The 60,948-nt window shown below is 34.1% G+C and overlaps 1 protein-coding gene across 1 annotated transcript; it reads left to right on the forward strand.

Moving 5' to 3' along the window:
- Nucleotides 1-21,480: 21,480 nt before the first annotated feature.
- On the forward strand, nt 21,481-37,442 carry LOC104901320 (hypothetical protein). The gene is made up of 5 exons (XM_010688882.3): nt 21,481-22,556; nt 29,505-29,750; nt 31,997-32,079; nt 36,110-36,224; nt 37,192-37,442. Exons 1-5 carry the CDS (start codon nt 21,635-21,637, stop codon nt 37,440-37,442), a joined length of 1,617 nt encoding a protein of 538 aa, XP_010687184.2. The 5' UTR covers nt 21,481-21,634.
- Nucleotides 37,443-60,948: the final 23,506 nt, after the last annotated feature.

Below are 60,948 nucleotides of genomic sequence, written 5' to 3' on the forward strand. Positions count from 1 at the left end.
TAAAGAGATGTAGATTAATGATATTGAAAACTTCAGGGAAATATTATACCTTGAAAAATAAACAGAAAGGGAACAGTAGGGTTTTCTGTAAATTGAACAGAGTTTTAGGCGAAGAGTTATGGTTTGAAGAATGGTCTTTGACTGAGGTTATGGTGTTTCCAGAAAGTGAATTTGTTCATTGTCCACTAATCATAAAATCCTTCTATGATTATAGTAGAAGGTCACCATTTCGTTTCTTTAACTAGTTATTAGGCCCGGGCTATGCCCCGGGTAAGAAGAAATTTCATTTATTAATATAATACTTTATGATTATAACACTAAATACGACTTAGCCTAGTGGTTAAAACTTTAGTATATCTACTTACGGTCTCGGGATCAAACCCTATACTATGCAATTTCTTAATTTTTTTTATTGTACATGGATTACATGAACTAAAACTCCATAAGGAGAGTGCCACGTGGCACAGTTTCTTGCTTTCGCACGCCTTTTAATATATTTGTATAGATATGTGGTGCTAAGCAGATAATTTCAAGGAGATTGTAGAGCAAACATGGACGCAACATGTTAGAGGGAGCAAAATGATTATGAGCAAGTTAAAGTTGCTGTGAAAAGAATTGAAGAAGCTTGATTAATGTGGAGAAATTTAATGATGTGTCGCTTAAAAGTTATCAAGATCATCAAAAGATGCTTGAAGCTCAACAACAATTGCATGATAATCCAAGAAGCCATTCTAGAATTAAGAGCATCGAACCATGAATCAAGAGCAGATTATGCTATAACTCATAAGAATTGTAGCTTGTTCTTGAGTCAAAATGCAAAACAAATGGTTCACAGAATAATATGATAATACAAAGATTGTTAAATTAGGGGAGTGCTTATCATAATGAACACTATAAAGTAAGAAGATGGATCTTGGGCATAGAATTCAAGAGAAGTAGTAGATGCTTTATGAGACTTCTATCATGGTCTACTAGGTAGTAGGAGCACAACAAGGAATGTTGAACAAGCTATTATAGCTAAAGGTTGTATTCTTAGCTCTGCTTAACGACAACTTTTGAATCTAGGATCATTGGAGAAGAAATCAAAGAAGCATTGTTCTATATACATGATGATTAATCTCCTGGGATAGATGGCTACGCTAGATATTTTCAAGAAGAGCTGGGATAAGGTGGGGCATGATTTAATAGTAGTTGTCCAAGACTTCTTTAGAACTGGTAGAATATTGAAGGATGTCAATGTGATTGTAATAACACTATCCCCAAAATAACTAGTCTTATTGCAGTGGGTGGTTATAGGCCCATTGTAGGTTGTTGTGTGCTATACAAAACAATCACTAAGCTCATTTGCACAAGGCTTGGTAAATTCTGCCAGAATTAATGTCTCAGACTCAAGATGCTTTTATCAATGGTAGAAGAATCAATAATATTATTCTGTGTTAAGATTTAGTGAAGAGATTTCCTAGGAGAAGGAACAAAGTGAAAGGTCTTTTGATGACTATAGACTTAAGAAGAGCATATGACTCCATAAAGTGGGAGTCTATTCATGATCTGGTTATGGCTTTCAACTTTCCTACTCACTTGGTTCGATGCATCATGGCTTTTATTACAACACCCAAGTTCACCGTGCTAATCAATGGAAGCACTAAAGGTTTCTTTAAGGCTCAGTGAGGTCCGAGACAGGGACACCCCATGTACGCCTCCCTCGGTATTTGTGCTTTGCATGGACTACTTAACAAGAATCCTAAACTGCATAGGAGAGTTACAGGAGTTTAACTTCTTCATAGGGTATAATGGATGAAAATAAACCATTTGTGTCTGTAGATGATTTCTTACTCTTTTGCAAGGGTGAAACAAAGTCTACTGCGTGCCTGCTTGTTGTTACAAGGCTTAGGACCCTTCACATAATTAACTGGTTTACAGGCAAACAAAAGTAAATCATCCATTTATCATACATCAATAGAAGAGGAGGAAGTTGCTAGAGTTGGAAATTTTCTGGTTTTAATTTGTTAAAGAGCAGCTTCCTTTCAGATATTTAGGGCTTAATAAGCTTTAGTAAAATCAAAACTGATTTTGAGAAAATGGTGATAAGAAATTGGAGCACAAGGAATCTCTCATTTGTTGGGAGAACGCATCTCATAGATTATCTTGTTGATTGTTTACAGCTAAAGCTCAAATTTTTGTTCTTCCAAGCACAACCTTACAGAAAGTCAATAAAACTTGTAAGAAGTTTTTTTGGAGTGAAGCAGCAACAAATGAGAAAGTTGGCCATGTTAAATAGAGTACTATGTGTAATCCAAGAAGTATGGTGGGCTTGGTTTCAGTGACATCAAGATTTGGAATATTGCATCTGTTGGGAAATTAGTCTGGTATATTGGATGTAAAAGATTAACTCTGGCTCAAATGGGTTCATGACATCTACATCAAAGAAGAAAGTTGGTGGTATTATTAAGCTCTAGTGGGAGCTAGTTGGGTTGTGAAGGAATTGTATAAAGTGAAAAACAAGCTTCAACAAGTGGGGTCTGGTGATGCATTTTTGGAGCACTCACAATACATCTTTTATTAGTATAGTGAATAATCAACTCATTGGTGAGCAAAATAAAGTTCCATGGGAAACTATAATATGGAGCATGATGACCCTGCCTAAGCACAAATTCATAGCTTGGCTAAGGATTAATGCAGACTCGGAATTACAGATAAATTTTTCAGTACAATGTTAGTAGTTATAATAAATGATTTATGTGTGGTGAAGAGATAAAGAGTCATGAGCACCTTTTCTTTGATTGTTAGTTTAGCAGACCACTTATCCAAGCAGTTATGACATGGTTTGACATGAATTATAGAAGGAATCTTCAACATGTTGGAATTAAAGATGGAAAAACGGAAAAAAAAAGGAGGCGCCCGATCTGGCGGGTCAATCGTTGTTGGTGCCCAGTCGGGTGACCTTTGTGAGTTTTTATATTTTTGTGTCGGGCCCGATCGGGGCAGGGCTTGCCCGATCAAAGGCCTATAGGCGTTTATCTCGAGTTTTAATTATTTCCTGGTATGCTTTGTATAACCCCCATTTTAATTATGTGGTTAAGCATGGTTTTCATCCTTATAATTATGATAATTTATGTTATTCCATTATTATCTCTCTTGATGATGGAATTTTTAATTCTTCATCTTTATGAGTTTAAGTGGATTAATTTTATCATTGGATTCCTTGGAGTCGTTTGATTGCTTTTGGGATGTTACTTCTTCTTCTCTACTCCTATAAATATGTTTCATTTTTAGATTTCGAGATACATTTTCTCATTCTCTCTCTTATTCTTTTCTTCATCTTTTTTGGGCATGAGTTCTAGTGACTCCATCTCACACCCAAGAGTGTCAATGTGTGTTGAGAGTTGTGTAAACTTAGGGAACGAATCGATGAGTACAATTGTGCACCTAGGTTGCACTGAATCTCGTTTTCAAGGCAGTGGTTTTCTTTACCGCAGCACATCAAGTTCTTGTTATTTGTTCTTATCTTGTTCTTCATTCTAGCCTTGAAAACCTTTAAATACAACAAAGGTAAGATTATTATGTTGATTGTTTTGGCTAACCCAATTTTGAACAAGACTTTTCCTGACATCTCTAAGTTGGAGTCTCTTGATGGTAAGAACTACAAGAGATGGTCACAAAAAGTGGTTATTCTTTTTCAGCAACTTAAAATAGATTGTCCTTTATGAGGACGTGATTGAAGCAAGCAAGGTGGTAGCCTCGGATCCCTCCTTTTCGGCGGAGGACCTCAAAAAAGCGGTTGATGCATAAACCAAGAAGGAGAAAGACAACAAGCTTGTTCGAGCTCATATCCTCCATCATGTGAGTGGAATCTTGTTTGATCTCCTTATCACACTAATTGATCAAGAAAGTCCATTTGGGACACTTTACAAAAGAAGTATGGTGTCGATGATACCGTCAAGAAAAAAATGTTGTTAGTAAGTGGATTAACTTCAAGATGATGGATGAAAAATCCATCATGGATCAAGTTCATGACTATGAGAGCATAGTCACCGATATCCTTGGTGAAGGAATGAAAATGTGTGAAACTCTTCAAGCCAATGTGCTTTTGGAGAAATTCTCACCTTCATTGAATGACTACCGAAATTCCTTGAAGCACAAGAAGAAGGAGATGAACCTTTATTGGTCACATGAGGACAGAGGAGGCTAAACGCCTCAAATATAAGTTTGATTATCTCTCTTCGAATTCTTCCAAAGCGAAGTTGGTTGAACCTAGTGATCTTATGGCTAGAAACAAGGTCAAAGGTAAGAAGAACAATACTAGAAACAAAGAGAACTTTACTTTTAACAACAAGATTCAAAAGACCAAAGGAGCATGTTATGTGTGTGGAAAGATATGACACAAGGCCTATCAATGTATCTATCAAAAGAATAAATTCGATGATGCCTCCCAAGCCAATCTTGTTGAAAAGGATGATGTGATAGTCGCGGTGGTAGTTGAAGCCAACTTGATGGAAAACAAGGTGGTATGGGTCTTGGAACGGGAGCATGAAGACATATTTGTGCTAACAAGGCTCACATGACAGACTCTGAAGATGCTACCGATGGAGACCATGTTTACATGGGAAATAGTAGCACCGCGGGAGTTCTTGGCAAAGGGAAGGTTCACCTTAAACTCACTTTCGGAAAACTTTGTTTTTTGAATAATGTCTTGTATGTTCCCTCCCTTAAGAGGAATCTTGTTTCGGGTGCCCCTCTCAACAAAGTTGGTTTAAAGCTTGTCTTTGAGGCGGACAAGATTATTATCACTAAGAATGGAGACTTTGTTGGGAAAAGCTGCCTTAGTGGAGGATTGTGATGAATGTTTTGAATAATAATAATTAAAGTACTTCTTTTGCATATATTGTTGAGTCTATGGATGTTTGGCACAATCGATCAGGACACTTAAATGTTTCTTACATGAAAAAGCTAAAGGACATGGACTTAATTTCTTTTAACCAAATTGACAAAGCCTCTAAATATCCCTATTTGTGTCGAGGCTAAACATACTAAGAAATTATTCAAGCAAGTTGTATGAGGAAGTACTAAATTGCTACAGTTGATTCACTCGGATTTAGCGGACTCTAAAAATTGCACTACTAGTAAAGGAGGAAAAAATTACTACATTACTTTTGTTGATGTTTTCTCAAGATTCACTAAAGTTTATCTTTTGAAAACTAAGGATGAGGCCACAAGTGCATTTTTAAAGTATAAAGTCGAGGTTGAAAATCAACTTGATCTTAAGATTAAAAGAGTTAGAACTGATAGAGGTCGTGAATATGGAAAATGGTCCTTAAAAGAATTTTGTGAAGCTAATAGAATCATCCATGAGCTAATCTCTCCTTACACTCCACAATAAAATGGTATTGCCGAAAATAAAAATAGATCTTCAAAAAAAAACTATCAATGCAATGCTTTAAGTTTCGGATTATCCGACAACATGCTGGGAGAGGCGGTTTTATTCGCTTGTTATGTAATCAATAGAGTGCCCTATAGAAATTGGATAAACCTAACATGAGTATCTTGAAAGTGTGTGCTTAGCTAAGGTTGCTTTTCTAGATTTTAAGAAAATCACTATTGGGTCTAAAAATTTTAATTGTGTGTTTATTGGTTATCCTCATAATAGTGCCGCATATAGATTCATGCTTTTGAGTGATTGTTCTATTTGTGAATCTAGAGGTGCAGTTTTCTTTGAGCATACTTTCCCTTTGAAATCATCATCATCTATTCATATGAATGAGTCAAGTGTTGATGTGTCCTTGGATGTTTCTTTGCCGAGTTCTAGTGATCCTCCTCCTCTTCCTTTTCGTAATAGATGGAGTCCAACCTAGGAAGAGTAAGAGGGTTAGAGTAGAGACTACCTTTGGACCGGATTTCTTGACCACTTTTCTTGTCGAGAATTTTGATGTGAATTGTTTGAGCGAAAAAGTGGTTTCTTTGTTTCTCTTATAAGAAGACCCAGAGACTTATAGTGAAACTATGAAATCCATAGATGTTAGTTTTTGGAAAGAGTGAATTTAGATTCAATCATGTCTAATCATACTTGAATTGGGACTTATGTGATCTGCCTAAAGGGTCTAAACGCATAAGATGTAAATAGATCTTTACTAAGAAGAAGAAACCTGATGGCTCTATTGATAAGTTTAAGGCTAGACTTGTCATTAGAGGTTTCACTCAAAAAGAGGGAATAAACTTTTTTGATACCTACTCAACCGTGACTAAGATTGCCATCATTAGGACTTTGGTTGCTTTAGAGACAATTCATGACTTAGTGGTTCATCAAATGGATGTTAAAACGAGTTTTCTTAATGGTGATCTTGATGAAGAGATCTATATGACTCAACCAGAAGGTTTTGTGGTTAAGGGTCAAGAACATAAAGTGTGTAGGCTTAGGAATTCTTTGTATGGTTTGAAACAAGCTCCTAAACAATGGTATGAAAAGTTTGATAGTACTCTCAGAATTGATGGTTTTGTGACTAATTCTTCGGACTCTTGTGTATATTCTAAAGTATTGGATTCATGTTGTGTTATTATTTGTCTCTATGTTGATGACATGCTTATTATTGGGACTAACCTTGAGGTCGTAAATTACACTAAAGATTTTCTCTCTACTAAGTTTGAAATGTAGGACTTAGGTGAAGCCGATGTGATCCTTGGTGTTTGATTCATCAAGCATAAGGATGGTTTTTCAATGAATCAATCTCACTATGTGGAGAAAATCTCGAAGAAGTTCAATTATTGCTATGATGTGGAGCCATGTAAGACTCCATATGATACAAGCAAGTGTAAAGCTCATGAAGAACAAGGATCCTAGCGTGTCTTAAGAGAGCAATATGCTAAGATAATAGAGAGTGTGATGTTTTTGATGAACTGCACACATCCCGACATTACTTATACGGTAAGTAGATTAAGTCGTTATACTCATAATCCTAGTAGCGAACATTGGAATGCTCTTTATCGGTTTCTAAGTTATCTTAAGGGCACCATGGAAATTGGTTTGTGTTTTAATCGATTTGCTAATTGTGTTGGGTGGAGGTGTTATATCATGGAAGTCCTCAAAACAACCATGTTTAGCTCGCTCTTCCATGGAATCTGAATTCATTGCTCTTGAGTTGGAAGGTCAAGAAGTGGATTGGCTAAGGAGTCTTCTTGCCGACATTCCATTGTGGGGGGAAAGATCTTCCCCGTTATCTTTGCATTGTGATTCTCAAGCTGCAATTGCTGTAATTAACAACAACAACTATAATTATGGTAAGAAGAGGCACATACGCCTTAGACATATTTCGGTGAGACAATGATATGTCACATTTATATATCGTTTTTAAATGAATTTTGATCGCATTTATAACTTCTTTTTAGAGCATTTAGGTGCATAATGGCATGAATTAGGTAAGTTGTGTTCTACTACTCCCGTTTGCGTGTTTCAATGATTTTCAGGTTATTTTGATGCAAATTAATTATGATTATATAAGATAAATACTATTAATCAATGAGGATGAATATAGCTTGCACAAGGATCACAATGCATCCGTTTGGGACAATTTCGAGTTAGAATGAAGCAAAGAATTAGTGAAAGAAGTGCCAAAACTGACACATGTTAACTATTTTGATCATAACTTTTGATAGAAAATTGATAATCACGAAATTTCAGTTGGGTTGGAAACTGGACTTCAAGGGCTTTCCAATGATAGGTATACGTCCCAAGAAGACTTCTGGTTTGAGAGATACAACCTTCGCAAGTTGACGCAAAATCGTCGATTTTCCGCCCAGTGATGGGGCGATTTTTCGAGAACATTAATTTTTGCCTTTTTTAGCCGGTTTAGTAAAAACTATAAATAGGTTTTTAGTACTTTTCGATGAAGGCATCTTATATTCTGCGTTTTAGGTTCAAACACTTAGTTTTCTCTCTCTACTTTGTTATTAATTCTTTGCTTTGAAGATTATAAAGATCGTTGATTTCGTTTTCATTGTTCTTGAATCATTCGATATTCGTCTTTACTTTGTTAAATTTAATGAATTCTTTTAGTATTGTGTTTATCATTATCATGAGTGAGTAGTCTTTTTCTAGTGGCTTAGAGAGGAGAGTCATGTTTATACCTTTTTTTATTGTGGTTTGAAGTTCTTCGATATTTGGATTGAATTAGAGTAATTCCCATTGATTTTTTGTGCTTGTTTAATTCATGTAATTGCATAATTTCATGAGCTATGTTTAGCTAATAAGAGTTAGAATCGAAAGATCATATTCATTAGAGGGCTGTTACAATAGGTAGGTCTGATTATGTTGAACGACGGTACTGGCATATGTTGATCTAAGAGTTGTTAAGGCCCGACCATAGGATTAACAAAATATTCTAATTATTTGAACCTCAATCCAAGTATTGTTGAACTATATTGTAGTTATTAAATTGGTATAAGCATGGTGGATCAATCGATTGCCCTAGGTTTTCAATTATTTGATAAACTTACATCCTTTGGTGTTCTAGTTTAGTTATTAATTATTCAATCAATTTCATCTCTTGAAGTAGTTAAAGAATTGAGCAAAAATCTATATATAGAACTCCTCTCTTTATGGATCGATCCGTATTTGCCAGTTTCTGCTAAACAGACAACGTGCACTTACGGTATATATTTTAAAACCCATCAGACAACTACTCAAGAATGGAGTTATTACTTTGAACTATGTAAGGTCCAAAAGGAATTTGGCGGATCTTTTGACTATAGGGTTGGCAAGGAACCAAGTTCTTGATTCGTCGAGGGGGATGGGGCTTAAGCCCATGAAGTGTATTATATAACTAAACATTACTCATATTAAATCCTATGGCATTTTGAGTTGTAATGCTTGGAGGAGGATGAATTCGTTGAGAATTCTTAATGGGTTTATACTTACGTGGTAGGTACTTTAGCTAAGCATTTGAAAAATTCACCGTTGTAATTTTTTGTGGAGGTTGAGTTTGTCCAAACTCTTAATGAATCCTAAGAGATGTTTTGTGCTACTGAGAAGCATAAGGGATTCACCTATATGGTTCTGAAGACGCGCCATCTTCTATGAAAACTTGGGCGATTTCCTAGAGCTTCCATGAAAACTAAGGTAAACGCATGGCTTAAAACACGTTCATTTTGCGAAGTTTACTAGATCTTTTGAGTAATGTATGTGTGGTGGGGGGCGTGACTTAAATCTTACAGTTTCAAGACTAGTCCACTCTTTCATCAAAAGTTTAAGGATTTCAAGTTTTGTCCACCCTTGGGCTTGTAAATCCATGTACCACTTCACTAAATATTTGGTTTCAATTTACTTAAATGTAACACCAAATTTTATGTATTGATCTCACCCTTGGGCTTGTAAATCATTGTACCACTTCACTAAATATTTGGTTTCAATTTACTTAAATGTAACACCGAATGTTATGTATTGATCTCTTTTTGTGACCAAAAATTTCCTTTCTCATTTTTGTATCTTTTTCTCATCTTTAGTGGGGGTCTATTGGAATTAAAGAGGGAAAAACGGAGTAAAAAGGGGCGCCCGATTGGATCGGGCGGGTGACTCGTTGTTGGTACCCGTTGGGGCAGGGTTCGCTCGGTCGGGCGACCCTTGTGAGTTTTGTGATTTTCGTCTTGGACCCGATTATGCGGGGCTCCCCTGAACCTATCGGGTGAAGGCCCAGAGACGTTTTTCTAACCCCTTTTTTAATTACGTGGTTAAGGATGGTTTTCATCCTTATAATTAATGATGGTAATGTATGTTATACCATTATCTCTCTTGATGATGGGAGTTTCAATTCTTAATCTTCACGAGTTTAAGTGGATTAATTTTATTATTGGATTTCTTGGAGTCCTTTGATTGCTTTTGGGATGTTACTTCTTCTCTACTCCTATAAATATGTTTCTTTTTCTTATTTTGAGATACATCTTTTCACTCTCTCTCTCTCTCTCTTCTTCTTTTATTCATCTCTTTTGGGCATGATTCTAGTGACTCCATCTCATGCCCAAGAGTGTCATTGCGTAGTGAGAGTTGTGTCAATCTTAGGGAACGAATCGGTGAGTACAATTGTGCACCCGGTTGTACTGAATCTTGTTTTCAAGGCAGTGGTTTGTTTACCATGGCACAACAAGTTCTTGTTATTTGTTCTTATCTTGTTCTTCATTCTAGCTTTGAAAACCTTTAGATTCAACACAAAAATGGGTTAACTAGACTAGAAGAAGCTTTGCAGAAACAAAGATGAGGGAACAGCTTGTGTTTTTGTTGTACTCGTTGTAGTTATATACCATATATGGAGAGCAAGAAATGAAATGTATAGATAAACATAAAAGCAATATATGTAGTTCAACATAATGAAGTGTGAGAGATAAGCAATGGAGTAACATTTTGTAGTTTTGGCCTCCTATGGACAGTTTAGTTCCGTCTTCTTGACTTTGAAATAGGTTGTATGATGTTTTTTCGGGAAGCTATACAATTTTCTTACTTACAAAAAATAATTTCTCATCCGAAAAACAAAGTTGCCACTATAAATACAATTAATTCAAATTGGATTTGAAACAAACACCACCCTACTTGATTACCCAATCGGCCAATATTTAGTGATCAAACTCTAACATATATTTGTTTTTGTCTAGCATTTACTCGTTGACAAGAAAAGTTTATGTAGGACTCTTTTCATTTGAAAAATTGCAAGATTAATATTAAGAAAAAGACAAAGTTTCCATAAATGCATAAGACGAGGTTTCTAGAAGGCAATGTCTTTTCAAAATTGTTTAACACCAAATGACACTAATCTACCAAGATGAGGGGCACATAATTGACTTTCCTTCACACATGGGACCAAGAAAATAATCGAAATTATTAAAATGCTCAAAAGTATCCTTCGACGAGTCAAGATATGAAAGAGATAACATATTTTTCTAGCCCAAAGATTAGAGAGTAAAGACAAGCAATCATATTCAACTATGACATACAATGTCCATGAAAATTAACAACCTTCAATGCTTATGTGGGATTCATAACAATATTCAAAGTTCCATGAAAATTAACAACCTTCAATGCTTAAGTGGGATTCGTAACAATATTTCAAAGTTTCATTTTCTACATCGATCGTGAATCAGTGTTTTTGTTATGTTGGTGGAATTATTTTCTGTTTATTCCTTTGACTCTGTTAGATTGTTCTTATATTATTATAGTTTTGCAAAAAAGTGATAGGAACAGTCTCAACTCTAGACATTCTGCCAATTTTAGTCTCAAACTTTTGATTATTTCTCAATAGTCTCCAACTTTAGCGTATGTTTAAAAAAAAAAGTTCCCAACAAATCATTACCTTTTTTTTTGAAATTAACATTAATTCATTTATTCAAAGTCATACGACATCTACAACACAAGGCAAAACTAAACAAATACATATCAAAATGAAATAAATACAATTCTTTTTTTTTATATCCATATGAGCCACGAAGGCGGTACAAAGTACAAAGAAGGGGAAGGGGGATTCGAACTTGTGACATATCGTTCACAGCACCTCAATCTTAACCACTAGGCCAAGACATCCTTGGTTAAATAAATACAATTCTAATATGATAAACCACGATCGTTGAGTAGATCTAACACTTCTAAAAATCCTTGTCTTTCATATCGCTGTCTGATGCAGCCTTCTACAAGGGTCTGTCGATCTTTTGTAGTTTTTAAATAAAATCGGATTCAATTCAAGTGATTGTAAACGAAGTCTTGACATCTGTAAAACCACCCTATTTTAACCACAACCACCATTTTCACCACCGAATTTTTCTCTCCTCGTGTCATTTTTTTCCACCACCCTTTCCGTCACAGGATTTTTTTCGAAGTACCTCTTTTCCGCACTAAGAGGTTCCCGTGATGGCGCCTAGACCCCGTCTAGACGAGTCCTTGACCTTCACACACTTTGAATATTAGAATTACGTAAGTAAGAGCACAATACAATACAACAAAAGGCTACGAGGGAGAAGGAGAACTTTTATTTCTTGAGAGCACTTTCAATACAAGGCTAAGTGTTTCCAGAATTCTCTGCCAAATGCTTACAACAAGTCCTCTATTTATAATACAATAGAGTGCCTACAGCCCAGCCACATAAGCAAGTAACCACCCACTAACATAGCTAACTACCCACTAACTTATCCATGATGTTGTGCTGCCACAAACGTGGGATAACTTCCCACTAACTTGCTGACTAACTCCTTAACTCGAGGAGAGTGGTTAGGGACGTGGGTGGTTACTCAACCGTCCACTCCTCTCGTACACTAAGTGATAGCCGCGAGTAACCGCTCGCCTAGTGACGTACAATTGTCTGCTACATTTGTCGCAACTGTCCAAAGCCACGACCATAACCGCCCATGGGTAACCGCTCCTGTGGAGTGGGAGTGTGCCCTCTCACACTCCTGATAACCGCTCCCCTTTTTAAGGAGACATGGGGCAACGTGGGTGGTTACTATAACCACCCACTACTCATGGTAACTTCCCTTAACCCCTCCTTGAAATAAGGAGTAACCACCCTTATTTCAAGGAACTAATCACTAGCACTTGGGCATACGTTGGTAACTGCCGCCAAGTCACCAATCCACGTCCTATAATAACTGACAGGCGTTATCATTGCGTGATAACTGCTCTCCGTGATCCCCGCGCTAGCCGTAGCTTTGGTAACCGCCACCAAGTCACCAATCTACTTAGTCTACCACTGCTGGGCGGTTACCAATGCATGGTAACTGTCTCCCATAATCCCACAACGTAGATATTAGTGTGACTGCCATGCTAAGAATCCCTTGACGCTGGTTTAGTGTATGAAACCATTAATACCGTGCATCGTGCCACCATACGAGACTTAACGAAACCATCTTCGGGTTCACTCGCCCGTTTCACTACGTGCACCCATCTCGGATCTTGTTCCATCTCTTAGGGCAATCGACCAGGACGTGCAAGGGTTAAGTATAACTCCTTAGTCGGTTACGACACTCGAGAGCTACACACCTTAACCGCCATTGCCTTGTCCAATGTCTAGCATTGCACCTAGACATAGTCGGATCTTAAACCAGTGCCGACAAAAGTGACGGTTACAAACCTCCCCCACTAAATGGAGGCTGACGTCCTCATCAGATTCAACTACTGAGGCAATTGTCGAGGGGGTTCCTCCCTCGCAAAAAATCCTCCTAAGTAGTCGTCACTTTCCTTACGGACTCGTTTTCTTCACAACGAGCCCCTTTGATCCCATGCCCCTCATGATCCTCAACTGATCAATGGCATTCGCAAACTTGCGGGCCTTGAATCTTAGCCACCTCGTGGCCCTTAATCACAAGCCAATGGGATCAACCATAACCTCCCCGCCATTATTTCCTTCAAAGTCGGCATAGGAATCTATGGCTTACTTCCCACATCAATGGAAGTAATCATCCGAGGTACCTCCCTTTCCACAGAGGAGGGGCATCTTCCCCTTTTCCAAAAGTCTCCCTTACCACGAGTCTCTTTTGGTGCGACTGATGACCTTTCCCCGTCATCCAGTCGCATGTTTGAGTGCTCATGTGCCCGGGAACCACATGCATGCCCTTTCCTCAAGACTTAGGTTAACCACCGTTAACCCGTGTCGCCAACAACCATCATTGTTAGGCTCGACACACCACATTCTGAGGCCAACCACCTCTTGGATTCGTCCACTCTCCTCACCCGAGAGTGTCCGACGGATCCCTTACCCTCTCTTAGGGTTTTTCCCCCAAATTATAAGTTTGAACCGGAATTGTAATTCGGTGAGGAGAGACAACTCTCACGCATGGAAGACCTCACACGGTTCTATCCATCGATTGTACTCCCCCAGAAGATCTCTTAAAATGAAAGTTTCACTAGACCAGGCCTCAGTCCATACGAGTAAATGTTAACGTTTACTTCGCTATGATACCGAGGTCCAATGCATCCCGATCGAGTTAGGGTACACTTGCTCCAGTTTCTCCGTGTGAGATTAGCCCCTCGCACTTTGCTGGCAGTAAGTAGGTTCTCCATCCTCAAACCTCGACGATGCTGCGGAGATGAACTCTCGCACGCCTACCAACAGTAGGCAAGTTTTTCATTCCATATCTTTCGGTCTCCGCCGAATAATCGAGATCAAATCTCCATAATCCTACAAACAGTAGGAATGTTCACCTTTGATCCTTCGAATTTCAACGAAGATCCAAGGTTAAACACTTCCGTTATCAAGTGGTAGATGTCTCGGATTGCATCGAAGCTACGAGATCGCATACTCGCAAGGGATCACCATTAGTGAATCCCTCCATTCTACCTTCACGGACCACGTTTATGTACTTGTCGGACCTTGGTTAATACACAAGTTCAATACTTATGATTTTGGGGTAACGACCATTGATTTTCATGCCTTGGCTTGACTACCATGACCCCATGTTCATGCTCCGCCCCAAGGAACTAGCGTAACCCATAACATATTTGCCGAGAGAATGGACTTTATCCATCTTTTCGGGATTCTTTTAGGTTAAAGCCATGAACAAGGTCAACAAGCACCGCATTTCACATCAAAGCGTTCCTTTAGAATTCATTGCATAGCCTTTTTGACAGAACCATGGGTCATCCCAACTTGCGTTGGTTCAGATGGGCCCAAATCTGGTTAGCGTTGAACTCGCGAGCTTGCGGCTCCAAGGCAATGAAAACAAGTATAACCAAGCCAACTTCCATAAACTCAAATACAGCAATTCATTGCAATACAAATATCAAAAACAAGGAACAAACCAACGTTTTTGACAACCAAAAAAACACACAAAACAAACCAACAACAATTTAAACAATCTATCGGGAGAGGGGGCTTCATCAAGCACGCCAACTGCCCGCCATCTAACGGTTGGAATGGACCGAATTGAACCTTCGATCGGGACATAGGGGTAGATCCTTCGTCTTCGTCGCTGTACTTACCCCCATAATAGTTTCCGGAGGAATCCGACTTTGTCCCAGGATCTCCACCTTCCGATTTGTCATCAGAAATGACGACCACCTCTATGGTCTTCTTCGGCCCTATAGACGCAATTGTTTCCTTCCTTGCTGCAACATCCTGCAATTCCGGAACTTCATCCCATGCTTTGAATTCGTCTCCAACAAGCCATCCCCCTAGACAGTGCATAACCGGCTTCTTCTCTAAGAGTCCGACTTTAGGAGACGTGTGACGAGGTGTTGGCAAGGGGGTTCCAACAAGATCCCCTAGTTCCTCAATTCTTGAACACCATCCGTTTAGGAGAGCCGACTATTTGTCGTCAATTTCGAACATACGACCATTGGCGATCATCATTCCAATCGCTCCATGGACCAGGTTGATTGATACCGAGGTTTTCCTGGTTGTTATACACAAAGGTTTTCAGACGGCTCAAGGTTTCCAACGGTTGGTCGGCATCAAAGATTGATCCGGCCAAATCGCTCAAGTATTCCATCGTTTTGGAAGAGGATAGAGTGAAGTTTTGCCCCGTCCATAGAGGGAGAGGTCGGGACTGATGAGGGAGAGTCGACATGCACAATACCTTTTCCGTGCCTCTTATGAGTTCTCATGTTGAAAATGCCTTAGATTCATTTTTCCGGCAGGTCGGACCAAATTGTCACAGGATTTTTTTCGAAGTACCTCTTTTCCACACTAAGAGGTTCCCGCGATGGCGCCTAGACCCCGTCTAGACCAGCCCTTGACCTTCACAGACTTTGAATATTAATTAGAATTACGTAACTAAGAGCACAATTTAATACAACATAAGGCTACGAGAGAGAAGGAGAACTTTGATTTCTTGAGAGCACTTTCAATACAACGCTAAGTGTTTCTAGAATTCTCTGCCAAATGCTTACAGCAAGTCCTCTATTTATAATACAACAGAGTGGCTACAGCCCAGCCACATAAGCAAGTAACCACCCACTAACATAGCTAACTACCCACTAACTTATCCATGATGTTGTGCTACCACAAACGTGGGATAACTTCCCACTAACTTGCTGACTGACTCCTTAACTCGAGGAGAGTGGTGAGGGACGTGGGTGGTTACTCAACCGTCCACTCCTCTCGTACACTAAGTGACCGCCGCGAGTAACCGCTCGCCTAGTGACGTATAATTGTCTGCTACATTTGTCGCAACTGTCCAAAGCCACGACCATAACCGCCCATGGGTAACCGCTCTTATGGAGTGGGAATGTGCCCTCTCACACTCCTGATAAGCGCTCCCCTTTTTAAGGAGACATGGGGCAACGTGGGTGGTTACTATAACCACCCACTACTCATGGTAACTTCCCTTAACCCCCCCTTGAAATAAGGAGTAACCACCCTTATTTCAAGGAACTAATCACCAGCACTTGGGCATACGTTGGTAACTGCCACCAAGTCACCAAGCCACGTCCTTTAATAACTAACGAGCGGTTATCATCGCGTGATAACCGCTCTCCGTGATCCCCGCGCTAGCCGTAGCTTTGATAACCGCCACCAAATCACCAATCTACTTAGTCTACCACTGTTGGGCGATTACTAATGCATGGTAACCGTCTCCCAAAATCCCACAACGTAAATATTAGTGTGACAGTCATGCTAAGGATCCTTTGATGCTGGTTTAGCGGATGAAACCATCAACACCATGCGTCGTGCCACCATACGAGACTTAACGGAACCATCCTCGGGTTCACTCGCATGTTTCACTATGTCACCCATCTCGGATCTTGTTCCATCTCTTAGGGCATTCGACCTGGACGCGCAAGGGTCAAGTATAACTCCTTAGTCGGTTACGACACTCGAGAGCTACACACCTTAACTGCCATTGCCTTGTCCAACGTCTAGCATTGCGCCTAGACATAGTCGGCTCGTAAAGAAGTACCGATAAAAGTGACGGTTACACTTTCCTATCTCTCCTCCAGACATCCAACATCATCCCTCTCTCCACCTCCTTCTTCTCAAAACACCCCGCCTCGCCCTTATGTTTTTGTTATGTTTCTGCCATTGTTGAGGATCTTTTCAATTTTTCGCCCTACCTTTTTTCTCATGTGAGAGCAATAATCGAATCATCTGCCAAAAACGAAAAGTATCTTTTTAAAGCAAACCTAAATCATAAGATTTAGGCAATTTAACAGCTTCAGCTTGCCTTAGGCAATGCAACAGGTCTTCTTCAACTCTCAATGAACGAATCGACATGTCATCCATGGAATGATCTGATTGTAAACTTTATCAAGAAAAAAAAAGTTCCCATCCATTGACTCTCGAATCTATACTTTGGAAATTAACATTTTATAGTTTAAACATCAATATTGACTAACTGATCATTTGAGTAAGGTAGTGAAGACGTCATTTTGATTGTTAAGTGAGAAAGAATGTGAATTGACATGTCCAACTTTTTCTAGTTGTTTAAGTGATGCTTCAATTAATTTCTACATATAACAAAAACTGAATGCTTCAATTTGCTAATACATAATTTCTGTAGATTTTCATCTAATCTTGTCAATCTTCATCACCAAAAAAATGGGGTGGCAGGGGAGTGGCGCGGGGGGTCAAGGTGGTAGGAGAGGCTGAGATGGGGTGGGTTACACGGAATAAAGGAGGGAGGAGAGAGAAAGAGGGGGGTTTAGGGTAGTGGTGTGTCAGAAACAGATCTTACCGCTGGGGCAAACTGATTCTTACCTGACTTGAACCTAGTTTGACATGTGAGTGTCAATTCCCAGAGCTGATCGAAACCTAGAGGTGATCATGGGCCGGGTTCGGGCCAGGTTCGGGCCGGGCCGCGGCCAAAAAAATTTGCCCAATGGTCGGGCCGAGCCTAAATTGCGGGCCGAATTTTTGTGTCCAAAGCCCGCTATTTCGGGCCTAAATTAGCGGGCATTTGCGGGCCAAAACGGGTCGGGCCAAAAAATAGACTAAAAAGTCGTCTTTGGCTTGCCCAAAGCCCGCCAAAGCAAAACCCGGCCCAAAAACGGGCCGGGCCGGGCCAAAATGATCACCTCTATCGAAACCTAACCTGGGATTACCCAAACCTGACCAGCACCTGGCAAGATTATATGCTCACCTGACCAAACAGACCTGCATTCAAATTCGAATCCGACTGTACTCAACCAGATATTACTAAAATTCAATTATTTATATATCTACAAAATCATCTAAATATATTAATTAACAAAACTTCTTACATTTCATAATTAATTAAATAAATAAATTAAATTACATTTAATTTAAGGGTTAAACTTTGAATATCATGTACTTGTTTATATTTTATTTTAATTACCCAATGTCCCCATTATAATATTAAAAAGTATCTGGTTAAACCTTATACTCCAAATTTATCATCCCATTTTAATATTCTACCAAAATTTTCCCATTTTTCCTACCAAAATTTCTATCATTTTTTCTACTAAATATTCCCCAAATTATCCCATTTTAATATTCTACCAAATAATATCTCAAATTCTCGTAACCCTATACTAAACAAACAACATATGAGCTCCTAATCAGATATGAAATTCATTCGTTCCCTTATAACTATTTATAAGTTGGTACAATTTATTATTATATTATTTAATAACATGATATTTTATACATTTATAAAAACTAAGTATTATATAATTGACATAATATGAAAGAGAGGCAAGTGATTTTATTTCACTCTTGTATTAATGACAAGCAAATACTAAACCTATTGGACTTATCACTATCAAATTAAAATCAAACCAAAATACCAAAATAATTACTTGAATTAACCATAAATTTTACTTAAATTAACCAGCAAATATCACTTGAATTAAATAACTAAATATCAAAATTACATAAATATAATGATAAAAAACCAACGAAAATAACATCACAAAAATTACAAATAAATTAACATGAAATACAAAAGAAATCTGAATATTAATATAGAAATTAACAACTAAATTACAATAAAAAACAAAAAATAGAAAATAACAAAAATACACACCAAATACAACACCTACAATGACCACAAAAACCAACGGTAACAAAGAAAAGCAGCAAGGGAAGCTGGCGGCATGAGATGAAGTCAAGATTTGCGTGCTTCATATTCAACGGTGAATTAGTGATTTTCGTTTCCAGATTTGAAGTGAGCGGAGTGACTGAGTGACGAGGAGTGAGAGAGGGAGAAGAGTAAGATTAAAGTGAGAGAGGGAAAGAATGAAGATCGGCGAGATGATGGGAGGATGAAGAACGATCGGCGAGAAAACTAAATCCGAAGCCATTAATGTCGAACGAACGAACGATAAGCTTGAATGTTTGCGTAAGAGAGAGAAGAAAATATGTCGCGTGCGACATCGCGAAGCTTGAACGTCGGTGGTGAAGAGAGGTGCGTGAGAGAGAAAGTTGAAGGAGATCTACCATGAGAGGGGGGGAGGAGTAGGAATCAGGTTAAGGGAGGAAATATCAAAGAGGGAGGAGTGAGAGTGAGGGAGGCGCTTATACTTAGGGTTTTGTTAGCTATATTGCTGCATGGGGCTTTTTAATAATTTGGGCATTTTATTGTTGTTGTTGTTGTGGTACGGTGGTGGTGGTGGTGGTGAAAGAGGAGAAGACAAGAGAGATGGAAGAGGATTGAGGATGATGAAGAGGGGGGCTATTACTGAGGAATGAGTATGGGAAGGAATGGGGAGGGTTTAGGGTTAGAAAGGGGTTTAATTTTATACGGTAAACGACACGTATCAAATTTTGGCGCCGTTGTCGGGGAGATTATTCTTTTTAAATCCTAACATGTTAAAGTTTAACTTAGTGTTATTTGCATTTTTTTGTATAGCTGCTTTTTAGATTTTATTCATTTTTGTTATCTCTGAGTTATGCACTATACAATTTCACTTCTAAATGTATTTACAAAACAATGCTTAGTTATAGTGTTCTAGCAGTTCTATGATTAAATCTGTGTTCTTAGTTGTACTATTTTTTTTGTTTTGTCAATGTGCTTTAAAAGCTTTTGAATATGGTATTAAAGCATAACAATTATAGTTAGAACTCTTCAATGCTTATCATCCTACAGGTTAGACGTTTTATTGCAATAGTAGTCTATCTGCTAACTTATAATATGACTATGTTCACACAACAGCTGATGGACAATAATTTATCGCTCGCCTATATCAGTACAGTTGTTAATGTTATTGAGTTTTGCTGCTGTCCTGGTTGCACGTTCAGTGGGATACATGCTTTTAACTTATCTTACCTTCATTGCACAAGTCACTTAGTAATAATCTGATTAGGTAGATCTTACATGTGAGTTTTAATGTTCTTTATTTGTGTTAATACTTAATCTATTTAGAGATAGGCTTTTCAATGTGTTAGATGGGTTATAATAAGTTTGTTGCTTGTTTCTTGGCCAATTTTTTGCAAGCTATGCTCTTATTTGCACTTAGTCTAATAATTGATAGTTGACATAAGTATATAGCATGTTTGTCAGCAGAATTTTTGCGTCAGGTGTGCTTGTCTCATTTCTAGAACATCTACAACAGTGGATTAAAATTGGTGCATGAGTTTGGATACTACCACCAAACTTCAGCGGATAAACCAGTTCATTGAAACTCTAAACGAAGCTAGCCAAGAGAAATTACTTTATATCTTTCAAGACAGACCACGTGAAGACTCAGAGATGGGTGATGAAAGAACCTTGAAGGAATTAGGAGCTCCTAAGCTAGATGATGAACCTCTCTGCATTGTTTTTCCAACCTTGGAAAGACCTTTGAAGCTGAACTCAGGTTTTCTTAATCTCCTTCCCAAATTTTATGGGAACGCAGGTGAGGATCCTCATAGACATTTAAAAGAATTTATAGTTGTTTGTTCAACCATGAAACCTGAAGGAATTGAACAAAATCAAGTAAGATTGCATGCTTTCCCAATTTCCCTACATGATTTAGCTAAAGATTGGTTGTATACTATGTCTTCTGGTTCCATTACGACTTGGGATGCCTTACAAAAAGCTTTTCTGGAAAAATTCTTTCCCGCAAGTCGTATTGGATCCATAAGAAAGGAAATATGTGGAATTAGACAACACAATTCAGAATCACTTTATGAATACTGGGAACGTTTTAAAAAATTATGTGCTTCCTGTCCACAACATCAAATAACTGATCAACTGTTAATTCAATATTTTTATGAAGGATTGTTGCCTAACGATAGGGGTATGATTGATGCTGCTAGTGGTGGCGCATTAGTAGACAAGACACCAACTCAGGCTAGGAATTTAATTGCTAACATGGCCCAAAACACTCAACAACATAGCACTAGAAATGATGTTAAAAGGGTAAATGAAATTGACTTCAGTGGTGTTAAATCTCAATTGCAAGAAAATGCTCAACAAATTGCTACTTTGACTACTTTAGTGTCTAAAATTGTTATTGGTAATGAGTCTAAAGCTAGAGTATGTGGTTTATGTTCTGAGTTTTCTCACGCAACTGATGCTTGTCCTACTTTAAAAACTGAAGATGTTAATGCTTTAGGAGGTTTTTCTAATCAAAAAAAAATATGATCCTTATTCACAGACTTATAATGAAGGTTGGAAAGATCACCCAAATCTTAGGTATGGACCTAGACCACAGTTTTCACAAACTAATCAACCTAGGCAATTTGGTGTACAAAACCCTCCACCCCAATCTTCTGGCTCATCTTTAGAAGACATCATGAAGCAACTTGCAACTCAAATAGGCCAAGTACATAACCAAAATATCGAGTACCAAAAGAAAACTGATTCGCATCTTCACCACCTTGATACACAAATTGGCCAGATTTGTACTTCTTTAAGTAATATAGAAAGTCAGGTCACAGGAAAACTACCATCTCAACCTTTGCCGAATCCAAATAAACAAGTAAATGCAGTGACAATCAATAGAAAAGCAACCAAGGGGCAACCTTTAACACCTATTAATGAACATGAATTTGCTATTAATCTAAGTGGGGAAATGCAAGAAAACAGAATTCCATTATTAGATGCAATAAAAGCGGTTCCCAAATATAGCAAGTTATTCAATGAATATTTCACTAATTCAAAAATAAATGAGAGTCATCAAGTCTGTTTGACACCCATTCTTCTACCACCCCCAAAGTGTGAGGATCCTGGATCATTCTCGATTCCTTGTAGGATAGGTGAGCATATATTTCTCCAGTGTATGCTAGATTTAGGTTCTGCAGTTAATATTATGCCAGCTTCCTTTTATGATGAGTGTAAGATGGGACCATTAAAAACATCTAATGGGGTACTTACTATGGCTGATGGTAGTAACGTTAACACAATTGGATTGCTTGACAATGTTCTTATTCAGATTAGACACATGTTCTTCCTAGTTGATTTTGTTGTTCTTGATACAAAGCATGAGTCTGAAATATTGCTAGGCCGACCATTCCTAAAAACTGCAAGGGCATTGATTGATGTCGCTAACGAGTATGTTATTCTTGAGAGCAATGGGGAGCGAATGCAGTTGAACATATTTGAGGAACATAATTTCAATATAGAGGCAAATGCTACTGATTATGCTACTTATTGTCTTGCACAAGTTGGAGAAGCAAATTTGGAGATTTTATTAGATCAGATGGCCAGCACTTTAGGCCTCGGACAATTGTTCCACACTACTCTAAATGAGAGTAGTCTGCATGAATGAAGAGTATCTTACGTCGAGCCAACGACATAAACTAAAGGCGCTACTTAGGAGGCAACCCAAGATTCATTCTCTTTCCTTTCGAAGTCTTTCTTTTTATTTTTTTTTTATTTTTTTATTTTAATGTATTCTTTTTTTTTTTGGCAGATGGCTTGACATGAGAATAACAGCACTATACAACAGCATGGCTGAGAATTTGATGCTTTCTTTGAATAGATATTACACATAACCAGCTAAGTTCTCTCCTTCTTTACTTCAATTATTTTTTTTTTTTTCATTGAGGACAATGCAAATTCTAAGTGTGGGGGGAGATAAATGGTGACAAATTTCACTTTGGAGCTGGACATGTGGTAAATTGGCAAAATCATAGGCTGGGTTGTGGCGTGTGTTGCCATTATATGATGTATAATTTTATAGGCTAAATACAGGTTCTGGTATCCATGACTTTAAATTGAAAAAAATTGGGATATGTTTTGTTTTAGGGGAAGTGCTGACAAATTTTCTGTAGATATTTTATTTTATTAAGTACTATAAAACAAAAAAGAAGAAGAAATTGTGCTTTTGCTTACATTAGTCATAGAACTTTAGTTGCATTTAATTTAGGATTTCCACCTCTTAACTTCCTAAGGAATGTCGATTAGTAAGTTAATAAGAAACTCTAATCTAACTTGTGTTTGAAATAAATAAAAACTTTTTTTCGAAATAAAAGATTTTGGGAATGTTATATAATTGGAAACGGATAATCGAACTTGAGAGATTTATAATACAATTGGAAAAAAAAAATTTATCTTGCTTCTCTTAAATAACTGGCTAGATAAGTAGACCAAACCTTGTGAGCTTCTGAGCCTATTAGACTGACACATCTGCATCAGTCTCATTATTTTCTTTCTTGTGTGATAGTTCCTCAATGAAGTGTGGCTCTTGAACTTGACTTGGTACTCTTTGAGACTTTTGTGACAAATGCTATGAAGAAATGATTTAGGCGTCCTTTTCATTTTTTTCCTTAGCCTCAGAGATTTTATTTCATATAATATTTCCTTTGTTTAGCCCTTTTGAGCCTTAAATCCCGTTTTTATTTGCTAACCATACATTACAAACTTGCGGCCTCCTACAGATTATACCCATGCTTGGCTAAGGGGAGCTATTATCTAGAGTTTGTATTGTAAGATTGTGTTATGGTAGAGATATATTGTTGAAAGAAAAAAGAGAAAACAAGAGTTAAAAAAAATTATTATTATTATTGAAAAATATCAAAGAAAATAAATGTTTGAAAGTCGTAGAACGATAAAAATGCTATGAAATATCCATATAAGTATTATAATGGCATTACATGTGAAGGATATGGTGAATAATATGAAAAGAAAAAAAAAGTGGAGTTTTTGTGAGTGGAACATCATAAGTTATGTACTTTTTGCTCCCTTTAGCTCGGCTTATAATTATTCCTAAATATTATTCCTACCCTTTAGCCTTGGCCACGTTACAACCTTATGAAAGACCTTTTGATCTTTATGCATTATGTCACTTCAAAGTGGAGAATTGAGACGATAGTCAAGTTTAAAGAAATATACTTCATTTTGAGTCGACTCGGTTATAGGTTTGAGTGAATATTATTTAACCCCAGACACATGAGAGTTGAGTGTTTTATTTCTACCTGTGAGGGTCTATTTATCGAACTTGATACGCATACATTTGTGGATTCATGCTGGAAATTTTTGAGTTGCAAAAGATAACAATTAGTTCATGAAGTATTATGAGATTTGATAGTTCGATTGTTTAAACACAAGAGTATGACATCTCCATTAACATTTTCTCAACGTTTTTCTGACTAACTTTAAAATGTTTTAGTTTCTTGTAGTGTGCTTATCTAATTTCGTTATTTCCGACAAAGAAAATTGAGGTGGTATATTAGGTCTTGCATTTAGTTTCTGTCATTAGAATATCCATGTTTGCTAGTTGGTTTGGGAAACTATGTTAATAAGGCTTTGTGGGTATGCCATCTGAAAATCCTCACGAGACCTTACTCGTCCACTAGGGTAGCCTAGGGGTTTAAAGGGCTTGTGCACATGCTAAGTGCAATCGTGACTCCTACGACAGTGAGTTAAGTTTATTGCTTTCCTAGTATAGTTTTACTTTTATTTTAGTAGTATTTTGATCGAGGGCGATCAAAAGCTAAGCATGGGGGAATTTGATAAGCGCATATATTTCTATATTTTTGTCCCCTAAAATTAGTCTTATAGCTGTCTTCTATGTGTTATTTTATAATATTTATTGACTTTTATTAATAAGTGACGTATTTATGTCCATATTATATTTTATTGAATAATTAGCTTAAATAGTGTGTTATTTTATTATAGGTATTTTACAAGTTCAATTTGCTAAAGGAAGACAACAAGACTAAAAGAAAGAAGAGAAGAAAAAAAATAATAAAAGTGAGCCCAAGCTCACGTGAGTTTTGTTATGTAAAAGAAAGAAAACAAAAGGGCCAAGTCTACCTTTCTTCATCCTTCCTCAACTTGGTATACAGAACAACAGAAAGGAAAGATGTTTCTGCTTTCCTAATTCCACGCAGAAACATCAAGAGGGATATGATTTTATCTCCTCAAATTTTCAAGATACGATTGTTTATCAGATTTTCAGTTAAGAGATTTTATCTTTTTGATTCTATCTTCTACACAACTAGATATAAATTCACCATCTTTTGGAAAGGAAAAGCACGCACACATACAAGGGAGTTCGTGAGAGTGAACAAAATAATAGGGTTCGTCCAAGATCGACAAGTTGATAGGAATTGAAGAATTATTGCGTTCGGAAGCAAATTGAGGGTAGCAGCTACATCAATTCGGGTCTACAGTCATGAGTTTTCTCTCTTCTGTTTTCAATTAGTTGTTCTTGTGATTGAACTGGATTTTATCTGAATTTATTCATGTTTTCAGTTTCTTATATTTCTATTATTTGAGTCTAATTGGTTAACGCTGAGTTGATTGAATTTAATTATTTAATTTCGTATTTATACAATTCATACTATTGTTGGTTGGTTATGAAATTTGATATCTTTACTTGTAATTGGACGCAATTAGTTGTTTAGATACTCAAATTATGCTATATGACTATTAGGCGCGGCGTTTAATAGTTGGGTAGGGAGGACGACTTGAGATTAATAAGAGTGAGCAGCTCATCTTAATATTCTTAAGTGTATGAATTGTGCTAATAAAACAAGTTTATTAGGGTTGGATTTGTCTTAGCAAGATTCTAGATTTTTAGTGAGTAAGACAAGAATTGATCGCGGCGATAATTCACCAATCTAAGTGCTAAGTTAACTATTAAAGTGGTCTCAATTATAAAGGTTAAGAAGCTAAATTACGACTAAACATTCTATGATCGAATCAGGAATTTAATAGAGTTTGTGTGTCGTCACTTGTACGTAATTATTAGTTTAGTAGTAGTTTTAATTTTAATTAATCTAAGTAGTTGGTTACAACCGAAATCCCCCTAATCGTATATATGTGAATAGTGTAAATTCGTATATAATATATATTTTTGTCACTTAGTTGAATATTTGAGTTTAGGAATTATAATAATCTTCTCGTGGGATCGACCCTTTCTTACCCTTTTACTAGTTATAAATATTTTTGAAGGTTTAAGTTAGGTTTTTAATTTTATACGGTAAACGACACGTATCAAATGGTCTTTCCCTCAAACAAAAAAAAGCCTAAACTACTAATAAACTAGTATTGTATTTTGATATTATTATGATTTGAGTATTCTAATTTCTAGGTCTAATATTATTAGAAATTAGTAGTATTACTAGAAATTAATAGAAATTAGAAACTTTTGAAATTAAATTAGTATTATTCATTTTTAAGAAATTATTTTTCTAAATTTATAATTTAAAAATATGTGAATATGTTATCCGTGGTGATTAGGGATTAATTTAATACTAACATGTAAGACGTAACGCAGTAACAGTTAGTCGATTATTTTCGATGGCCCGATACTATGATTTAGGACTTAATGTCTTAATAATTTATTTACAATTTGACTTATGTCTTATTGTTGATACTTGTTATTGTGTTAACTTTGTAATATCACTAATATGTTATTACTTTATCAATTATCAATTAATTAGTATTTTTGTACTTAGTAACAATTAACAAGTTAGTGAATTACTGAGTTAATCGATCTAATTGAGTAATGACTAAGTTCTAAGTTACTAGCTATATGGTTGTTAACGGGTTATTAATGTAGTAAGTACTTATTAACTTATTGGCTTATGGTAGATTAACCTTGTTAACAATTAAATCTGATTTTGATTTAAGAAGTTAGAATTTTATAAAGAATAAAAAAAGGTTGGGATTTTAGTAAGATAAAGTTGTAGCCAAATGTTCACCTAAATTGATTTGACTTAATCGTTTGATGATTGATCACTAGTGACTTTACATATATTGTTCAATTATATACTCTGTTCGAGTAACACATAAATGCAATAAGTCATTAGCCAATAATCTAAGTCTTAGTGTAGTAACTTTACTCGTTTATATAAATTGTTGTTATGTTTATTATTATTGTAGAACATATGAACCCTTACTTGTTATAATAATTTAGTCCTCATATGAATCATAGTTATAAACATATGATTCTCATTTGTTATAGTGTTATAACATATCAAGAGTCATTATACTAATTTATAATCAATATAATATTAGAATGGTTTTATAATGATTTGAATACCAAATTTATACTAAAATGATTAAACACATTGATAAAATTGTTTGTTTATACTTTATCATATATAGTCACGACATAATGCATATATATCGTGTTATGTTTGTTATTGTTATTGCTATTATTAACATTGTTGCTACTATATTACTATTAGTATTTATATATATTGTTATTGTTATTGCTATTATTAACATTATTGCTACTATATTACTATTAGTATTTATATTGCTATTGTTAATAATCATGTTCTTATTTCTATTACTATTGTTAGCATTGTTACAATTATTATTATTATTATTATTATTATTATTATTATTATTATTATTATTATTATTATTATTATTATTATTATTATTATTATTAACATCATCGCTTTATGCTTATTATTTTCATTATTCTCATTATTATCATAGCTATTTACAGACTTATATATCAATCATAATGCTTATAATAATACATCATTTCAATAAATATTGGAACTGATCGTCTACTCGTTATTATAATCGTTGGTTATAATATATAATATTAGAACATGAAGCGTGGTTTTACTCCTTTACTCATTAGAGTGATTTTACATAGTTGAGTAGTCGAAATAAGAGTTGACTAAGAGAATACACTAAACATCACGATAACAATATATAATTTTTTTTATTAGTTTTTTGTTATCATCCATATATTTATCGCACAGACACACATATGTATATATATGTGCATCTTAATACTTTTAATAATATGATTCGTTTACAAAATCCATAACAAAATCAGAATGATCCAACCAAGACTTAGCCGAAGTTGGATTGACGTTCAATAGCGAATCGACCTAATGTTTCACAATGATCAAACCAAAGTCATTAGTAATTCAACCTGAGTACACTTGACTTTACCCAAGCATACAGGAAGTCCAAATACGACCGGCGCAAACCCGGTTAAAAAATGTCCACGAGCAATCATACTCAGGAATGGATCGACTTGTAAATGTAGCGCTCAGACCTGTCCAGCACCCGGCAATTCCATGATTCAAATATGATCGACCCCATTGAACAAAACCTGACCAATCACGACCTGATCCACTAACTGTCAGAATCCTGACTTGCTCGGATATGACCTGGTTTGCCGTGGGTATACCCAAAATCTGTTTGAGAACCTGTTTTGACACCACTAGTTTGGGGTATGGCAGATGGATTAAGACCAGTTAAAGAATTTTTTTACAAAAAATTACCAGTTACATTGGTGACAAGTCAACTGTGACCGTTTTTATAGAACTTATGTCAAAGTTGGGATCACTGCAGAAAAATTGAAAGTTGGGACTGAAAATGACAAAGCGTCCAAAGTTGGGACTGAAAATGACGAAGCGTCCAAAGTTGGGACTGTTGCTAACTTTCCTTTCTTTCAAACCCCAGTTCTTAAACTTTAAATGCTTTTTTGCATAAGTTTATGGAATTGTTTTTAATGTGAGATCTTTGATTTTTATAATGTGCATTTTTATAAATTTTAACTTACATAATTTTCTTTCATAAGCGAAAACATATATTATCCTTTAAAAGGTTCGTTAATGTTCAATAATAGACAAATGAAGATATTAATAATCAAATTAAGGTTAATCTTGGAAACCCTGCAAAAGCAAAATCGTAATGGGCAAAAGAAAATATTTGAGAGAGTAAAAAAGATAATTACGCAAAACATTTTATTACACTAGTGGTTTTGTTAAATTGGATTATCTAGGAAAACTATTATTGAGGAAATGTCTTGTATATTATAAAAAATACAATTTTAGTTGCATTACAAGTGTTAATCCTACATTTGAAAGAAATTACAATATTTTCACCAAACAAAAATTTAGTCTAAAAACTGAGAGTTTCTCTATCTATTTATGGATAAAACAAGGCAGAGATCCGCAAACAATGACATCTCCCAAGTTTATAGTAGCGCAATCAACCAACAATGAGTTAAAGAGTACACCACTAGTCCTAAAAAGAAGCAGCATATTCCACCTGAGAGTTTCATCTCACTTTCCTTGAGCCTAGCTTGTCCATTATTTCTTTACTTGAAATTCAAAAGAAACTCAACGAAAACTACTCCTTCCCTTCATCCCCATATTGTTGGAAACATTTAATTAGCGAGAAAGAGAGCGAGAGGATGGCGTCGAGTGACGAAAAGCCAGGACCGATGCCGCCAGGGCGGAAAGATGGGACGACGCCGGGGAAGGCATTAACCGTGGGGCAGCAAGTACTAGACAAAGGGGCGAAGTTGATGCAGTCGTTGAAGCCTATCAACCAAATTAGCCAGCATGTTAATACGTTCGCGCTTTACAGCCATGACATGTCTCGACAAATTGAGACTCATCACTTCGTTTCGAGAATTAATCAGGATTTTTGCCAGTGTGCTGTTTATGACTCTGATCTTCCTTCTGCTCGTCTCATTGGTTTGTTCTCTTGGCTCCTCTCTCCTCATCTGCATGGATTCAAAGATCCTTCATTCCTTTGTTACCTCTTTAACTAAACGTTACATCTGTATTATTATATCTCTATTATATTTGGGAAGGGGAGGAAGATGGTGTCCCCATTTAAAAATACAGAATTATCCTTAATGATATAAACGAATAAAAAAAATACAAAAGAAAATAATTTAAGAATCATTTTCCATTTCAGCTTTGCATTTTAAGTAGATATAAGACATTATTTTAAATTAATGAACGCATTGCGTGTATATAAGACTAGTAAAACCAAGGTGTAAGCTACGGTATCCCCTTATGAAAAGACTTATATAAGCTAATTTACAACATTAAAAAAAATTATTCCAAAATTATATGTTTAGTAACCCCCAAATAAATAATAGTGGGTTAAGTACCCCTTTGGAAATGTTGTAAGTAAACCTCAAATTATATGAGAAGTAAATTCGTCGATTAAAATGTAATAAATCACCCCTGAACTAAAAAAATGTACTGAATAATACATTAATGCCCTAAGTAACAGACTAACAGGATGGTATAATATGCTAAGTAACCCTCAATAAAAAACAGTATGGTAACTTCTTAATAACACACATGATAAATTACGCCTAAATATTAATAACCGGGTACGTGTTTCACCATCAATTAATGGTCAAATGTGTCACATAGATGACGATGTGTTAGTAATTAAGAACCAATAGTTATCTTTAATTTTATGTCAACATTATTTTGCCCAAATATATAGTATTTATCTATATATATTTAAAAATCAAAGCAAAAAAATGCCATACTGTGACATGTATTCCCCTCTCCCATACAATCAAATGAGACATTAAAAAATTAAAATGTGTGTTTCACGATTTGAACTCATGACCTCTCATTTGAGATATTAATACACTAATCAACTACTTTACAATCTCATGTTGGTCTTATGAGAAAAAATAATCGTTCAAAAACAAGATAATATTTTTATATTTAAAACAATTAAATACAAATGTATATAGCTATACTCATTAAACTAATTATAATGGTACCATCTTCTATCTCTCAATATTCTTATATTAAATTGAGAAAACTCTTCAAATTTTTATAACCTCCGTTGTTAACACTATTGCACCATTGAATTATCGGTTATATTCTTACACATTAACCTAAATTTCAAAAATAAGATTGTATTATGTTACTTTTAAGTAATTATATGTACTCTCTTGAAGTCGCGGGTTATATTGATGAACAATTCATATTATAATTTACTAAGTAGAATATCTAATAGGCACTTAAAGATCATTTCCTGAGCGCCATCAATACCTACAACTATTTTTTGTACTTCTCTCAAGTAATTGATTTAAGACTTCAAATGCACATTGGTAAACAATCCAGGATGTATCGTCCAGGACAAGAACTAGTTTATACTAATATATTAAAAGGTGTTCCTAAGAAAGTATATGTTGTCATGTGCAACCCACAATTCATTAGAAACATGACATGTCATATACTTAACAAGGAATATATACAACAAACATTTGTATAGTAAGAGTCTGACCATGACATGTCATGTTATGTCATGTGCGTTGTAAAGTAAAAGTCTGACCATCTCAACCAACAATTAGATGTATTATTTACTCCACATAATTATATATATAGCTTGAAATATTAAAATATATAACAAAATGATTTGGAATAAATATAAACTCAAAATTTAGAAGTATTAGTCAAAGTGAAAACTTGGGATCACCCGAGCTACACACTAGTTAGTGTAGAGAAAAAGACGTAAAGGTGCTAGTGTAGTCGCCTTTTCCATGTCATCCTAGAAATATACTAACCTTTGTTTCTAAATAAATGCAACAATTTGACTTTCACACCTGCCAACATACAACTTTAACTATTAATATCTCTAATTATATATTTATAAAAGTTATAAAAAGTTGATATTATGAAATATCTATTTAAACAAATCCAACAATATTATATATAATCTTTTTACTTTTATATATATGTACAAAAATACAATTAAACTAAGATATATAAATAATGTAAAAGCAAATGAGACTCCACTAGCCACTTTACTTACTAATTCAAGGTTAGGCTCATGTAATTTACATAGACAAAATAAGCTAAACTTCATCGAACTTAAAGCCTCATAGATGAATCACCAAAACTTATTCATTGAACTTCTATTTTAGTGATTATTTAAATCTAACAATTATCCACTTTAACAGGAATTGAGTATATAATATCTGACAAAATATTTGAGTCACTCCCACCAGATGAGCAAAAATTGTGGCATTCCCACATATACGCGGTACGTGTTTCAAAGTGTGCTATTTGATCATCATTGGCAGGTTTTGTACAATCATATAGAAGTATACAACAAAGTAATAATAACAAATACTCCATTTGTTCTTCAATAAAAATGTTCATTTCTTTTAGTACAAGTATTAAGAAAAAATCACGTGTAAATTTTTAGTTGTATTAAATTATAATTAAATATAGAAGTTGGTATATTTTTCATGAATTATTTATTAATGAGAGAGATTGTGGACCATATGAGAAAGTGGGTGATAATATAAAAGTTGAAAGCAAAAAAATATTTTAATTGGTGGACCCATACCAAATAAGAAAATGGAAAATCTATTTATGATAAACATAAAAGGAAAAGTGAGCACTCTATTTAGGACGGATGGAGTAGTGTTTAATCAGGAAATCATAAGGTGGGGAATGAAGGTAATAAAGAGTAAACTATCTATTTTTTTAATCTTTATTATATAGCCAAAGAGGGAGGTAACAATGGCCCCTCTTGGCAAGACTTATATATCCTTCTCAAAAAAAATAATAAATAAGAGATTTTCTTAATTCTTTCCTCATTTACCAGTTTTTTTTAAGAGGTAAGAAAAACAACTTTAGGTGCCCCTTCTCTCGAGGGAAATACCTAAAGCGTCGAATAGAAGAATTGGAGAAAATGAAGAGTGTACAGTATCAATAATCTCAAAAGTAGAGGAAACTAAGAGTCCCACATTGACAATCCAGTCAGTTGCTCGATTAGCCTCACGATAGACATGCCTAACTCGGATGAATCTGTACTGATTCATGAGCACTGGCGAGGCTGCAATGATATTTGCAATTTTCCATGGGACAGACCAACCATTATTGATTGCGTTATTTACGTGCAAGTTCTCCCCTTCAATAATCAGGTCTTGAATACCCAGTGATGTGGCAAGTACCATACCATGATGAAGAGTTGTAGCTTCTGCTATGAGCATTAAGGAGTGACCCATATTGAAAGCTTGAGCTTTGAAAAGAGTACCCTGGTGATTTCTAATGATGACGCCCGCTGCTACTGCTGAGCCACGAACTGAACCGTCAAATTTTAGTTTGAAAGTGGCTGGAGGAGGAGGCTCCCAGGCGACGTTTATAGTCCGGGAGGAAGGGGGAGTGGCACTGGGGAAAGCTCCTGAGGTAGAAGAACCTTTGGCATGACATAGGTTGACATCTAAGCGGGTTGTCCATTACACAACAGGTGTTGTTGAGCCAAGATCTTTTTTCCAAATGTGGGAGTCAGAAGGTTAGGAGTCATGTTGGAGTAACTAGCCAGAGGGGCGATGACTCACCATAGGCAGGACTTAGGAGTCATGTTGAAGTAACTAGCCAGAGGGGCTTCCTTGGAATTCGGGATTTTATTTTTAGAGTACTAGGGCTGATTTGTGGTAGTTAAGTTAATCAATTGTCCTGACATAGTACAAAAGTCATCGACAATAATTTTGAGCTTATTACATGCCGAAGAGGTGGCCTTGCAAAAAACTAGACTATCATCAGCAAACATAAGGCAGGGAATGGTAGAACCTCTAGGGAAAATTTTGAACCCGACGCCGGATTTGGGAATAGCGATTTCTAACGTTAGCTTTTTGATGAGCACATCCATACAGAGAGTGAACAAATAGGGGGAAAGAAGGTCCCCCTGGCGAAGACCTTGGGATGGTTTGAACCAGTCAGTAGTGTGACGTACCATTAACCTTTATCGAGTAGGAGACAGTTGTGACGCATTGTTGGATCCATCCAATTCATTGTGCGGGGAAGCCCAATTGAGCTGATACTTGTCATAAGGAGTCCCATTCTATACGATCGTAAGCCTTTTCCATATCCAGTTTTAAAGCACACCAACCTGTTTTATTATTGAATTTTTGGAAGTTGTTGAGTATTTCTTGTACAATTAGAATATTATCGTGAATAGATTGGTCGGGGGTAAGAGCATTTTGAAGTGGACTAATGTTAGTTTCTAGGATTGGCGTTAGTCTGGAAACAAGTAACTTGGAGATAGCTTTATAGAGCGAATTAACTAGGCTGATGGGCCTAAAGTGATTAGGCGTTTCAGGCGTAGGGATCATGGGGGTAAGAGCAATAATCGTATGATTAAGAGAGGGGGGTAGCCGGCCATGATGCAAGAAACTTTTGATGGTAAGACAAATGTCTTCGCCAATAATTGGCCAGTAGGCTTGGAAAAACTTTGGGCCATACCCATCGGAGCCTGGGGCTTTATGTGGTTTCATGATATCAAAGAATCCATCCTTGATTTCGAAATCATATGCCGGGAAAAGGAGGTAGGTTGCATCCTCCTGGGAGATAATTGGTTGAATAAAGTCAAGATTTATAGCTCTGGAGGCCGGACTGACTAGATGACGAGAATCGTTCTTCGAAAGAGGTAAGAAGTAGATTTTGAACGCCTTTCGGAGTATCAATCCATTGATCTAAGGGATATTTTAAGCGATAAATCCAAGTATTTATAGTTCGTTTCTTTAGTTTATTATGCAAAAATCTTGAAATTCTATCCCCCCTGAGACAACCAACGTTTTCTACTAAATTTGCCCTAAGTCGCTTGCCCAAATAGAAGTAGCTTTTCGCGTTGAAAAGTGAGCCTTTGAATATGGTCGACCAAATAAGGATTAAAAGGTTGATTCCAGAGATGTGTTTCAAGTTCTGTGGTTTTATAGCAATTCTGCGTGAGTTTGTTTTGATTGTGATTATAATTTCGATTTGCCCAACCTTTAAGCATGGTCTTTGTTTGAGTTAAGCGGTGTTGTACATGAAAGAACCTTGAACCGTGTATTAAGTGGCCCTAGGTTTTTGCTACAATGTGATGAGACTGAGCATCGAGCACCCAAGCATTATGGAAATGGAACGATTTTTGAGGAGTCAAATCAAACACTTTTTCAAGAACATTATCAACTATGTTTGGGATTACAAACATGCATAAGAATTCATACGCACTACACCTTTCTTTTTCTACCTACTCTAACATGATCCAAGGAAGGACAGTTATGGTTCATAAACCTAGTGAACAATCCTAGATGTTTGTGTGTATTGCACCAAAGAGAAATTTTGATGCATATCAAAGAAGGAAAACGATGCACCAAATTTGGTAAACCTATGACAATTCGATAATTTACCTAGCTACTAATCTGAGCGTAGGTAGCTCGGTGACTATGGATTATGATATTGGAGCGGCCAGATCCACCGAAGAGGTTATGATCGACATGGAAGGAACCGATGAGCAAGGACTCATCATGGATGTCGATGTCAAGAGTAGTGACTTTACACACTCTTCTACTGGATTAGTACAGAAGTCAGTTGCAGTCACCCACTTTCTTTTCTCAACATCATGACGAGTTTGTATGGATACTATAACTCATCTCTCAACCTCATCTCGAGCTAGTATATCTATTCTACGTAAGAAAAGGAAATACTTCAAGTGTACTTTCTTTCTCAAAGTAGATATCGTGGACAAAAGGGCACGGTCATTGGATTCTTCTGCTTTGCTAGACGGTAATGTAATCAAAAAGCTCGTTTTAGCCGTTTACTTTCAACTTGTATCTGTAGACTCTTTTGCAAATTTTACATATGTAAAAAAGGGAAAAGCCAAAGTACTTTAATTTTGCAGATGTCTTTTGTGTCAACCATATATGCTTGGAGAAAATTTCACAACACTACGAGAAAATATACTCCCTCCCTTTCTTTTTATACTGCACACACATTATTTTGAAAATTAACTTTAATCACAAGTTTTTTTTTTAAGCAACCATCTTTTATAGTAGGATAAATAAAATTACACCATCATATATATCTTAAAAAATCATTTTACAATATTACTTTTTAAAATTTTTTCAAATATGAGTTGAAAATTAATGGTCATAATTTATCCTAAAATATAGTGGATGTCATATACAGAGAAATGGAGGGACTGAGTTTCTTGGTAGTTAAAGCCTTTGATGTATTTAATCATTAGATAAATGTGACCTATCCTTCAAAGAGATACTAAAATAATTTACAAGTGTTTACAGATTAAAACAGGACTGTGGATAAACCCTAAAGTTCCAGGGATGATTCAAAACCCAGAGCTTCAAACCTTGGCCAAGACTTATGGCAAGTTTTGGTGCACTTGGCAAGTTGACCGAGGTAAGTAACTTCAAAATTGTAATTACATTCTATTCTTATTACGTCGGACTTTTATTAGTTGTAGCATTTATTAAACCTTTTTATTCTATTAATTGACATGGAAAATGGTTAACAAAGATTAAAGATAGATTAATTACATGTGACTATATATGATTCGTTATAAGCAATTTTGACCATTAATATCTTTGGTTATATAATATTCCGTTTTTTTTTCTTTTGTTGTTCCTATTTAAAATCGAGAAAGAAACAAATACAATTTAAAAGTTGAGCAAGATTCCACACTACTTTAAATAAAATAAAATGAGTTAAAAGTAAATATTCTAGTCCATTGAGTTACTTTATGTAAGGAAACCAATGAGAAAAAAGTTTAATGGGTAAAGAATAAGATATGACTAATGAATAGTGTGAATATATTTATTGTGGTTTAAAACCAATGGAAAATTCAAGTCATAAATTTACTCTATGTATGGAAGCTTCAAAATAGGAACAACATATTGAAATTTTCCGAAAGGGAATATAGGAATAACAATAGAAATAAAATGAAGGGAGTAATAAATATCACAAACAATTATATTTATATTTCTAAATTTTGATTATATGTAATAAAAATTAAATTTATAATATTACTACACCAAGATAATAGAAAAACTAATATCAGTTTATCTAATTCCAATACATACAATACATTTCAAAGAAAAATTATAATACATGCTTTTCCATGATTTTCATCACACAAATTGATTGTTAGTATAATATCATTAACCATGTCACTCGATATTGTGAAAAAACCATGAAACAAATCTCAAATTAAATAAGTATGCTTGTTCTCTTATGGACTGGTGTGTGTATCTATATATATAGTCGAACTTTTGTTGAAATTTACTTTGAAAAACAATTGTTGCACTTATTTGCTGAAGTATAAATTTTTAATTGTATTAACTAATGGTTTTTATTTTAATACATGAAGGAGATAAGCTACCACTAGGTGTACCATCGCTTATGATGTCCCCTCAATCTGAAAGCACAGTGAGCACAGAATTGGTTAAAAAGAGGGATGAGAGATACCAAATAACTACTCAGAATTTGATTTCATCAAGGGCTGATATTACGCCGTCAGAAAATTTGATTTCATATGCGGATCACTGGAAGCAATCAGGAAAGGGATTTGCCATTGATGTACACGAAGCGAAGATGAAAACAACTGCTATCTTCCCTTGAAAATGATTTGTTATTTACATTAAGTAAAGCCTATATACAAATAACACCACTTTTCAACAATATGCAAGGAATTTATCCATTAAACACAATATGTTAGATTGGAGATTCTAATAATATTTAATTAAAATTAGTTCTCTAATCATTGTCTCTAAAGTTAATACGAGATTTTAATAATTGTTAGTTGTTGCAACCTTCCACGGTAAATATATGAAACTCATAAAAATATTTTTTGCCATTATTTGGTGGGATTATGGGGTAAGTAGGTGAAGTAATTTAGGTGTGTGCAGAGATATTAATTAATGCAAGCTAAAGGAGTTCGAAACTTTAGAAGTTGATTTGACAAAACACAATTGCTAGTGTTTAGATAGCACATAGACATTGTTCCATCAAATTCGAACTTGCATTTTAATTTATCGAAATGTAATAGGCACCTTAATGTTAAAGATTTCTTCTTGTCTTCAAAGACTTGTTGTCTTCTCAAACGTTAAGAAAATTTTAGCTTTTTGTATATAGCTTATTGTGTAAATATTTAATCTCTAACCATACCATAATGACAAAGTTTTTGAAATGTCCATCTTGATGTCAGAACTATACATGGGCTAGTAGCCTACTATGTACAACATACTCTAAGCCAATAGACTACTCTCAACCACCACATCAACCATAAATGACTTGTAACTCCATAAATGGGACCCTCCTCCTTTGTTTGGTGCAACTGCACATGTTATTCAAATTTTTAGATTTTGGCACAAACTAACACAACAAAATGATGGGTAAATGGGGAAATAGGAATGAAGTTTCCTTTGGTTTCGTCTCATCAGCCTTATATGCAAAAGTACTATCATATATGGATGGAATTCAAGGGCTCATAAGAACCTCTTATATTTTATCATCACTACTACAAAATTGGGTAAAGAAAACGCACTTGAGAGAACTACTATTTTATTGAAGAGTTTTCTTTTATAAAAATAACTTCTAAAATTATGAATAGTTAAAAGTAGGGAGTCGGGTTTCTTTTGGCCCATAATATTTAAGGAAGCTCAATATTTTACCATATCATGTGACGCTTGCTAGAGGATCGACAACATTAATTTCGAGACAGCATGAGATGCCCCAAACAGACATTCTTGAAGTTAAAATTTTTGATGTTTGGGGTATTGACTTTATAGGACCGTTCCCCTCTTATTCCAATGGGAATTGTTACATATTAGTTGCGGTCGATTATGTCTTTAAGTGGGTCGAAGCCGTGGCATCCCTTACCAATGACTCTAAGGTAGTCATAGCTTTATTTAAGAAAATCATATTCCCAAGGTTTGGGGTCCCACAAGCTGTGATTAGTGATGGAGGCTCCCATTTTCATGAACGACATTTGGATACTCTTTTGAAGAAATATGGAGTTTACCATCGTACTAGATTAGCATATCACCCTCAAGCAAATGGGCAAGTAGAGGTTTCCAATCGCGAAGTTAAGTCCATTCTTGAGAAGGTGGTTGCAAGGTATAGGAAGGATTGAAGTACGAAGCTGGATGGCACACTTTGGGCTTACAAAACTGCATTCAAAACACCGATTGGTACTTCACCCTATAGACTTGTGTATGGGAAAGCATGTCACCTACCCATTGAATTAGAATATAAAGCTTTTTGGGCCATCAAAGAGCTTAATGTGGATCAAAAGCTTGCAGGAGAGAAACGACTTCTACAACTCAATGAGCTTGATGAATTTTGATTGTTGGCTTATGATAGCGCGCGAGTATATAAGGAGAAAACGAAAAAGTGGCATGACAAAAAGATCCTAGCAAGGGATTTCACTATGGGGGACAAGGTTTTATTGTACAATTCTAGGCTCAAACTTTTTCCTGATAAGTTGAAGTTTAGATGGTCCGGCCCCTTCACGGTTATTAGAGTGAACAATTTGGTTCTATAGAGATTATGAATGAGAAAGGTTAAGTATTCAAAGTTAACGTCAACGCCTGAAGTTGTACCACGAAGGAGCTCATGTGGGTCTAGTCGAGGTTCTCTACCTCTCCACACCATCATCACTTGACGAATGAGGGAGGTAAACGATTGTGTGGGGCCTTTCTAAACAAGCGCTGTTCGGGAGGCAGCCCGAATCTTCCTTTTAGTGTAGTTTTGATTTTCTATTTTTCTATTTTTTCATTGTTCTTTTTGGAGTGAGAAATTTTCATATATTGGAACACTATTGCAAGCATGGGTGTAAAGGGGTCACACTCCGAAGAATCGAAGAATAGCACTGACTAGGAACCGCCCGGGTAGGTCGGGCGCAACTTCATTCTAGGTACCTCTTTTGTAAATATTGGATTTTAAGATGTTTCTCCTAAAATCATGGTTTGAATATTAGCTCGTGATTTAAAGTTTTTATAATCATATCATGTAATAAAAAAATATATTTTAAAACCGACTTATGACCCGTGCGTTCAATGATTGATGTAGCTAATGTCATGATAAATACACGGGAGATTTTTTGTTGATTAGATATACTGAAAAATATTGATGATCATTTTATTTATATAAATTCTTTAGTAACACAGATATACAAATATACAATAAATTAATGTGGGACATGGGTAACTTTTTGCCTTAATTACGTCAATTTTATTAATCTAGAAGTGACTCATTTAAAATTAAAAGTTACACCTTGCTTAAAAGATACCTCTTTTAACTTGTGAAATCACCCATTTGATTTTTTTTTTCTTAATTATATTTTTGAAGATTATTTGTAGAATAAAATTATTTTCGCCTATTCTAGATTCTTTGTTATTTTTTTATCTTTGATTATCTTACTATTAGATATATCCATTAAAAGGCTCCTACACTTCGAAATCACTATTTTGTTTGTGATGGTAATTGACAATGGTATATCAAATCTTCTTGATCTGCAATTATTTATAATAATATGGTTGTTGTATAATAATTACATAAGGTAATTCATTTTACACGAATTTTTTCAATCTTCGTCATCCATAGCCCGACTGTATAATAATATGGTTGTCGAATAATAATATGGTTGTTTTTGTCATTCCATTTAATTTCAATTATATAAATCAAACTCCTATTTTGAAAAAACTCTATCAATGTCGCTTGTTTCCTCTTAATCCAGTGCAAATCTAAGTGAGACTATGAGAGTGGAATATGCACTTTTAATGTTTTTGTTTAATTAAAAGCTATACCAATTCTCTTTGCTTTAATCCCACTAAATCCAAATAAGTAGGTGGTCATTGAATTTTTGAGTTGATGATTTAAGCTTTAATTTTTAACAACTTTTTTAAAAAGTATTTTTTTTACCGAGAATTAAAAATAAGGTGATTGACAGTATGTATCTACTTTCGTGTATGATATGATGAATATTTTTGTTTGATGTGGAGAGTGGAGAGAAAAATGCCAAAAAAAATCACTAATATATATTAAATAGGAAAACAGTTAGAAATTAATCTAAATAAACATACAAACTTACTAAAGTTATAAAGATTGTAATTGATGCATTCCATTAGTCAGAATTACACGTGGCAGAAGGTAGTGAGGGGGCTTTTGCAAATGACATGTGGAAAGATTCTTTTAGTGAATGACACATAAGCCAATTGAACCTTGTTTTATATATATACTAGCTTTTAACCCGTGCAAAATGCACGGGATGTTTTATATAGATATGATTTGGTCCCATGCATAATCTATGTGTTGCATTTTGTTTATCAAGTACTGTTTTTATTCCAATTTATCTAATTCATAATTATTATAATCCAAGTATTTAAAGTCGAAAGATTATAAAATGTAAAATTATATATCACGATATTTGTTACAACATTTTAAAGTTAGAAAATCTTATAATTGTGATATATAAATTGATAATACGTTATAAAACAAAAAACACATCAACATGCACAGGAAGTTTTTTGTTTTATAAATTTAATATTTTAGGATGGTCTCGTAAAATTATAGTTTGAATATTAGCTCGTGATTTAAAGTTTTTATAATAATATCGTGTATTAAGAATACATTTTAAAATCGTTTTAGACTTGTGCCACTTGCACGGAAGTTTTTGTTTTAATAAATTTAAGATTTTATATTATCTCTCCTAAAATCATGGTGGAAGTATTTAACCCGTTAATCTATAAAAATGATAATATAAAATTAAGAATATAAAAAATGAAACATACATATAAGTTTGAAAAAGTAAATTTTAATTTGCTATTCCATATACATGTTTTCTAAAGTATGAGTGGTCAGCTATAGAAATCAATGGTTGAATTCATGATTATTTACTTACATAAAAGAAAAAAAATTGTTCAATACTTTTGAATTGGTATGAAATACTTTTGACATATTATTATCAATTTCAATGATTATAGTCAATGCTTTTAGACTTTAAGAACTCATGAGATAATTCTATCTAAATTTTAAAACTAATAATATGTGTTTTAAATTTTATGATCTTGTATCGAGAGTATTAAATGTGGTTATGACCTGTATGTTATATAGTTATGATTTTTTAAAATGGCCTTGATATCTAAAATTTTGCTCAACTCTTAAACTGGCAATATAAAATACTTTTACATGTTTCCATCAATGTTATTGACTTTACCATTTGTGCTTTTAGACTTTGAGAACTACATTAGAACAATTCTATCTAAATTGTAATACTAATAATAACTTGTGATTTAAAATTTATAATCTTGTGTTAAGAATAATTAAAACTGGTACGTTGAATAGTTCAATTTTAGGGAGAAGTGTTTGTTGTTGTAATGATTACTTAGCTTGTGTTCAATCAATATTCTTGTATTGAGAATAATTAAAATTGCCTTATGACCCGTACATTATACAGTCATGTTTAAAGATGTATGGATTATATTATACAATGAATATTAACTACACGATTTTCATAACTCATATAAATATACTATCTAGTATTGCAAGTTGTTCCATATATAAATATAATATAATTTTCAGTTATTAAAATTTATGCATAATATGATGTAATTGATAATTTTTAGCAAGAAATCGTAGTGATTTGTTGCCTTTTTAATAGTATTTTATTGAAAAAGTGAAAAATAAATAAATGGTGACATATGATTTTCGTTTTTAACAATTTTTTGAAAAAAATAGATAGATAATGAGATCATTTCCAAAAAAAAAAAATAAAGTCCTTTTTCAATTTTGAATTTCAAATTTCAACAATTGTAAAAATTAAGCTAAACATAAAAATATTAGCTTGCAACCTATGTGTTAAGCTATGACTTATGACATTTATGTTATATCCATGTTATATTGTACAATGTCAACGATCCTGGAGTATATACTAACAATGTTATATGGAAAAAAATTTAGTGCTCGCAAAGGTATATAATAGTGTTATATCCTTGTTATATCGTACAACATATATTATAGTAATAACTAATAATTAAAGATGTAATATAATTTTGGAAATAGTTTCATTTTTCTTTGCTCAAGTTAAAGATTTTTTTAAAAAATCTCTATTCTCTTCATGTGGCTAAAATAATTTTTGCTTTTAGATAAATATATAAATTGCTCATACTTTTAAAATAATGTTTGCTTGAAATAGTGACACCTCATTGTTTCAATACTTGGAGAAAATATTTTCTAAACTTTCCTTAAAAATAGTGTAGATATCATAATTTCATTCTAGGTCATCATACAAATTTGGTTTAGTCAAATTATCTATATATAATTTTTCCTAATGAAATGTTTTAAAAAATATGGTCCAAAAAATTATACCCTAGTTTTATGTAACTAAGTTGTTAATCTTATTTTTTCTTTAAAATTAAAGTCTTTCTACCCGCATCTACTATATAACTTTGTAGATAACAATCATTTATAACTTAAGATATACCATTTTCCCCCCTTTTGTTTAAGTGACGTTATATTAATCGATGCAATGTATTAATGTATTATGATTTTTGTATTGATTGAGCAATGAACTCAGCAAATGGTATAACAATATTTTATGATCATTTGAGTTGATGGACATGAACTCAGCACGTGTAGTATTATGATTTTTGTATTGATGGTGCAAATGATTTAAGGATGATAACAAATAATTCTTCAAATCAAATTTCCTTAATTCTTGTACGTAAATCTTTTATATGTTTATTTTCTTGATTTAAGGATGATTATAATACTCTTTCCTAGTGAAGAGGATTGTAATTGATTTACTTAATATTCTTTCCTAACTTTAAATATTATGGCACACGCCTTGAAGTAATATGCAAACGACACATAACAAAAGATTTCCTCCAATTTACACGTGGCATATGAATTGTGAGAAGACATGAGAATTTGACATTTAGCGAATTAATTGTGAGGATGACACATAGGATTTATGTACCCAGCTTTATATAGATATATAGATATATATATATATATTAAACCCATAAATTTTCCCACACATAACTTTCTCTCTCCTCACTCCACACCAAGAAAATTGACACCCCAATTCCCTTTCTCTCTCACATTTTCTTCTCTCTTCTTTCTTCTCTTCCAAGAAACAATTTTTTCTTCAACAAAAATCCTCCCTTCCTCAATCAAACCACCGCCAACCACCGTGCGCCTGCTGCCACGTCACCACGCCGGCGACCTTTGTTCTTTTCTTCCTTTGTTTTGGTCTGATTACCTTTCTTCCTTGACAAGTTTTATTTAAATATTTTGTTTTTAAGATCTGTTTTTAGTTTAATTATGTTTAAAAGCTTTAGTTTGATGATTTGATTATAAATCTAAGATTATATAATTTATATATTGAAGAAATTAAAATTCAGATTTAATTATTATGTTTAGATTGGATTTTTAATTATCAAAGAATGGATTTTTAGGGTGTTAAAGATTGAAAAATCATAGTAGTATGTTATAAACTATGAAATTGATTGTTCTTATAATTTTAAGTATGTTGAAGCATGTGTAAAAAGAATTTTTACAGATTATATGTTGCTGGAATTTTAAAAAGGATATCATTGATGGAGTTTTAAAGATTTTAATAACTAGTATAGTAGTATTGTGCTAGGAAGTGTTAGTAATTGAAGTTTTAATAATGGAAACGACTTTTAAATATTTTTAAAGGAGCTTTAAAGTATTTTAAAGTTGTTGGAAATTATTTGAATATTGATTATGAATTTATATTGGTTGTTTTAGACGGAGAATTCTCTCTAGGCGACTTTTAAGACTATTAAAGTGGTCTATCAGTTTGTTTACACAAAGTACGTACATGCGTATATGTTGATTGATGTAGTATCATGATTTTAGGAAGGAAAGTTATGCAGTATTCATGCATAGGAACTATGTTGAGTTCAGATATGATTGTTATTATGTTAGATTTTGCATGTTTTATGCCGTTGTGCGAACATGTTAATTATGAGATTCATATTATGAGATTTATATCATGTTTGTATGGAAGATTGATGCAAGCATGTTGGTTAGGAACTTTATTTTATTAATTCACATGAGAGAATTAATATATTTATTGGTATGGATCATGATTGAATCATGTTGTTCCCTTTTATTGTTATTTTACTACTCTATCAGGATAGTCCTTATTTGGTAAGTAAATATTTTTATACATTTGAAAGGTAAGTTGGTTGTTGGATTATCGGTTCAACAAATAAGGAAGGTTGTATTAAAGAGAGAATTAATCTTGGGTTGTAAGTTGTGTGATCACTTATCTAACCCTAAGATAAACATAAAAGTTATGATTGTTTGATCAGGTATTATCTGTATTGCTTGTGTGTCATAACAATAAATAAATGGTAAATCACTTAAAGTGAAACTTGGATAGTAATAAGCTTTAGATTGGTGCACATCTGAAATATTGGACAAACATGAGTTGGGGTACATGGTGAGCATGCCATGATTTTTTCTGTGTTAAGATTGATCATTGTTCCTATTTTTATTTTAAAGTTTCCTCGATATTGTAGGTCATGGGAACATGGAGTCGCGCCCATATTTCGTCTTCTAAAGGGAAGGTTGGTTTTAGCTACACAACTCGGTCCAGTGACTATTTCATTTAAAGTAATAAGAAGATTTTTAAAGTTTAGTAAAAGTTATCTACAAGTTATTATATTATTATTTACGAGTTTTTCACCAAATACCCCTGACAAATTAAAAAATTCACAATATATCCCTCAATGTTCCAAATATTCACCATCTACCCCTAACTATTCGAAAATATTAACCAAATGCCCTTTTTGTAACTGTCGTTAACTCACCGTTTGCATTATTTACGATTTTGCCATAATTAAACATTAACCTTAAAATCTAACCCTGATCTCTAATCCTTAATCTTTAATCCCTAACCCCAACCCACCTCCTCCCCTCCACCCCAGCTCCCACCCCCTCCCCTCTAACCCAGCGCAGCCCCATCCCCCTCCCCTCTAACCCAGCGCAACCCCCACCCCCTCCCCCTGCCACCGCAACCCCCACCCCATCCCCCTCCCTTCCCTTTCGATTTTCACTGTTAATCCTCTCCCCTCTCTCGTCCTCGTCTTTCGATTTGCGCATCTCTCTATCTCGTCCTCATCTTCCGATTTGCGCTTCAGATCTTGCCTGAGTTGCGGAAATTCGAGGAGGGGGTAATTTGAAGGGGGGGTTTACAAAGATTTGTTCCGGCGGTTGGGGACTCAAATTCCGCCGTGAATACTCGTGCTTCATGTGTGCTTTCTGACAGTTGCGGGCTCAATTTCTGGTAGCGGTTTTCTATTCGAAGGGGGGCCTCGAATTCGGCCGCGAAAACTTGAATTCAAATTAGTGTTGCGCCAGTGGAGGGGAGGAGGAGGGGGATCGGTGGAGGGGAGGGGGTGGAGGGCTGGTGGAGGGTGGGGGAAGGGTGGATTAGGGTTTATATTTTAGGGTTAGATTAGGATTAAGGTTAGAGTTAGATTAGGGTAGATTAGGATAAATTAGGGTTAGGGTTAATAATGACAAAATGGTAAATAAAGTTGACGGTGAGTTAACGGCAGTTAGAAAAAGGGTATCTAGTGAACGTTTTCAAATAGTCAGGGGTATATGGTGAATATTTGGAAAATTAAGGGTATATTGTGAATTTTTTAATTTGTCAGGGGTATTTGGTGAAAAAACCGTATTATTTATCCCTGTTTACTATTTATTAGTATCATGTTAGGATTGTTAATTTATTTATTATGTAGTACTCCCTCCGTCCCATAATGTAGTGCTTGCATTCCTCTTTGGGTGTCCCAAAATGTTGTGCCTATTTCTTTTTTATCAATTTTTTTGGACTAAATTATCCTTCATTTTTACATAAAATTTTCCAAAATACCCCTACTTTCTTTTAAAATATGTGCCCCTATTTATTGTTTTACATCATTCCAAGGAATATTTATTGCTATTTCATTTTATTTTAAAGGAAAAAGAAGAAAAAAACTAGTTCCAAGACAAGAATACCCAATAAACATTTACTTAAATATATATTTTTGTGAAATCCTAAAACTCCTTCCATTTTCCTTAATTCTTGTGAAAAATGAGAAGTGAGCACTATATTATGGGGCGGAGGGAGTACTCAGCTTGCAATCCCACGTAATTTTATGAATTTTATAAATATGTTTTAGTATTTATATATTTATATTTAAACATAGTTTAGTTTAAAATGATTTAATTATTTGAAGAAGGTTTGACTATTTTGAAAGTCAAAAGAATTATTTCAAGGATTTAAGGAAGTTAAAAATATTTTGTTTAGGCATGCTTTGAAAAATATTTGAAATACTAATTTGATTTAGAAAAGAAGTTTAAATGGGCTTAAGGAACCCAAAATTCTAAGTAGATTAGGAAATGGATTTATATTGATGCTAGGTTTTCTAACTCATTAATCCTATTTATCATCAAACTCTATTTGAACCCAATCTCATTTTCCTAAGCTCAAAAGGAAAAGCCTCTTTATAAATACCTTAGACCCGATTATTTTATCACACAAAGATTTATTTTCTCTCTCCTCCCTCATACCAGCCGGCCACTTTTTCTCTCTCTTCTTCCACGTGAGTTTTATTTTTGCTCTCAAGTTTTCTTTCTTCGTCTTCAAGTAACGCTTTCTTCTTCGCCACTTTTCACCCGTCGTTTTCCCTTGTGCGCTGTTGCTGCCAGGCATGCTGCTGTATTTTCGACGCCTCCTTCTTCCTTGTTCTTTGATTTGTTGTAAATTCTTTTCTTCTTTCTCAAGTTTCAATTGAAGATCATATTTTTATGCTTTATTTTAGTACTAATCATGATTATTAACCTTCATTTACTATTTTAATGATTAATCGTATATTATATATATTATGTATTTACTATATATATTATGTATTATATTTTTAGATTGAGTTTTAATTATCAAAGCATGTATTTTTAGGGTGTTAAATATTGAAAAATCATAGTGGCATATTATAAACTATGAGATTGATTTAAATTATGAATTTAAGCATGTTTAAGTAGGTTTAAAGAGAGTTTTATAATTTTATAAGTTGTTGAAATTTTAGAAAGGGCATTAATAATGGAGTTTTAAGGATTTTACTTACTATTATGGTAGTACTATACTAGATATTAAAAGTAATTGAAGTTTTAACAGTAAAAACAACTTTTAAATATTTTTGAAGAGAATTTAAAGTGTTTTAAATTTGTCGTATTTTATTTAGAGTATTGACTTTGATTTATATTGTTTTATTAAGGCGAAGATTATTTAGTAGGTGACTTTTAAGTGATTAAAGGTGGCCTATCAGTTGGTTTACACAAGGTACGTACATACCTACGTGCTATGTGATATAGTATCATGATTCAAGAAAGAAAAGTTGTAGTATCATGTATAGGAACTTTATAAGTTCGTATGTGATTTCTACTATGATTGTATTTTACATATTTTATGTCTGTGCGCAAACTTGTTGATATTAATATTTGATTATGAGTTAAAGATTAATGTGTTTGTATGTAATTATTGATGCAAGCATGTGGATGAGAACTTTAGCTATTAGTTCACATGGGAGAATTAATATATTATTGAGATTGAATCATGTTTAATCATGTGTTCCCTTACAATAATATTTTCACTACTTTATAAGGATTGTGGGCCTTATTTGGTAAGTTGATAAATTATATCTTTGAAAGCTAGATTAATTGTTGGCTAGGTTCAATAAAATAAGAAAGATTGGAATTAAAGAAAGTACTCTTGGATTATAAGTTGTGTGATCACTTATTCAATAATCCCGAGATAAAAAGAAGTTCAGTTGTGAATGTTTGATTTGATATTTCTGTGTTACTTGTGTGTGTGTCATAACAAGTAATAAATTGTAAATCACGTAAAGTGTTACTTGGATAGTAATAGACTTTAGACTGGTGCACGTCTAAAGTTGGGGAATTAGGAATTGGGGTACATGGTGAGCGTGCCATGGCTTTTCTGGGAGATGGATTGATCACCATCTCTATTATTTTTCAAAGGTTCCTCGATATCGCTAGTCATTCTGAAATACGAAATAGCACCCGTATTTCGTCTTCCTAGGTGAAGGCAAGTTTAGATAAGACAACTCAAGTCCAATAAGTATTCCACAAAAGTAATAAAAATATGTTTAAAGTTTTGTTCAGTAGAAGTTATCTGCAGAATGTTATATTGTTATATTATTATTTATCCCTGCATGTTATTTATTAGTATCATGTTAGGAATGTTTATATAATACTATCTAGTACTCAGCTTTGCTGAATACGTGCTTTGTTTGTCATTATTGATCATGGCTTTGCTTTATTAATCTTGTGATGACCCATTTTGGTGAGCAGATTCTTTAGAGCATTGACATTTATAGGTTCGTAGATGTGCATCATTGGGAATATGAGAATGGAGAGTTTGTGTAACATATTATTATACTTATTGCTTTAGTAGGAACATATTATAATAAGTTTGGTTTGAATTAGACATTTATAGAGTGTTTGGTTTTAAGTACTTATTTATTTATCATATTAAAGTATGAAGTTTAGTTATATGTTTTCCACTGCAAAATTCTGAATAAGCTGATACGTTATCACACGACGCGACAATGCTTGGGTGATTCGCTATGTTTTATATTAAAAAGTTATTTCTGAAAAGGGAGAATTATCGGGGTGTTACACAACTTTGTTGATTACGTGCTTTTGTTTGTGTGTGTTGATCATGGGTTTGCCTTATTGATCCTGTGATGATTCATTCTTGGTGAGCAGACTCTCTAGTGCATTGTCATCTACAGGTTTGAAGATAATGCATCATTGGGTTCGGGAATGAAGAACTTGTGTAGATTATTAATTATTTATCGTACTTTGATTTACATACTTTATAGTTGGTTTGATTTAAGTTAACGTTGACGTTATTGGTTGACTTTCGAAGTTGACTTTGTTATTAATTAAATTTCAATTCTAAAGTTAGTTATTATGTTTTCCGCTGCAAAATTCTGAATAAGCTGATGCGTTATCACATGGGAGATAATGCTTTGATGATTCTCTAAGTTTTATACTGAAAAGGTATTTTGAAAAAGAGAGAATTATCGGGGTGTTACATAAGTTGTTTTAGGGTGCATTCTCTTCACCTAAATAACTATTAACTAAACTTATCTGAATTTAACTTATTGGACCTGAACTGAACTGAACTTTATTGGACCTTATTTAACTTAATGGACCTAATTGAACCTGATTGGAACTTATTGAACCTGACTGAAACTTATTGACTTGATTGGAACTTATTGAAACTAAATGGAACTTATTAGACCTTATTGAACCTGATTGAAACTTATTTTATCTTATTTAACAAAAAAATGAATGAGTAATAACATAAATATTACCCCTAACATAAATACTATCTCTCAAAATTATTATAACAGAATAATCATTAAAATTTATCCTACAAAATACAGTGATTATTAGTTATCTCTTATGATTAACATTTTCAAAAAACATACTATTTACTCCCTCCGTCCCTAAATAGAGTGCCTATTTCTTTTGGGCACAAGGCTTAAGAAGAAATCATGTGTAGGATCTCAGTTGTATTAAATCATAATTAAATATAGAAGTTAGTACACTTTTTATGAATTATTTATTAATGAGACAGAATGTGGGTCATAAGGGAAAGTGGGTGATATAATAAAAGTTGAAAGCAAAATTATATTTTAATTGGTTGACCCATACCAAATAAGAAAATGACAAATCTATTCGGGACAAACATAAATGGAAAAATGGATACTTTATTTAGGGATGGGGGGAGTATATGCTTGCTTATACAAAAGTTTCACCTCTAATATATATAATAGTGTTGCTTTGATTTCATAAAGCACTAGTAGGAAATCAATTAATAACATCTATACTTTTCATTGTTATTGGTAACAAAAACATCTTATATTTATTTATTTAAAGATAAATTGCAAAATATTATAATTATGATGATTATTATTGTTAACTTTATATGATCATGACTATAATATTTTTTAATAATAACATAATCAGCCAATAGTAATATGAGTAATGAAATAATAGATAATAATGCAAATATAATACTATATAATCATAACGGTTTCTTTTAATTAAATTTTTTAATAATATATCAGCTAATCGTAATGTGAATAATAAAATAATAGACAATTTTACAAATATAATACTAAATAATAATCATAGTGCTACTTTAATTAAAATTTTAATTCAAACGTATTGATCATTGACTATTTGGACCTTATCGGAACTTATTGGACCTGAGACCTGATTGGAACTTATTGTCCTAATTATACCTGATTGAAACTTATCTGAACTGAATTGAACTTATCTGAACTGAATTGAACTGATTGGACATGAAATTTAATTTATTAAGGTGAAGAGAATACACCCTTATTTGGTGATATGTGTATATATTCATTCTCATGTTAGTTATTGAAAATTATGTATTATGTAAATGTATAACATTTGTTATCGAAAATTATGTATTATGTAAATGTATAACATATGTTTTAGTGTCGGTTACTATAATGTTAGATAGTTTTTGTTTTGTGAGTTTAATTGTAGATGTATATCTATATTAGGTGTTAAACATTTTATTTAGTGATTTGTGTAAATGTACATTTCATTTAAAGTTATTTATTTCGGTGAGTTCAATAATAAATGTAAATTTTGTATTAGGGATTTGAACATATTGAATAACTTGAAAAAACATTAGGGTTAGGTCTCATTTTCTAAAATAATAATAATTTTGATAGAATTTAATTAGTGTTCTTTTGATTGGACGGGTGTAGATGTCCACTTATGTGTTGCTCTTATATATGCACGTATGTTATGTTATTATTTTGAAATCTTTTAAACCCATGCGCACAATGCTTACTGTAATACTCAGTATTTTTGGGAGTTAGTTTTTATAAATAAGAAAATATAAAGAATATAACTGAAAGTATCTTTAACATTATTTACAGAAAAAATATAGTTTGGGTAAGCCTACAGTTATAATTTAACTATACAACCTACTTTTTGTACCTAATAATATTTTAATCCAATTTTGTTTTATTTTCCAAACAAATAAAATAAGAAATAGGAATTTGGGTTGGAAACAAATTTATATTTTACACCTAGGTTACTCATTTCAGAAATAGGAGAGAAGAAAGAAAAAAAAATAAAAATAACAAAACCCTAACTTTCCCCTCAGCCGTTTTCTTTCCTTCTCCCTCAAAGTTTTCTCTCTCCTCCCTTCTTCTCCCCTCCTCCCCTGAGCTTCGTCGGCCTTCGTGAGGGTCGAGCTGCGTGTGTATGGTGTTCGAGCAGGGGGTGTGCGTGCGAGCGAGGGGTGTCGAGTGACGAGTCGTTGCTGCTGTTGTCGGGTGTGCAAACGCTTGAAGTCAAGGCTGCGGTGTGTGTGTGTTATGCGTCGAGTGTTGTTGTGTGAGTGTTGGGCAGTCGATGCGAGTGTGTGTGCGAAGCCTTCGAAGGTGCGAGGGCGGGATTTCGAGTGTGAAGGTGTGAGGGTGTGTACAGAGGTACGGGGCTTGAGTGTGGGTGTGGCTCGAGTGCGGTGTGTGCGTGCGAGGCGAGGCTGGGCGTCGAGTTGTGCGAGGCAATGATCGTGCGTGTGTTCGACTAGTGGTGCGGTGTTGTGTGAGCAGTGTGCGAGTGCGGTGGTGCATGGCTAGTGTGCAGTCGGAATTCCGTCACCGGCGAGTCACTTTGGTATAAAGAAAATAAAATTCTTCTTTAAATTAATGTATATATAATCTGATTTTGCAATTCTAATGTATCTTTGATTAAGTTTTTAATTAGATTAAGTTTGTAATTTGATTAAGTTTGTAATTTGACTAAGTTCGTAATTATAAATAAAGTATTAAATAAGTAAAAGAAATCAGATTTATAGTTATATTTGTAGTTCTTACAATAATTTTGTTATTCAAATATGATTTTTGGTAATACTTGTGTATAATGGTTTAAGTTGGGTTTGTAAATAAAGTATAGTAAAAGTCAAAAGAATTCAGATTCTTGATTATACTATTAGTTCTTAGAATGATTTTAATTCGCAATTCTGATTTTATTACACCCATGTATACTAGCATTTTTTGCACGCGATCCGTGCTTCGAGTTTTTTCGAGACAAAAATTCGATTTTCTTTGACATAAGTAAGAGTAAAAAAAATTTGATTATTAGACATGCGAAGTATAATTGTTTTTAGTTGCAAAATTTTATTGGTTTAGTCTTTATCACTTAAATCTCTCACCAATCTTTTCTATTTACTTTTCAAAGTTAAATTCTATGAACAAAATAGAAATTTTATTGAAGTTATTTATGATTTCTAATATTATAATATTGTAGTTGATTTTTGAATTAAGTACACTACTTCATAAATTGTGAAGAAATGTAGACACTTTGATTTCAAGGCAAATTTTTGTGAGTATGTATTGACGTTGTATTAGTGTATTGGTCGTAGTTTGTAAGTACATGTTTTTTGTTTTGTAAAGTTTCCTCGTTTGAGTGATTTGTATAATGTAAATTATGCAATTATATGATTTTTGTTGACTTGTGAGTGATTATTATAATTTTATTTTCAATATTTTTGTTTGAAGCCCTCTTTCATTCGAAAGTGATGAATTTGTAATTTAGAAAGAAAAAGGAGTAAATTAGTCTCTCCATTCGGGGACACCATAGCCCCCCCTCCCCCTTATATAATAGAGATTTGTGTAAGTTTTGTCATTATAAACCAAGTATAATATAAGTTACCAAAAATTAGATTAAATATTTGCAAACATATTATTATTAGTTCCTAAAGATGTTAGTTTCAATAAAGTTTATGAAAAAGAAGTTTAAACAACAAGATTGGTTTTTTATATTTCGAAACACTAAGTTTTACATAGTTATTTAAGCTGATTTTTATTTTAATAATATCAAGGACTTAGCACTGAAATATTTAATTATTCGATTAGGTCCCAATTTCATAAGTGGAGTGTTTAAGTAGTCAGCAAAGATTCTTCTGTACAAGGTACGTATGCGTACTGGTTCAGTTGGATATGTTAGTATTTTGTTAGGTTATGAATTCTTTCATTGGAACCTATAATCATGATAGGGAACAATTGTATGATTATGATGGATGAGATTGTTTGGTAACACGAAATCAATTGGAAATCTGTATGTATTTCTTGGTTGTATGACTTGTGAATTGGATTTCATTATTATTGGAATGCATAATTCTATTGTATCACAGACATGAAATGTATTCGATTGGAATTCTATGATTTAGTGTTGTAGCAAGGATGTTACAAGAACTAAAAAATTGAGCAGTGTACCTAAGGAGGAAAATTAAATGAGTATATGTTTAATGTTATGTGAATGAATAACACTAAGAAGGATATTTGGCGATGAACTTGTAGTTGGAATCCCTACAATTAATGAACAATGAGAGACTGTGGGGTGGGACTTGTTCTACACTTCTACGCATGCCTACTATGACGACAATAGTGTCATAATAAATTTTGATAACTCAAGTAGGCGGAAGGTTCCGTACAATCTTGGGGGTATGCATACTAATGTGATGGACGTGGGACGGAACGAAACTGTGTTTACATTCCTAATAGACCAAGTTGTCTATTAAGGGATTAAATAGTCCGTACGATTCTAGTAAGATGACGGTGTCCGTTTGCTGCCAACTAAATTATAAAAGTAATAACATGTAATACTCTTGTAGTATTATGTCTAGGAATGTTTCTTATTGTTTTGATTATGCTTAGTATATTATTTCATTATTTAAGTACATAATCAAAATAGTTGATTATTTGTTATTTTGTGTTTGTTTGTTAACCTGTGATGAACCATTGATACTTCAATGGGGATCAGCTTAGGTATTCTAATGTTGCTGCATGAGTTCAGGCATACGGGGAATATTCTTTATTAGTTTATAAACTTTTAAATATTTTTTTTTTAGCCAGAAAAAAAGAAACTAGGGAGGAACCCAATTAACAGGCTATCCTAAAGCATCCTTACGGATGATCGTGGAAAAAGCAATATTAGGAGATTCAAACCAATAACAGAGATTAGTAGTGGAATGGCCATGATGTGCCATCCAGTCAGCAGCAGAATTCGCTTCTCTAAAAAAACATGCTGAATATTATACTTATCAAATTTTCTCAAATCATCCGCTGCATCATTAATAAGAGCATTGATGGACCAGGGAATTTTCCAAACTCTTTTGATAGCTTGAATAACCGAGAGATTATCACCCTCAATAATAATATTCTTAGCCCCCAGATAGAGAGCTCCCCTATACCTTCTCGTAGACCCCAGGCCTCAGCAACTAAAATAATTATTATCCAATGGCATTAGCACCACTAAGCAAAAGATTTCCCACAACATCTCTAATAACAAAGCCATAAGCTGTGCTACCATCCGTAACTTGGAACCATCAAAATTAAGTTTAAAAAATCAAGAGGAGGGGGGACCAAATAATATTCTGTCTAGCTTTTTAGCTTCTTTAACAACTTGTTGACTATATTCCAATTGGAAAAATTAGAACGGAACAATCTAGATTATGCATATAAGCTTTATCATAGCCTCCTAATCTGGCAGGAGAAAAGCTTTCCTGACGAAAAGTGATACTATTTAGCATACCAAATGAACCACCACACAATAGCATAGAAATTAGGTTCTTAAGAGTCAAACAAGACTTAAGATTGCAAAATACTCAATAAAAGAAAGATCATTATTATCAATAGGAAGGGAGAAAAAACCCATTGACATTAACTATTTTTAAAACATCATGCATAAAAGGACAGTCAGAAATAATGATGGTCATCTTCAGAGTGAAAGTTACAAAAAACACACTCTAAAGGAAGGAAAATATGACTCATTTCTAACCTCTTTTTTGAGGAGACCATTCTGACAAATTTTCCACAAAAAGAATTTAATCATGGGTGGAATGGAAAAACCCCAAATCCATGCAAAACTAACTTGGTTGGGAGGATCTAAACCATACCCTTGAAGCAGATCAGCACCTAATTTAATCGAATATTCTCCATCTGCAGTAAGATCCTAAAAAATCCTATCTGCCATTTTATTATGAGGGATAACTTTTTTTAAATATCATCCACTACATTAATAGGAACATAATTTAAGAGAATTCTTTATTCCATTGAGCAGATTGTAATGAAAAAATTAACCATCAATCCTCTGACCACTAATAGGGAGTACTTATTTTAATAGGGTAATTAAACACCCAATTATCATTCCAAAATGAGATATTTCCCCATTCCCCACCATCCATCTAAGACCTTGCTTAAAAGGCGTACGAAGCGACATTAGTTTACGCCATTGCCAAGATACATTAGCTTTAGTTTATAAGTAATAAGGTGTCTGTTTTAAATATTTTTGCTTAACGAGTTTACCCATAATTATTAGGCATCCTAATTATTTTCCAAAGAAGTTTAAACTGAGAGCTAATATTATTATTAGCTTTTCTCAACCCCAATCCTCCAAATTTTTTAGGTATACAAATCTTATCCCAACCTATCAAGTTAGGAGCTTTAGAATTCGATCTTTATTCCAAAGAAAATTCCTATAGTTTTTATCTAGAGAAGAGAGGATAAAGGAGGGAGAGTAAAACTTTGCATTTGAAAGCTAGCTTTAGAAGCCAGATTAGACTGAATTAAAATGGCTCTACCTGCTTGAGATAGAGAATTGGCTCTCCACTTGGTAAGCTGAGAGGAGACTTTTTCTTGAATGAACTAAAAGTTGCATTTGTGACCTTGCTACTAATGATTGGGCAACCCAAATAGTTACCTAGTGATAGAGAATCTTCCATCTGGAGATATTCTGAAAAACACTTAATAATTCTGTTGGGTATTTGTAGTACATTGCAAAGCAGACTTATGAAAATTGACAAGTTGGCCTGACATTGAGCAGTACTTGTTAAGAATAGATTTTATAGCATGACAATTTCTACTTTAGCTTTTGCAAAAATCATTGTATCATCCGCAAAAGTTAAAAAAGGAATGTTAATCTAGAATGACCAAGGTGACCCCATCAATCGAGAATCTATAGAACTAGCTTGAAAAATTGACGAGCTAAAATTTCTGCACATAGAATAAAAATGTACGGAGAAAGAGGATCTCCTTGACGAATACCTCTAGAAGGGAAGAACATATCTCCAGGAATACTATTTACTAATACAGAAAAGGACACTATTGTGATGCATTGATGGAGCCAATTAATCCATTTTTCACAAAAACCCAATTTTCTAAAAGTTGCAAAAATAAAGCTCCACTCTAGTCTATCATAAGCTTTTTCCATATCTAATTTAATAGCTAACCACCCTTCTCTTCCTTTTTTATTCTTAAAAGAATGAAACATTCATGAGCTAATAAAATATTATCTTGAATTTGTCTTTCAGGGACAAAAGCCCTTGTAAAGGATGAATAATCCGACCCAACACTACTTTCAATCTATTAGCCATAATTTTTGAAATAATTTTATAAATAGTTGAGCAAAGACTAATGGTCGAAAATGATTTGGGTTAGAAGGAGCTTCTATTTTGGAATTAGAGTGATAAAAGTATGATTAATTTCTTTTAAAATTTTTCCTGAGTGAAAAAAGGCTTTAATAGCCCTATACACTGAGTTTCCCACAAGAGTCCAATACTTTTGATAAAGAAAGGAGTAAACCTCTGGACCCGGAGATTTATCCGGTGCTAGATCAAACAGAGCAGATTTACTTCTTCTATCGATATATCATCAGCGCATAGTCTATATTATCATTTTCGGAAATTATACACTCTAATAAAGAAAGATCAGAGTCATAATTAAAGCAACAATCCATATTCTTAGTAAATCTTTTCTTAAACGCATTAGTAATACATTCTTCTACTAATTTTGGTTGAGTAACTAAACGATCTGACGGGTCTTTAATAGAAGTGATTAAATTACGATTTCATCTAATCGAAGCACACGCGTGATAATACTTTGTGTTTGCATCCCCAAATTTTAAATTATTTGCCTTAGCCTTGATTTCCCAATATGAGTCTTGAAAATCTAATAATTTTGTTTGCTTAGCCAAAACAAATTTTGTTGTCTAATTAGATGAGGGCAATCATTATGTTCAAGTAATTGATTTTGAATTCTACCAACTTTCCTTCGACGTTACTTAATTGTCTAGCTATATTGCCAAATCTGTAGTGACCCAAGATTTAGCCTTTTCCTTTAAAAGTTTCACTTTCTTGTAAGCAATACATGTTCGAACCTTGAAACTTTTGACACCAAGTTTTCTTGATTAAAACATCAAAATCCTTTCGAGTTGTCCAATTTTATCAAATTAAAAAGGAGGAGCTTTTAAATTACTATGGGTTTTGATTTCCAACGATATAGGACAGTGATCAGAAGATGTAAAAAGATGATGACTAATTTTCGCATTTGGGAAGGCATTTAGCCAACTTATACTCGCAACCCCCTTATCTAACCATTCCAAAATATTATTTGAACCACTTCTTGTTTTTCGCCAAGTATATGGGTTCCCTTCAAACGGGAGTTCTATGCATTCAATAGCAGAGTAGAAATAATTCATAATAGCTAATCTGGAGAATCTAAATTCAGCCCCACCTAGTTTATCTAAATGGGAACTTAATTCATTAAAGTCCCCTAATATAATGAAAGGACTTTCGAGCAGTCTAATAAAATCAATTAATTCATCCCAAAATTCATACTTCGAATTATAATTAGGAGGAGCATAGATGAAAATAGCAATAAAGCTAAAATTAATGGCTAGAAGCTCAATTTTACAAGCCCAAAAACGAGAAGCTTTACTAATGGGTGATAGAACAAAAGGATTACAACTATCATTCTTCCACATTATCCACATACCCCCTGCTAACCCCATTGACGGAAGGAAGTCAGAGTGAGTGAAGCCACAATACCTAACACATCCCTCAGAAGGAGGAGTAGGCACTTTAGTCTCACAAAGCATCATAATTTTAACTTTATTAGATTTATAAATACTTTCACTTCTTCCATAGCTAGTGGCCTCCTCGAACCTCTTATATTCCAACTACTGATAATCATAAAAAATAAATATGTGGAAAGCAAGACTAAACTAAGTCTTGCCCTTCGCCAGATCTAATAATTATTTTCTCCAAACACACATTACATGATAAATACTTTAGTTGGGCAAGATTTCTGACATTGAAAAACCTCCACAAGATCTTAAATGATAACAGGAGATAATGAATAACAGACAAACTGTAAATAGTCATCGGAAAAGGAGTAATAGCTTGCAAACAGACATTAAAGTTTTCTTTAGTTGATCTCTGTTGCACAGAATAGTCAAGGCCTTCTATTGGCATACTTTGAGAAAAAGATCTTTCTCCATTCCAATAGCTTCTGGGGCCTAGAATGGAGTGAAACATTCCAATCCAATAGCTTCTATAGCCTAGATTAGAGTTTTTATAAAGGAAAAGGTTTTTGAAAAACAACCAACAAAATCCAATCCAATAACTTTTATCGTCTAGCTTGGATTTAGTTAAATTGGACAAAAAAGGAGCAGTCATTCCACAATCGGAGGTAACCAGAACAATATGAGAATAATTGAGAGACAAACCAACCATAGCTATGGGGTAGGACTTTAAGCAATATCCGAAAAATGGACATACTAGAAAAACGAGAATCCAAAAGAAGCCAATTAATATAATCTTAAGAAGGAATTGAAACTCCTTCTTAGCTTGCAAGTTTATGACTAAATCATAATAACTTGTAATGCTCACAAACAAATAAAGAAAATAAAACGTCATACTAGTTGGAACGAAGATAAACATCTCACCATATACTAGAAAAGAATTTACATATGAAAACTTTTCTAACAGAGCTAAAAACCATACATAGTCTCTATCCCATACAAATATATCAACAGCTACACAGTGACAGAGCCACCAGTAGCACACCGCAACAGACATTACCCAACAGTCATGAGGCTTGGTCGAGACTTTGGGCGCAATTATATATTGGGAGTAAATACGAAACAAATTCAAAAGAAATAGTAGGACAACTTTCGCAAGGATCCACAAAGCATCTATTAAACTACCCTTTAAAGGGAGTCCACCTGCCTTCATAGCATTCAATCTTATGAAATTAGCATTAGACTTAAGAAAGTTCATAACCAAGAATCTGTTCCAAGGCAATAAAACATTTGTCTCATCCATTCTTACAACCAAAAAAATAGATTTTAAATGGTCTAACCAAGAGAAAGTGAAGAGAAATCTTTTAAGAACCAACCAAAGAAATCCAATCCAATAATTTTTACTGTCTAACTTAAATTTCGTTACTTTAGACAATAAAGGAGTGGACACTCCAAATCCAAGAGTAACCATAACAAGCTGAGAAAAGTTGAGATCAATATCAACCATGGCTATGGAATTTGACTTTAAACGACATAGGAAAAAAAAAAGTATACAAACAGTATACTAATCCACACGAAGACACTAAGAGTAGTCTTTTGAAGCAATTGAAAAATCTTCTTAGCTTGCAAGATTATGAATAAAACATTATTACGTGAAATTCTAAAAAACAAACAAAGAAGATAAAACTTCATATTAACTGGAAAGATGATAAACATCTCAACAAAAACTAAAACAACAGAATTAACTACTGACTTTTTTCCTAAATAAGGTAAAAACCATACCTTATGATTTATCTTACATGAATCTAACTGAGGGAATTGAACACAACAGGGGAAATGGGTTGATATAGCCAACCTTATGAATCGACCATTACGAGCAGACAATGAGGATTTGGAGACTTCAACAACTACTCTAGAACCCACACCCATAGCAGCTGCTACACGGTGGCAGAGCCACCTGCAGCACATCGCCGCAGACAAAACCCGCCTATCAGTAGGCTTGGTCGAAGCTTTGGACACCAACCCTTCAGCCGAAATCAAGAAACTGAGCACCAACAACACCAAATCAAGACCCACACCAAGAATTAAAAGAGGAACCCAACACAAATTGCCCCAAAAAACCCTAGCCATGAATCAAACTTTGAATTTGAATGGAAGGAAGATG

The sequence above is a fragment of the Beta vulgaris genome, chromosome 8 (genome assembly GCF_026745355.1).
Source record: "Beta vulgaris subsp. vulgaris cultivar EL10 chromosome 8, EL10.2, whole genome shotgun sequence".
Classification (NCBI taxonomy): domain Eukaryota; kingdom Viridiplantae; phylum Streptophyta; class Magnoliopsida; order Caryophyllales; family Amaranthaceae; genus Beta; species Beta vulgaris.

Excerpts from the sequence above, each read along its gene's own strand:
- LOC104901320 (XM_010688882.3), top strand. The coding sequence starts at position 21,635 with ATGAAGCAACTTGCAACTCAAATAGGCCAAGTACATAACCAAAATATC. Across the intron at positions 29,751-31,996 it reads TCCTTCTGCTCGTCTCATTG|GAATTGAGTATATAATATCT; the intron begins GTTTGTTCTCTT and ends CCACTTTAACAG. Across the intron at positions 36,225-37,191 it reads CACTTGGCAAGTTGACCGAG|GAGATAAGCTACCACTAGGT; the intron begins GTAAGTAACTTC and ends TAATACATGAAG.